Here is a 57,191-nt window from a genome sequence, read left to right on the forward strand (position 1 = left end):
GACAACAACCCTAAGCACACCGCCAAAGCAACAAAAGAGTGGCTGAAGAAGAAGCACATCAAGGTTCTGGAGTGGCCTAGCCAGTCTCCAGACCTGAATCCAATTGAAAATCTTTGGAGGGAGCTTAAAATTCGAGTTGCCAGGCGACAACCTCGGAACCTGAATGATTTGGAGGCTGTCTGCAGGGAGGAGTGGGCCAACATCCCTGCCGAAATGTGCACAAACCTTGTCACCAACTATAAAAACCGTTTGACATCTGTGCTGGCCAATAATGGCTTTTCTACAAAATATTAACATGCTGTTTGTCCAGGGGGTCAAATACTTGTTTTTCCTCATCAGATGGTTATCAATTTTAATAAATTCATATGATGTGATTTTCTGGGATTTTCTTTGGGATTCTGTCTTTCACTGTTAGAATGTACATATGATTAAAATTGTAGATTGTTGCATTCTTTGTAAGTGGGCAAACCTGCAAAATCAGCAAGGGGTCAAATACTTTTTTCCCCCACTGTAATTGAGTATCGTCTGCATAACAATGAACGTTTATGGAGTGTTTCTTGATAATACAGCCTAAAGGAAGCATACTGTATATAAGGTGAACAGGACTGGTCCAAGCACAGAACCTTGTGGAACTCTGGGACTGACATTGACTTGCATGGAGGATTCATTATTAACATGTACAAACTGAGATCGATCTGATAAATAAGATTAAAACCAGCTTCGAGTGGTTCCTTTAATGACAATTAAATGTTCCAGTCTCTGTCATAGGATGTGATGGTCAATTGTATCGAATGCAGCACTAACAAGAAGAGTACAGAGCCACTAAAAGCAATTGGTCATACCAGAGTGATATGTTTAAATAAGGATGTATTTATACAATTAGACAGCCACAACTGATGTCAGAAATGTGGAGACAGATCTGTCTAATAAGCCACATTTGATACACCAGGAGAGCAAGATAGGAGAAACATTTCAAACCTAACTGAAGGCCATGTGCTGACATGTGTTGATGAATAAAGTGCAGACTCCATCAGTTAGTCCTGCCAAGTTATCTTTTTATCACAGAGGTACCTTGACAAGTGATATGACAGCGTTACTTCTTGTAGTATTTCTAAGGTTGAAAAGTAATATTTTTCCCCACTAGATATAGAATATTTGAAAAGTTTCAGCAGAACCATGGTCTGTTAAATGGTCTTGTGCTGGAGTTTCAGACAAAAAAGTGAAGTCACTGAATGAAAACAGCATGTAAAACTCAGAGTTGACAGCAGCCACAGCCACAAGAACTGACAACAGACGCAGCACTGTGCTAACTTTAGAACAAAACATTTTCATTTTAGATGCCTCAAACACCTGCGCTCCTCTGTTCTATTTGAGCGTTATACAAGTCAGTTGTCTTGCTCTTATCTGGATTTATAGCTTTCTTTTAATATCTCTGCCATGCCAAGATGTCTTTTCATTCAGGTGAACTGGAACACATTCACTCATAGTGCTTAATCTGTTTTGGCAAGATTAGTTTTACTGCACTTGTATTTTCTAAGGTTGCTCTGACAGCATTTTTTTTTAGCTTTAGTACGAGCTTTAAGATGGGAAACACACCACAGGCTCTGCTGTCATTACTGCAGCCTCATTCCAAGGTTGTGTGGATTAGTGCTACATTGTCACCTCAAACAGGGCGCAGGTGTTCAGGCACACATGAGAAATATCTGCTAGAGCTAAAAGGAGAGTGTACACACTGCTTTAGTATTCTGACCCAAATTAATCATTCAGTGCCCGTGCTTCAAATGCACCTCTTGCACTTAAGCTATTGCTGTCGGTGCGGGCCAATGGCCTGTTTAGAGGAAAGTACCTGCTCTTCAGATTGTATTGTCTGCACTGTAAAGGTCTCAAAAGCAGAGACTGTTGGATCTCATTTCTGTGCTTGTGATGAAATGTCCATGCATGGCTTGCTGGGTGGCAAGGAGGAGGCCCATGGTTCACTTACACCACATTTGGACCCGCTGAGCACTGCAAATATTTGAAATGTCAATCCATTTGATAATGTCAGTAGGCCTTAGAAAGCAGAGTCTGCACTACAGGCAACTCACACTGCTGAATATTAGCAACTCTCTCCTCCCTCTTCCCCCATTTTCTCTCTTTTCCCTGATTACTGATCCCTCTCTGCTTCAGTTCACATTAGTTGCAGAAAGCAGGTAATGGGGAATACAGTCTCAGCCCTCTATAGCCCACAGTGAAGGTATATAATCGCGGTTTTAATAAGCCACAGGACATGTACCCCAAAATACCACAATGACATATTAATGGGCCCATGCAGAGAAGGTAATTGTTAGAATAAAGGAATCTCATTTTTATCAGCGCAAAGGTGTCACAGGAGAAAAGTCAATAATACTTTCAGCTGGTGACCTCATGTCTGGCCACTGTAATGGTTAGCTTCAGTGTGTGTTTTCATGCAGATGTTGACTGGTTTGTGGATCGTAGCTTCATATTGATCCTTGATTATTTCCTCACACGTCAATATTCTCATTTTTGGTTACCGCAGGATATATAGGTATCCTAATTTAGTTTTCAGTCATTCTGACAAGTGGCATATTATATTGCTGGTAATTGCTACAAATCATCGCTTTCTGCCAATCCTACTTAATCATTGCATTCTGTTAATTGCTACATCGTCATAGCATTTTGCTAATTGCTACATAATCACAGCTTTCTGCCAACGGCTTCATGTTTGTTGCTTTCGGCGAGTTCTCCCTTTCTGGTCATTGCTGACCTTGTCATGTTTTTTCAAATCTAAGACCTCTGAAATTTTAGTCCTGATAAGTCATGCATATAACTGGTGGTGGTGTTCTTGTTTTATGGTTGTCTCAGTTGCGATTGTTCACCATTGCTGCTCATAGTTGACGTTAACAATTATTAATTATAAAGCAATCATGAGAGACATATGTTCCAACATTTAATTGGTCATTCGGGGAACATTCAGGCATTAGTTTAACCTCTTAACATTCCTGTAAAATTCATGCAAAACGCCTATTCAAGGCATATCCAAAGTAAATTGAATGTAATTCTTGAACCATTTGGAGTATATGCATGGTTCTGGGCTTCTCTGAAAGCACTATGGGCCACAGCATAAAGCCTTACCTAGTCCAATTTTACATTTTATACCATGAAAAAGTGTATGTCTCTTGTATTTTTTCTAACACAGCACGGCCCCAGCAGGCGGCTGCTGCTGCATCGCTCCGTATCCGGTAGTTCGACGCAGATGTGTTTTTTTTGCTGGTAGATCATGAACTCCCTACTAAAAGCTGGATATCGTTATTTTCAGAATATTATTGGCTACACAAAGTGCCAGTCATCGGCACAATTGCTTGCAATTGGCTCGGCCTACTCACGAAATAACAGGGGCTGGCCCTTTCTTACAGCGCGGGTTCTCGTTGGGTGTTGAAGGCTGTGAAAGGGACACGTCAGCTCTTATTGGGTCGGATTTGGTGTCACTCGAAAGGTTAGAGTTAAGCGGCTAATTTGAATACAAGCTATCGTAGTTGTTTACATTCTAATTGGAGTTATTACGGTTATAATGACAAACGAGCCACGTCTGCCGGCAAATATGAAACGATGCAGCAGCAGTCCCTGGGGATTTAGTCATGGAATAATGTGTTTTGGACTAAACGTTTTTACTGGAATTGATCATTTGGACCCTTGACAACGTAACAAGACCATTTTTGTTGGAATATAATCAATCGGTGGATTAAGTTACTGTGAGGCTTCATGGGTGAGTCGCGTCAATTTTGCTTGTTCTGGTTGGTCTAACAGAGACGCTGATTGTACCCGCTGTGGTGATTGGATCTTGAAATGGTTTGTATTGATCGAATCAGGAGGATTTTAGCTTTCAAACGGTGGATCATCTGAGTATGAAGTTAACATAGCAGCTGTGTGCACATACCGAAAGCTGCCGCCAGGACCTGACGGCCCGCGGGCAGGCCGTTGGAATGTTCAGAGGTTAAACGTGACGTCATTCAGAGCATCATTTTAATAGAATAGAAAGCGTAACAATAACAATCATTTTCTTTTCAGCTATGCATGTCTCTGCCTAATATTGTTATTTCATATTTTATTAGAAATCCGCCATGACCTGGTAACAATTGAGTTGTATTGTTTGTTTGTTGTTCCTTTCTTGAATTTTGGTGCAAAACACAACTTTGGTGCAAAACTAATAACATTCTCATAGGCCTCATATGGACTTTATGTTCAGTGCTGCAAACACACTAAACTAAGATGGTGAACACGGGAAACAGTACAGCAGCATTGTCATTGTGAGCATGTTAGCATGCTGACATTAGCGTTTTGCCCCCATTCATCATGAGCTGAACTCAAAGATCTAAGACTTTCTCTATGTACACAAAAGGCCTGTTTCTCTTAAATATTGTTCACAAATCTCTCAAAATCTGTGTTAGTGAGCACTTCTCCTTTGCCGAGATAATCCATCCACCTCACAGGTGTGACATATCAAGATGCTGATCAGACAGCATGGGGATTGCATAACGTCAATCAATAAACCACTATTGTCCATTCTAAAAACAAACATACAACAATCAGCAAAGCATGTAGAGGCGTGTGTGTGTGTGTGTGTGTGTGTGTGTGTGTGTGTGTGTGTGTGTGTGTGTGTGTGTGTGACTACAGCTGTGGGCTACAGATGTGTCTGTCTGCAGATGTTCATGTAGTATGTGACTAACAGTCTATCACACGCAGCATATGCAGTGAATTGGTATTCAGTTGGCGGGTGCTGGCTTAGTTTCGATAGGGTGTTATTGTCTCTACAGACAGTAACAGGAGTTAACACAAGCAAAACACAAATCCTAATTCTTTGTTTAAACACAAGAACTCCCACTTTATCACAGGGGAACCGGCATTGAACTTTCATTCAACAGTCGCGTTTTCTGTCTTCAGACTTGATAAGCGTTGTTATTGGTTCCACTCACAGTACCAGAACTAACAGGCCCAGCGGTGTGGTATCAATACAAAATACGCAACCTGATAAGCTTGGAAACGCACAGGAGTAAAAGAGACACCGTGTTCCATATATTCCACAAAATCACGTTACACCTAAGTCTCTGTACAGACAGGCCTCTACCTTGGATTGCATCTTGGTAGCAATTTGATGCATCAGTGTTTTGGGTTCTCCAGTGTTTTTTCTCTTCTCGGAACTTTGAAAGTAGGTTACCTCCTTCTTCAGTGGATGCTAGAAACGTGCTAGAAAGAGTGATGTGTGGTCACTTCCATTAAGCATTCAGTGATGTCATGGTCATACTACCAGGGGTATCCTGTGCCTCCGTGAGGCTTGGCCAATTGAAAACCTGTTGTTTTGGGCTTGACTAGAAAAGTCACACACATAGAGAGACAGACAGAGAGTTTTGGTGCTGTTTTTTTTGTTACTGGCTTTGTTTTGCATGCAGGCCTTTTTCTCAGGCATCTGGCCTTCCTTGTAGGCTTCTCTTTGTTCTCATGGTGTATGGTTCCAACAATACTAAGCTTGGTTTTAAGACAAATAAAGACATTGATAATATTTTCAGTTTGGGGTCATATTGTTATATGGTTATTGTGTTATATTGTATATCTTGTTGTTTCCTTTCACTTTTATTGAATCGGTTTCTGATAACTCCCAGCTTATTCTTCAGCGGCCGGTGAACGTCAAAGAGTATTAGTGTCGGTGTGTGGGTTTCCTGTATACTCCAACATGGAGGCTCCTGTCCTCTTTAATGTGTATGGCACAGTCCCAGAAGGCCAAACCGTTGTTGCTGACATCCTCTCATGTGAACTTGATGATACTGCCCACAGAGTTGATGTGTTCTGTGAAGATGTGCGCTTCCTGGGTTTTAATTAGGACCCATATGTTGTCCACATATATGTACCAGTGACTTAGTCCTGTCCTCTGAAGGAGTTCAGGGCTGTGCTTTTACTTCTTCCATGTAGATGATGTAGATGGTGGCGATGGTGTTGGATGGTGGGCCTGTGGATAGCACTGTGGCCTCACAGCAAAAAGGTCACGGGTTCAAACTCCGGTTGCCCCGGCCTTTCTGTGTGGAGTTTGCATGTTTTCCTTGTGTCTGCGTGGGTTTCCCCCACCATCAAAACATGTTAAGTTCTCCTGTCAGTGTTATTGACCAGTTCTGGAGTTGGTCCCCGGGCACTGCGGCTCCCTTGAGGGATGGGTTAAATGCAGAGGATGAATTTCGCAACATGTATGTGTATGTGACAATAAAGTAAGACATTAATATTATTGGATGTTGTTCATGGTGTTGTCTTGTAGCAGTCATGTATCCTCCATGGTGGGGATACATGTGAACAAGAAGTTGACATTATTGGATACCATGGTTTCATGTGGGTCTTCGTTCACAAAGTCTATGGAGTTTGGGATTTGGTGAGGCGTGTTGCCTACCAAGGGGGTTTGGACAGAAAATATACCGTATGTTTGGCAGTGTAGGTAACCAAGTTGATGGACCTTCCAAACTGGACCTTTGTGAAAACAGCCACACGATCCAGGAAGAACACCAACACTATGAGTGATAAGGAAAAGAAGAATTATTTCAACATTTATTTCATTTCAGCGTACAATAAAACATAAACGTTATCATTTGATGCACTGTACCAGATTAAAGTTTCAAGCTAATTCGCATCTGCAATACATCCTGAACCCAATAGGAATTTCAACAAACACCACATCGCTGTTTTTTTTTAAACCTGCTAAGACAGATACTGGTCCATCCGAAAGAATACACACCCAGACACATCTAGTCCACATGCTGTCCAATGCAGTGATGAATGCAAAGACCTGTAAACTTGGGAAAATAAACAATCACTACACAAATGCATGGCTCAGCATAGAAGGGCCAATACCTCAGGTCAAGACTCAGCAGTTTACTTACACTTGAAGGACCAGGGGCTCTCTCTCTGTGACAACAATGTACATATTTTGGACAGGGAGGAGAGATGGTTTGAAAGAGGAGTCAAATAGGCCATCTACACAAGAGTAGAGAAACCATTTATCAACGGGGGAGAAGGGTGGAGACACCACTTATCCCCCACTTACAATGCTGTCCTTTCATCTCTTCCCAGGAGAGTGAAAAAACGCTCCATGTGACAATGCCAACGACCTCACATGACTCCAACTATCATAGCAACTGTTGCCACAACAGCTAGGAGCACTTATGAACCAAGCGGTATCCATCACCTTGATAATGACAGAGCAAAGATTAGATGGCTGGGACTCCCTGCCAGTCAGTCAGAACTGGAGAAGCCTCTTGGTTGAGAGGTGAAATGTCTTCACCTTCATCCAAATCCAGTTGCCCTTGATTTTAACCCACCTTGGATATGTAAGAGGTAATATTTCGATTTATTTTCATCCCTCTGCCATCAGTTTCTCATTTCTTCAGTTTACGTGCATATACCCATGGGTCACCGTCTCCGTGGAGGACTGCACATTCTCCTATTCATCCAGTATGAGCAGCTAGGAAGTAATACATTTATCACCCTGAGATAATTCTACTGTGGTGTGCACAGAAACAGACACAGTATATAATATAATGAACAGGTTTCTTAATATTTGCAGTATAAAATAAATCTATGTGATGTTTGGTTTGAAAAATGGTTTAGTGCAAAGTGTTTATGATCTGGGGCAAGATGCTTCAGAGTGCGTGTGTGTGTTTCGATGAGCCTCATCACCTTTTAGCTGAACTTCATTTTTTACCTGCAGCTACAACAACAAATGATGTATATTATCTTTTCCAAACTTTGCTATCGCTGCTTTGAATTCCCTGCTGTTCACATGAAGTCAGACACACTCTTAGGCTCATGTTTGTTTTATCAACATCTAGAAAAAGAAATCAACATACTGTCCAGGAAAAGATGTATTAGTCCACAGCCAGAAACCTCAATTCCCTTAAAAAAGTTAATTATAATGATGATTGACATATTAATCTCTAAAAGACCGAAACCCTCACAGATGAAAGAGAGATATTGGGCTTGGTTTTCATTTGGTGCATCTCATCTGGCCAATAAGTTTCCCTCAGGCCTATTTGCCTTTTTCATTCATCTCCTTAATAGAGGCAATAACAGCATATTTAAAGCGACACATCAAATCACACAGCAAGATTAAAAAGCCTGGCTATTGCTCTGCCCTAATGTTTAACATGCCATAAACAGATCTGGAGTAATATACCAATAACCAGCAGCAGGGAAAAATGACCGTCCATCTCCTCTGAATGTTCTTTGTGTTAAAAAAAGAATTATGTATTTTTATTTACAGTTAATTTTCTCCAAAAAGATGCTACTATTGATCATCAAATCAAAGATAAGGCATTAAATTGTCAAGGTTGTGGTTTTTGGGATGTCCCGTTTTATTTTGAATGTATTCTCCCTGACCTGTGTAGTTTTGCTTCTTGTCGGGGGGCGGGGGGCTTTTTCGCCTATATTTATGATAGGAGAGTTGAGATAGACAGGAAATGTGGGAGAGACAAAAAGAGAGAGGGGATGCCATGCAGTAAAGAGCCATGGGGTGGACTCAAACCCGAGCTGCTGCTGCAAGGAGTCAGCCTTTGTACATGGGGCACACGCACTAGCATTAAGCTAACTGCCCACCCCCCGGTTGATTGTTTGCCCTGTCCTAACATGTTCCATCTCCCTCTTGTTTATTTGAGTGTGTCTCCCCATTGTCTGCGTATCATCTTGAGTGTACCTGCCAGTTTGCTGTCTCTGTTCTTCAAATACAACATTATCTGTTAGAAAGAATCAGGTCAATTAAACACATTTTTTAGTTTTAGTTAATTAATAGTAATATTTACATACATTTGAATTCTGCTGTTGGATTATTATGGAAAGCACAATTGCCCACTAGATTATGGTAAATGGTCTGTATTTGTATAGCGCCTTTCTAATCTTCCGACCACTCAAAGCGCTTTACACAACATCTCATTCACACACTGATGAGCAGAGGCTAAGGTGCTACCTGATCATCATAAACAGAAATTAACTCATTCATACACTGCTGGATATGCCACTGGGAGCAATTTGTGGTTCAGTATCTTGCTCAAGGACACTTTAACACATGGACCGGGGATCGAACCACTGATCTTCCAGTTAGTGGATGGCTGCTCTACCCCCTGAGCCAATCACAGATTGATTTAAAAGAAAGCAGTTCTTCAGTTCAATTGATGCCTTTTTTGGTTTAAGAACATTGTCCCCAACCACTACACGACCGCTACACTACCCCGACCCTTGTCTTCATAATTTTTCTTGGGCATAGCATAGCAAATTTAGCAATTGTTTCACCTTGTATAACTTTTTGCTGTCTGTCTTGATTGTAATGCTCGTATCGGCAAGTGGCCAAGAGGCATTATGGCAAACAGTGGGGAATAACTTGAGGGGGGACAGTGGTGTGTATGGTGCAGCGGAGCTGCCTCGTAAGCCTGATGCCCTGTGACCTGGGGCTGACATGAGATGGACCGAGGTCCAGGCGAGGCTCTCACTGTGGAGAGCGAGCTCTACAAGGCATGAGGTTCACAGGGCAACCAGCTCTTTCTTCTGCCGTACGAAGTTGTGGGTTTGGTGGGGGAGGCCTAGCAGAGTGATACGATCAGCAGAGAGAGACGCATAAGGTTTTGCATTGTGTGTTCAATTGTTGCCAGCTTTAAAAAAATGCAATTTAACATGTTAATTACTCAGCTTTACAGGTCTTGGTAAGTCGAATTCTGTTACCTTTAGAAAGAGCCAGGCTAGCTGCTTCCAGTCTTTCTGCTATGCTAAGCTAACTGGCTGCTGGCTGTAGCTTCACTTTTACAGTACACAGTGGTATCAGTATTCTTATCTAAGTGAATAAAGCGTACTCCGAAAACTACAAATTTAAGACTAGCTTCACAAGACAGCTAAGGGGATTGATTCTTAAATATAATCACATAATAAGCTCACTGATTCTTGAGGTAAGGGACAAAACATGCCCTAATAAAAGGAGCAGAATAAAATCCTTCTCTCAATCAGAAGGCAAGAATTTCGGACTGCACAGACCACATGCATCAACACTATGATAACTGCTATAGTAACATGGCAGTGTGACATTCAGGTGTGGGAGGAGGCTGGTAGCAGAAGGATGAGATGGATCTGCATTGCATTTATATGGACAGAGAGCCCAGCGGCAGCCAGTCTCCTGGGTGGCTGATGTTTGCAAAGAGCACACACAGACGGCTGCCTCGATTGGATTCAGATCAGGTGTCTCACAGAGGCTGAGCTCCATGGCAATGAGGGCTTCCTCAGAGACTGTGGCCGTGTGGATCCATCTCTTCCTGCAACTGCTGGAGTTTACACAGCAGCAGAACAGACAGAGAGGCGGTCTCTGTGGTGAGCCACTGACCACAGAGCTTTATTTCCTGCCATCACAGTCACCTCTTTGTTTAACGCTGATATTTTAAGGAGCTGCACAATATTTCATCCATACGTCAGATTTGAATATTAGTGATAATACACTGACTGTGCCAGAAAAAAACAAAGTTGTAGTCCCTTATATTCTTCTTCTCCTGAAGCACATGCTGTGATGTTTCTGCATTACACTTTCCAAGACCAGTTGGCAGTCAAAGTTCTCTGCTGTGACATGTTTTTCTTTGGATTTCCTGTTAATTAAGGTTGAGTGAGTCTAGCCACAATCATATTACTGTCCATTCTGATTAGCTAGTGATGCTTGTTTTTAACAAGTCCAAACTGTTGCTGCTGGAAACAGAACACACACGATTCACTATATGTTTATGTCCCCATAATGGCTGGCATTGTGCATTCCCATTGTGTCAGTTGTGTGTGTCTTCAGAAATAATACAACGTATCAGAAAGGTACAATTAGAGACTATCCTCCCAAGAGCCAGTCCTCGACCGCACCAGTCGTTTTAGAAGTGCCCAAATACGACAGATGTTGACGCCACATCGCTCTGTAGTAGCCATAGTAATTGTGAGAGGAGCAAAGGACCAAGTCAGGTGATGATGTTAGTGTGCACAGAGAGGAGGTTGGGGAGGGTGGAGGGGTCAACAAAACATCAGACTTTGACATGGGAGCCCACTGTTTGTTTTCCATTTCAAAATGATAGTCAACATCAGTGTCCTATACTTACTGTATAAGTACAGTTTTGAAGTACCTGTACTTTACTTGAGTATTTCCAATTTACTTACTTTATACTTGTAATCCACTACATTCCAGAGTGAAATATTGTACCCTACATTTACTTCACAGCTATATATATTTTTATTTGGATACCATGTTGTGCCAGACAGATTTTGCTCAGAGTTTAAATATACTCCTTTGTCTTCTTTATGGAATCAAGTATTTATTTGTCACCGGGCCAGACGGGGGCAGAAATGAGGGGGGGGGGCACAAATATTACACAAACCGACCGGCACTTGCAAGAGAACAGGGATGGGAGGTGACAACAGGAAACAATAGAGGAAAACTCTAACTGCAGAAAGCAAAGACACCTGCAAGAGAACGGGTCTTGGAGGAAAGAAAGGAGGCGGGGGGGGGGGGGGGGGGGGAAGGGGGGGGGGGGGCAATAGGAGACGACATCTGAACAACAGCAGACATAAGAAAACAACTGAGGGAGAATGAAAAGGAGTAACAGTCAAGCAAAGTAGATAAACAGCACAGCCATGAGAGGGAAATAATAACAATTCATCTAAATAAATAACTTATTGATAGCGCATAAAGAATAATGCAACTACCTGTTGACAACGATGGACAACCTATGTGTGTATATATAAAAGCCTTTCACGGAATGTAGTTGTCAGTAAGAGTGAGACTCCACAACAATGCAATCATTATTCCACAGATTCAACAGAATGAATTTAGTCACATAGCCGACAAATGCAGTGATGATTGCTGGGTAATTTGTAAATGAATGCCCGATCTTAAGTTTCTATTTGATCATGTGACAAGACGACAAGACTCCAGAAATCGAGTGAAACGCAAAATCGGACAAGTAAACTAGCAAAGCACACGTGCAAGCTAGCAGTCGTGCCATTCAAACATAAAAGTAGTTTTAAGAAGTGTCAGGAGAGAAAAGAACAGGAGCAGAGGCAAAGCTCCCAAATAAGACCGTTTTGGATTACTGAGGACATTGTCAAAGATTTTGCTCAATGCAGGCTCGTCTGATGCTTTTCAAATAGGTGAGTAACTTTACAAGTGGATTTGGTGTGGCTGCTGTGCTGCTGTTTTAAAGGCTGTTATCATTTCGGAGTCAGCTTGCCGCAGAGGCCTACCTGTTTAATTGTGTGGATGTGCCTGTGCCTGTTTTCAGAACATGGTGTTGTTTATGAGTAGGCCACTTTTCTTTCTTATTCACCATAATGTCTTGCCTCTCTGTCGAAGAGGAATGTGATTGTCGTGATTCGGGAGGATATTGTACTAAAATTTCAATGGACTCCTCCTGCACTCAGCTGTTTGTGGTGACATTTCAGGATTTTGAAAATAACAGCACTGGCCATGCTCCTTTTAACTTTCTATTTGACTTCTGTACCTTGCAAATACAAAAGTCTAGGTGACACAGTCCGACTCTAAAATCCATCTCATGATGGTACTTTAGACTGCACGCAACAGAGCCACAGCAGCAGCATGTGTGTTGGAGAGAGACGATATTAGATATGTTAATATGGAAAGAAATCAATTTAAGGAGCTTTAAATGAGTGATTTACTTCATCTAATCTTATCAGTTGTTTAACCATAGCAAAATGAAGAAGGCACATAAATTTGCCAATATAGGGTTCCCTTCCAGACTCGAACGCGGTGTGTGTGCTTGTGGGCTTCGTAACGGTGTAGCCCAAGGGCCCATCATAACAGCCTGCACTGGGGCCATTGTTACTACCTTACGCCACTGGAGACGCACATTTTGAACAAAAAGCTCAGGGAGGCGTCACATCTGTCATGTGAAGGGGCACTGCACTAGTTAAAATAAAACAAAAAGGGGATCTATTAATCATTTAAAACTTTATGCATTAATCATCAATAACATTTGGATACTTGAAATCTGTATGAACTGAATAATTATTATGCATTAAATGAATAAACAACTATATGCTCATTACCTGTATGGTGTTGTTTAAATTGTACAGCTTTTTGCACCTTACTTTGCATCTTTGTCAGGGAATTCCATCAATTCTGGATCTGAATTTATAATCATTTTAATACCCTACCGAATTAAGTGTAATAATGTCTCCCTGTGACATTGTCTAGTCAAGCCAGGTTGTTGAGGTAGTAGTGGAGCTGAGAGAAAGGCTGTGGACTACTTGAGGATGGATATTGTGTATTCCACAGCCACCTCCCATCAGGGAGTCAGTCAAGAGCGAGTAAGTAAACTGATCCACTTGCACCGGTTCACTTGTCCACAGCACTTACTATTCATCTTTGTAGTGGTTTGGGGGAATAGCACAGTACACATATTTAAGAGGACTACAAGGATAGTTTACTGATGGGGGGGGGGGGGGGGGGGGGGGGGGGGGGGTTAGACCGAGGGTGGAGGGATGTTCTAGGCCAAAAATACCAGGGCAAATTTTTGTCCCAGTCGAGCTCTGGTCCAACCCATCTACCTCATATGCATTGTTTTTATGCATAGGCATTATTTATACTCTATATACGGCCAAAAAGAATAAAGCCATTAATGTTCATGAGTACCTGCTCATTAAGACATTTGCTTTTATGTGTTATTGTCTTTGCTCAAGCACTGATACTTTTTGGATGGTGTTTTAAGTCCTGAAGACATTTGGGCTTTCTCTGCACCATAGACTGTATAAAACTGTTTACCTGCACACCCACGTTCTAAGGGTGCTCTCACACCTGTAGTTCGGTTCATTTGGTCCGGACCAAGTGAAAAAAAAGATACGTTGTTGCATTTTAGTTCTGGTCCGGTTCATGTTCACACTGCAGTTTTACAAACAAACCAGAGAAGTAACCATGACGTCACACAGACGTAGAGGTAACTTCTTGATTGGACAGCTTTGGCGACTGTCATCCTGCATCATCAGGACCCTCGTGGGGAAATCACACTCCGGTGACTGACAGAAGTTTGTGCAGCACTTTAATGCTTCTTATCTGTTTCGCAAAGAGCTCACGAAGTAATAATTTATTATTAGCATGATTAGTAATGCTAGACAGCAGATCGACCGCATAGCCTGTTATGAATAATAACGTAAAAAACAGGACATGTACAGGAATAATTCGGGGCTTATTAACCTATAGTATACTGTGGTATCGCTGTCACAAATGTTTTATGGACTTAATGAACTGACAGGGTAAACAGAGTACTACTTGCCCCCTTTTTTAAACAGATTTTAACCTATTAATCAGGGAAATACCCGCGCTGTCAAGTAGGCTATACCTTATAAAATGATTTTCATAAACATAGCGGCTTATAGAGATCAATTATAAGATCACTGAACGCATTTCGCACCAGAGTTCGTTTGTTGTTTGGTCAGCTTTTGGTGCGCACCCGAGTGCAATTGCTGCATTCACACCTGCTCAAACGAACCGCACCAAGGGGGAAAACGAACTCTAGTGCGATTCAACCGAACTAAATGAGGCAGGTGTGAAAGCACCCTTAGTCCCACACTCATGTCATGACACACATGCTGTTAATTCTTGCTATGTTGCTTCCCTATAGATGCTTGTAATTTGTATCTGTTACTTATATAAGATTGCGCTAATGCAAAATCATAAAAATAACAACTCACTTATCTTAAAACCAAACACAAATTTTACTTGTTTAAAATGCCATGTGATTTTATCTCTGCTCCTCATTCTAATTAAAAGCACACACATTCTAAACACAGAAGGAATTCACCTTTCAACTGTTGTGGAAGTATTGGTAAAGTTTTCCTTTAAAAAACATTGGAAAGGTTTCAAAGAAATGTTTCTATGCATTGTTCCTGTTTTCATTTATTTCTGTAAAGAAACAAACAGTGGACACAATGTCCCAATCTTTACCAATCTTGTTGTCCAATTAGAGAGATCTTTAGGAGCTGAATCTATAGGTCCTCTCCCCTGCCCCTTAATTAATCCGGCCTGCTGTAGATTGGACTCAATTACCCTCTGCTGTTCCATCATTATCATTGATTCTCATTTTCTAGCAAATCCTTTCTTTCATTCTCTCACATTCACTTGCTCTTTGAAAACTGTAATGCAATAGAAAGAGAAGACTTCTAGCTGTGTGTTGTTTTTCTATTTGAGTATGAATTTTCAGGAAGATAAAACCCTTAACCCCTTACCCATCCTCTTTACTACAGATGGAGACTTTCCTCAATAGAAGAATGGTCGCATTAGCCATTACAACAAGTGCCCCAAAATGACAAACGTTTATGCCCAAGTGACAAAGCTTCTGAAGTGGCTTTCATGACTGGATCAAAGAAGTCTGCATAGGGAGGAGGTCAACAAAACACCTGAATTTGATCTGGAAAGCTACCGTTTTTTTCATGTTGCCAATGATTGTTCACTTAACCTTAACAACATGTTTGTTATATACACAAACTGATTTTAACACAACTCCCACTGTTTCCCTGACCTCAACAACATACACTGAACAAAATTATAAACGTATCACGTTTGTTTTTGCCCCCATTCATCATGAGCTGAACTCAAAGATCTAAGACTTTCTCTATGTACACAAAAGGCCTATTTCTCTCAAATATTGTTCACAAATGTGTCAAAATCTTTGCCGAGATAATCCATCCACCTCACAGGTGTGGCATATCAAGATGCTGATCAGACAGCATGGGTATTACACAGGTGTTGCAATACCCCCCCGGACATAACAAGCAGTGGTAGTGTCCAACTGGGCCACCTCATCTCTAGGCAACACCCCTTCAAGCCAGCAGACTGCATGGATCCTTCCAGAGTGTGAAATCCCCAACAATGGTAAGCTCAAAAGAAAGTGGTTATCCAAAGAGCAAGACAATCCAAAAGTAACTTGTGCACACTTCAAAAGGCAACTTTTTACGGTCAACTAAATAAAGTATATGAAGGTGAAACAAATAGTGTCCTGTACATTATACGTATGTACTCGAATAAATGTTTGCAACAAATGTATGTATAATGTGTCTGAAAAGTATATAAACCAATCCTAAGGAAAATAACTGCATAAACTAACAAAAATTGTAAGTGCATGAGGTTACTGCTTTTAAGATGACTGTGTGGAACCTGGCTGTGGCCATCACATAAGGTGTATGCAAAAATATCCAGCAAGCTAAGCTGAACATTATTATTAACACCAGAAAACAGGGAGAAGCTAAAAAAAAATTATAACAGGATTACAGGAAAACATGGACCACAACAACAGAAGCAGCTCTACGGCGGAATAACAAGTGGTTTGACCGTCTGGATGCGTTGCTGGGTCACAGGCCAGCCTTCTCTGGCACAGCCACAACATTTAACTCTGTTACTATCTTATTGGTGCAAGACAGAAAAATAGATAAGAAGTTGGTTGAAGGTACATCACATATGTTTCACAAAAGGCATGTTAACTGCTTTAACGCTATGTCATGCTATTGTTCCTCTAGCGAAAAGCTACTGTTAGCAACAGGTACTTTCGCCTACATGCTAAGATCAACCGCCAGTGGTCTAGAATCGTGTAGAACTGAACCCCAGGCTGCAGAGATCAGTGTGTTTTCCCCTGCGACCACCAGCAGCCCTTGTCCAGTGCGTGCTGCAAACAAACGCCAAGGTAGGTTACCAGCAGTAGCCTTTTTCCTGCTAAAGTCTTAAAATGCAAGCTACAACCATTCACAAAATACACAACCAGTTCAGTTTAACAACACCCACATTTTTCTAGTTTTTATTCAAGTAAACGGGTATTCACTTTTTCATTTATTCATTTTATTTATTCACTAATTTAGCTGATGCTTATCCAAAGGGACTTACAATTGCTAAGCATGTCAGAGGTCACATGCCTCTGGGGCAACTTGCTCAGGGACTCATTGGTGGATGTGTCACATTGGGGAATTGAACCCGGGTCTCTCACACCAAAGGTATGTGTCTTATCCCTTAAATTGCCTGGCCCTTAAATTGAGCTGGCTGGCCCATTCGATTATGGCCCGCATGTGGAACGGTATGAATGTTGCAATTGGCACCCACTTGCTTAAAGTAAAATTCACAGCTTCTGTACAGTCTCACCCTTATTAACCCTGTTTCCTGACTGCGCTGCAACCGGAATTTTTCAGGGTGGTGCATGACAGGTAGGCGCGGTTCTGCAGGCTCTGTCTGCAGCAATGTTCTGAAGGCCTGCCCTGAGTTCTGTTGCATCCGCTGTCAGTAACAGGGACATTATGCATGCGAGTGTGAGTAGACCGGAGACCAGACAGGCGACGGCGCGCCCTGCCCGGAAGTGCCCTATCTGCGCCATCTGTCATAAGCGTGCGAGCAGTGTGTCTGACGACAACATGGTGGCGAGGGTTGATGCTGCCTTCCTCGAGTGGCAGCCTCAGATTGTTAGCAGCGGAGGTGAGGAGGGGTCAACTGACTGGGTCTTTTCAACAAGAGTTCATATGTCTAAGACCTCCAGCTCTGAAGGGGCCCCAGGGCCCCTCCCCTGGGGTCCAGCTTAGATGAGCTCTCTACTGGGGCCGTGGCAGCACCTCAGGATGTACTGAAGATGAAGGATGTCTGCTCCCATGTCTTCTGGTCTCGGGGGCTCGAGCTGCTGTACAGGGGTGCTAGGAGCAGACTTAAGCTCAATGGGGCGGTGTTGGAGGCCTTCACGCTGGAGATGTCAATGAGGCAGGGGTGCCTCCTGTCCACCCTCCTCTTCAGTGTGGCAATCCAGCCCCTGGCCCTCCTCCGTGATGGCGGCAACGTCATCATCAAGGTCAGGACAGAGACTGATTTGGAGAGGGCCTTGGAACATCTCCGGGTCTCCGGTTCCCGTGTTAACTTGGTCAAGTACATGCTGACGCACTTTGTTGCTGTCGCCTGCTCCCCACGTGGGTGGGCATTCCAGCAGGGGGATGGCACGTTCAGGGGTGCTGGGAATTTATCTCGGCACTGACATGGGGGCTGCCCGGGAAAAAACTGGGCGGGGGACATGGGCAGGGTGCAGGCCAGACTCGCCTACTGGCAGATGAGAAGAGGTCTGCCCCTGGGTCCAAATTGTAAACAAGCTGCTCATGCTTGTGCTGCACACCCTGGCTGTCCATCACCTCCCTGCCCTCATGCTGCATTCATCAAGGAGCAGGTGGACGGTGTGGGCCCTGCGCTCTTTACAACCTCTGCGGAATCCCCACTGCTGCACAGCTCGAGCTTCTTGACCCTCTGTTTAGTGAGGTGCTGCATGTGTGGGGCAGGGTCTGCCGGCTCCTCGCGACTTCCATCAGGACTAGAAAGCAGGTATTGGCGCAGCCACTCAGGCGCAACCTGTGCCTGGGCCTGGTGTGGAGGATCGTGGCTGTCTGCCCCTACGCGATGGTTGGACTCCACCAGGTCCACCACCTGGTTGCCGGTGGGGGGTGTTGAGACCAGGACAGTGTGGTAGAACAAAGACTGGGTCTCCTGCCATCCTACAGGCCTGACCTTGACCTGTTGAATTCCCAAAGCCTGAATTTGAGTTATTTTAAACAAAGGACAGTAAAACAAGCGCCAAAACGTCATACCTAAAAGCCACTATTGGCTGCGCTTGTAATCCTGCAGGTCGCCCTAGTAACGCCCTCGGGTATAAGTAAACTCCGTGCTCAATAGGGAAGAAGATAACCACATGTCCTACCTCCCCAAATCTTAGTCAACTGGACTGTTTCCGCCCGCTGCCGCCGCTGGAATACTCACCGTGAACCCGCTACCGAGCGGTAACACGGCCTCGCCAGGATCCGATCCGTGAAATGGCTCCGACGGACACATTCCCATTGAGAACTGGCATTATAATGGTTGCTACCAAGAGCGACCTGAGTAAGAGATTGACCAAAGTGTCTGGGCCGAGATATAGATATAACTGTATTGGTTATGTGCTGAGCTTTATGTTGATTGTGGATTTACAGACTGCCACGTCCACTGCTAGATATTGCTGTATGTGCTCAAGCACACTGTGTTAACATTATCCTGGCCACTTAGCTGACCGGGCTTTTACAGATTTCAGCCGTCTGTGAAAGTGATCGCTAAATATCCTTTATCAGAGTTAAAGGCTGAGCATATGTCGTAATGAGACCTGCCAGTGTGCGAAGCATTCACTGGTGGGTCTCGTCCATAATTGATAGTTACGACACTATAACACAGCCTGAAAATCCGCTTGTGATACTGCTGTGCTTTATTTTCACATGTGTACACAATCGCTAGGTTCTGCCCCAAGCAACGCCAGCATCCACCCATTGAGGACAACTCATTGTGCATGCTGTGTGGCAGGGTGTAGTTACATTGTAATGCACCGTGATAATTAAACAGACATTATCTTGTATGATCTCCCTGTTTTCCCTGCTTTCCTTGAACTAATCACTGTAAACACTCACTCGCCACGTGACTGGCACACCGCCATTTTTTTAGTTTTGCATAGCCTGGTACTTCAATTGCTGAAGAATAACCAAAGAAGGTAAAGATAGAGTTTAGCTCACTACAACTGATAAATAATGTAAATTTCAGAGATACAATTTTCAGGGATCAAGTAATGAGTTCAACAACTTAACAAATTATTCTGCATCTGTGGAAGTAAATGAAGCCTTTAAAGTTGATGCAGAAACAAACTTGAATGTTGTTCCTAACTTTGGCTGCTTAAATTTATACCATTTAAGGGTTTCACAGCACTTAAACTACTTATTGGCAACTATGTTATTGACTTTAATAGGAAATGCAAGTGGGCTTCAAGATTGCTAGCGACTTTACTTGACACTGACACATATATACCAGCTTTGCAGAGCATGCATTCTGCTTCACACACATGCACAATTTATATTACAACAATAATTTTAGTAAAACAGAACAAGGGCAACGTGCTGCTCTCAAGATGGCGCTCTGGCTAAATCCATAACTTTCCACTGCAGAGGCTTTATCCACCTGGAGGAGGTACTAAGTGTAGTTATGAGTGTATTAGTACAATATTATGACAATATATATAATATATATAAAATTTTATTTTAGTATAGTGCTAATATATTTATTGGTCACTTATTATATCACTTTATTTGGCTTTTGTTTGCCTACAGTTTGTTTATAGTAACCTTTTTTTAATGTCCCACCCCTTCCAAGCTGTGATTGGTCAGATAAAAATCCACCTGATCTTCCCCCTATTCTTTCTCTGCCAGTGGAGAGGGCATTGATGAGTACCGGCAGCTTGTGAGAAGTGCTGCTATGCAAGAAAAAGTCCCGGTACGCCAAAGAGTAAAATGTAATCGTGCGGGTGTGGGTCAAAGCAATGCAAAAATGCACACAATGAATGCCAACTGAAAAGCAAAAGTCTCATCCCAGACATTTTGGCATTTAGAAATCCTGGCCAGACGCTTTTTTAGGTCCCTCGTAAAAAGTCTTGCTTACTGCTGGAATATTTATTAAATCACAACAGATTTTATGAAGATAAAAAGTGACGTACAACGTGTATACAGGAAGAATCTTGACAGTTTATCTATGTTAAACTGTTTACATTTAATGACATATGGTAATAACAATTTTTTAATGTTTAAAAATGCTTTTGTAACCCCTTAATGCCGGTTGTTGCGAATTTGCATCACACAGATTCCATTCAGACTGGATATAGTCTGTATTCCCCCAATGCCTGTGCATATTCGATACGTACCTAGGAACTTTTTGCAAGCACAGGTTTCCAGGTTTATGCCTGTTGCCGCTAATTTGTATCATACCTGAATTTATATCTATTCTATGTGTTGTCTATAGACAACTTAATAATCTCCACTTAATTTAGCATCAGCTTGAAAGCAAATGAAAACAGAAATAACGCATTTTCTTATATAATTGTAAATAAATTCAGGCATCAAGGTGTTAAGAGACATCTTCAGCTCTGTAAGCAGTAATCTTGACAATTCATAATGTGTTCAGATTTTGTCATTAGACCTGTACGTGCATCTAGCCCCTCATCCTTTGCACTAGATGTCAGTTCCGTCAGGTTGGTTTAATGCAGTGATACCACATTCTTCTCTGTACTCATCACCATTCATTTTACACAGGTGCAGAAATGTTTCCTTAGACATATTGAAATTCTGTATCCACTAGGCCTCTGTGAAAGTTGACAATGCTTTCCCACCACTGTTGTTCTTTTGTGTATCCAAACACATGGCGAAACAAGAGCATTCTGTTGTACTCGCATATCTGAAATACACACAAAAGGTGACAACAAGAATTTGATGTAGTTTAGAATAACATTTTTCACAATTGTGATTTACTTAAACGTGATACATATACACTAAACTCTTACCATTCTTGTTTTCTGTGTGTGAAGGCGTGACTTCCTCTGTCATCGCACAGTCAATCTCCGCAATAGCTTGTAAATTCATTACTTGCTTTAAGTCTAGCATTTCGGGCATTACTGCGTGTCTATTTTCCTCCACTGACTCAATGACCACATTTGCAAAAAAATAAATCACAATCAGCAGCACAACTTGAATCTCCTCCATGGTTACTGTGCTGATGTTGATGTGTCACATAAATAATGATGACTGTAATAATTTGCCTAATATTCGCAGGTCTTTAGACTGTGTTGGAAACACACACACGACACCGGGCTGCAGGAACCTTTTACAGTAGCCCCTTGAAAAGAGGTACTCAAGACTAAAAGTGGTGGAAACGTGGCTGTAGATACCCTCAATACCCACCATACAGATCAAGTGCTCCATACATATCAGGTTAAGTTTTAGACACCAGAGTTTAACCAAAGATATGCCACACATAAAAAATGCTAATCAAAGTTTACTTTCAGGCCATTGACACATTCGCTCTGCTATACAAAGCAGGCTACCACAACAAACATACATCCAAAGGAATAATAACATTCAGATCATTCGATGTCACCGTATTTCCTCCAATTTCCAACAATCAACCAAAGAGCCTCTGACAGAGAGGTTATTCAAAACGGTTTCTCCTGGAAATTAAAAACAGTACCGTGGCCTCTCTTGCTTCCACTCACGCCTCAGGCAGCCAGGATCCAATATAGAGTATGGAACAGCCTCCATTTCAAGTGTTCCTTTTATGCCTATCACAACCCTACCCTCACTCTGTCTGGAGGTGGTGGCCACTCCAATCCCCCTAACAGTCACATTCCAACCACAACTAAAACCTATAGTTTCCACTTTCTCACACAGGAGGACTTCATCACCCCACGAAACATAACTTCTCTCACATGCAGTCACAACACCCAACCATCCAGAACCATAGGGTAATTTCAGTCCAAAGAACCAGAGTTTATAAAACCTCCTCATCCGGTCCAAATTTACTGAAACAGACCATGAACCTATACACAACAAATAAATTCTATAGAAACAGAAAATTAACACTGTATAGCAGAGCCATAACTCTCCCTTTTTTACCAAATCAAATCAAAAATACACTTTCTCTCCCCAGGACTGCTATGTCAAAAAGATGGTAGAGATGGTGTCCCAATACTGCTTCACCTCCTTCATGCAAACAGGAATGGCAGACATAAGCTGACCTGGAGACCTGATGAGAAAGCAGGATTGCCATTGTATAAATGCCTCTCCAGCGATGCGGGCCAGTCAATAGGCAATCTGGTCATCGCCCGTTTACTAATCCTTGATGCTTGTGCTGGTCAACTTAACTGGGAGAGAGGGTATCTTAATCATTCACTAAGGAGATCCAAGTTGACATAATCCTTGTCTTTGCCTTCACAACTGTGCTGTCAGCTGCACGGAGCACACTGGAGACACCGTGGTAGCAAACACACACTCTGTCTTCTCACCTGGCACATCTTCACCACCTGCACATATGGATTGTATAAATTGGCAAAGTCTGGACATAAAGCCAGTAACAGCTCTCGCACAATCGCTACACTCCATATTCTCAACATCAATCCCAGTATATACAGTATAATGCAGGCCAAGCAAAATGACACAAAAGAATTGTTCGCCTGCCAAACTTCAAATGATATTTTCAAACTGATTCTCAGGATAAAACCCCTTTAGGTGTACAATCTCAATTTTGACGTGGTTCTGACATAATACATACTGTACATAATAATATAAGATACAATACAATATGCAACAAATAACAGACATGGTTACAGTTACAATTTGACCAATTATATAAGTACAAAAACAAAACACACACATACCCAGATCAGTGTTATAACAACAGTAAAAAGTGACAGTTATTAAGTACTGCAGAGATTTCAGAGAAGTTGGTAGGTTTGTAACGCACTGGGGATCAGTATAGCGTCATAGTGAAAAGAAAAGACTGAGTAAAGAGATGGCTGGGGTGGATGGAGGGCCAGAACCCTGATTTTGAAACAGGAGACGTGGGGTTCGTGTCCTGTGTGAAAGTAAAAATTAACATTAAATATTTTTATTTAAGTTACGCAAGTGACATAAGTTAAGTTACGTGTTAACTGACCTACATAGTTAGTTTAACCCAAACTTTGATCTTTTCCTAAACCTAATCAAGTACTTTTTGTGCCTAAACCAAACTAAATTGCAACGTTTCACGACTCTAATAACGTGTCGTTTCAAAATGGCGCTAGCGTTTTATTTTGAAAGTCTAACCAGAGGTTGCATATTTATTGATGCTAACTTTACTGGACATTTCATGTTTGTTGTTGCTAACTTGACCGCTGAGCATCTAAAAATGACACTAAAGTGGTACCCAGGGCGTTAAAAAGCGACACCAAAGGGCCTTGACCAAGCGTCAATATGTGATGCGGGAGTGAGAATGTGTTGATTTTTGAGAGAAAGCCATTGCAGTTGATTGTACATTAAACAGTGGTGAGTTCAAAAGCGACAATTATGAATAAATCTGCATAAAGACTTAAATAAAATTTGGCCAAATCAGTTTGTGAAGCATTTTGAAATGCAATGTCTCCATAGTCAAGAAGAGCCAAAAACAACCGGAATACCAGCTTCTTTTTGACATACATGGAAAAACACTTCTTTGATCAGCATATTTTACGGTATCCTCTCTATATAAATGGATATGAGGTTTTGCATAGTAATGGAAGTTAATTAATAAAAATTTAAAAGAGAAGAGACCCCAAAATAAAGCCTTGTGGAACCCCTTCTTAATATAAAGAAGATCAGACTGATGCCCTTCAGTAAACACACACTGCCTCCTACCACTAAAATATACATCGAAGCAGGTCAGTCCAATGTTTAAAACATTTTGTAATAGCATATGAAGATCAATCAAATCATAATGCTGCTTGATGGATACGCTGGCACTGCAGAAGACTATTCAAATATAAGGATTAGGAGGGAACGAGTTCAGGGACCACCGGGATTTCCTGGCCCATGATGATGATTAGCTAATAATACGCTGATTAAGATTTCATAGAGACATGCTCTTTGATCTATGTGCTGAACTGAGTCCAGCATTATACAGACCAACACCATGAGGGAAGCAGGGATGCCTGGATGAGGGGGGAAGTTGAACGGATGAGGTGGAGGGATAGGGAGGTTGGGATCGAGCAATCTGAGACAAATGGGGCCGGCTGAGTAGCACAGGTATGGATAGGCTTGACAGGTAATTTGAGGTGTGGTTGAGGCTTGGCCCCACTCCCGAACCTAAGTTAACAAATTAACGTTTTCTTTTGCTTCAGAACCCTATTTATTAAATAATGTGCTTTCTACCTCCTCACCCTTACAAGCACCTTGATTTCTGTGTCAGAAAATTTCATTATTTTTCCGTCTTCCTCTTGGTTGTTGTTGACATTATTCAATGTAAGCGGGCTCATTTCTATGCATCAATATTCATGAGGTGCTTGCATCGACCATTTATGGCTGAATGTGGGCATGAAGAGGGCTGGATATGATGCTGATTCATTCGCACACATTTCCAGGTGGACTATGATTTATAATGGGAAAGGTACCTACAGAAATATTTGTTTTTGGTACATGCAATTTTCAGTTTTTGTATGCACGTGCACTTGGAGTGAGAATCCTACACACTTTTTTATAAATGAGGCCCCAGATATCCAGACTTCCTTGACAGCTGCATTGGAGAGGGGTTAATGAAAATCCAGATGTCAGGACAGCTGAGGAGCTTCACAGCTTAACAGGGAATAAAGTAAGAATGTCGTGTAGGGCACCAGTCCAACTCAAGATAATTGGTCTGTCTCCTGACAGATGTGGTGGTCTTGGAGCTTCCGTGATGGCTCACGCCAGAAAGTGCTTCTTATAGTAAGAATCTGAGCAAGGTTTGAAAAAGAACCACTGATCTAAACCTAACTAGGACCACAGAAATGATTATACTTAGCCCAACAAGTTGTTTTATCTGCCACTGCTATGAAGGTCACAAATACTTATCCACTAAAAGGAATAGTTTTACTGTTTCTATACCCCTGACCTCATAGGACTAGGACTGTCAAAGTAACTTGACCCTGTCCTAAGCACAATGATTACCTTTTAACTCAAACCCTGACTGCAAACCTAGCTCTGACCTTAACCCGAACACTTTTCAAGAAGATTAAAATATTTTCATACAGAGGTTCTTTGACTTTCCGATCACAACATGACAATATGTGGTTTTTACAATAGTTGACCATCTGCCCTTTGGTTGATTGTCGGAAGCTGACATACATCCTCACCGAGTCATAATATTTAGACCCAAGTTGGAGAACTCATCAGTATGTTTCCGGAGAGAGCAGTGCTTGTTACAATTTATGGGCCATTTCATGCTCCCATTTCCTTTAGTAGGTAATATGTGTCACTTTTATCACACTGAGAAGTTGAAGTGTTGAGGTGAAATGTTAAGTGATGTTTCAGCGATATGCAAAAGGAAGAGATTGGCTTAGCCTTAAGTGGATATTCCAGCACCGTAGGGGCCATTTTCTGTCGACGACATAACAAGGCCGAATGGAGCGTCTATGTCCTTGACGAGCCCTCTCAGTGCTTTACAGCCTGTGGGAGGACATCCCACTCTACTTACATGCAGTGCAGTATCATGTGAATAGTTTGGTCAAGAAGTGACAATCCTGTTAGCCTTATTTTTAGTTAGTGTATTTTAGTCAGTTTACCTGCACTTTATCAATCTCTATTTTCCTCATTTTGCCCATTATGTTGAATTGGGTAATTTTTATTGTCATTATTCTGTATGTTAGAGAGGTTGTCCTGTGTCTTGCAATTAACAGAATCAATCAAATAAAGCTTATGTTGAAATACAAAAATGCATTTAATACACTCAGTCAACATACTTTAGACACAGTCACAGTCATTCATGGGCACTTACGGTCACTGATGTTGTCATTAACTTTTATCATTTATTTTGTCATAGCACTTCATGATCATAAAATAGTGATTTGATGGATATCTCAGTCTGCAGTGGGAGAGTTTAGCTCTAATAGAAAATAAAATTTGACACACAAAGCCTTTTTTTGTCTAAATATTCCTCACTGAAATATATAGATATATAGCCTACACTAGAGATAAGTTAAAAAAATCTCCATAGATTGTGTAACATAAATAAAATTGAAAGCCACCCTGTGTGGAGCCATTTACCATTTTATTTTCCTTTCATACTAGTCCCTAGTATGAGGCAAGCTCCAAACACATTGGTGTTTGTCATGATCCAACCAAAAGTATTTTTAACCCTTCCATGGCTGGTCAATGCCAGTTTGTAATGTTAAAAAGGTGTAGTCTCCAAGCCCAAGATGACCCAGATGACACATTTGTAGTCAGACTGCTAATGTTTTGAGGTTGTACTTAAGTGGTATTTACTGAAATCTGTTGTACTAGATAGATTTTTTAGGTTGTCATTGTTATCTAGTGTTCTTTTTGTGACATTTTGTGTATAATCGTCTCCTGATTATCTTGACTGTGACAGCTACAGTAAGTCAGTCATGTAAAAACAAACAAAATGAGAATCATTTACTCTAATGAAGCACCGTGTGGCTCACCTTTGTTGAAGGTTTCTCCTGATGACAGCAGGTCAAAGGGAGCCCATTTAAACCCAGAGTTAATTGTCACTCCCTGTTTTGTTTCGTTTTTTGTCGAGCTTGCACATGGCTGTCACGCACTGTCATAAGTTTCTTGACTGAACCGACCTTTCAGCCCCATTGGCAATTAAAGCTGAACATATCTCAGTCTTTTTGCAAATTAGAATGCAAATAAACTCATGAATTATGGAAATGGGTTAACTGGACTAAACTTGAAAGAAATGTTGAGCACATGCAGAGCTGCCTGGAAAGTGACTGTTATACTAATGTGAAACAGTGCAGCAGAAATGGGTTTAGCTGTATAACCAACTGCTGATAGATCTGTTCTGGGTTATGTGTTACATTACATTTATTTTTCGGATGCTTTGGTCCAGAGCAATTTACAATAAGTGCAACCATGTGGATACAACCCAAGATTTGCAAGAATAACGCAAATACATCAGCTTCATCAAATATGCTGAACCACACGGTTTCCCAGTGAACGTTGCTGGATTAGGACGAACACGCTGGCCAATTTGACGACAGAGAATACAGTAACGAGGTGGTTTGCGGTGGCTCCAAACAGGACAGGATGAATGTGTGGTTAGACAAGGCGGGGACAAGAGAGGCGTCAAGCAGGAGAGGAGCGAGAGGCAGCAACAGCGGGTAGAGTCAGAATATTTTCACGTACTATACGTACTATAACTGTAAATTAGGGGTTTATTTTGATCAAAGCAGAGCTGGTGATTATTGGAATAGTGGAAAGACTAACCAGTTTTGGTGAGTTTTATTTTGTTTCTGTTTATGTGTGAATGACATCAAGCTATTTCAGCAAAAGTGCAACCTACATAGACGTCTTTCACATAACGTCAGAACTGTTTCTTCTTAACATTCTGTTGATAAGGTTAGCAAAACCTGAAATTCTGGCCATATCTTACACATTGCATCTTTAATGTAATTTACTGGTCACACTTGGCAATACTACTCAATGTCTTATCATCTCCATGTCCTCACACCCAAACGGCAAAATAGGTTGTTTAACAATGCCTCTCATAATGACACATGCGAGCGTTTTTACCGTCCCACCGTGGTTAACGTTATGTTAAGGAAAATATTGTGGTTTGTAAGTAAGTACGTTTCGTCCAGCGCATCTACCTCCTTACTTTCTCACTTTTTATACTACTGACTAACCTGACTTATATACCTGACTTCCTCCTTTGCTACCATCACACGACCACAAGAGGTTGGGCCACATTCAACGTAAATATGGGTCGGGACCATAGACTGTGACCGGTTGTAACCTGCTCAAACAACTATATGGTCGTTTTCTGGTGAGGACAGGCTGTTTTTCTTTTATTTGAAAAGTGCTGTCAACCATTAGTTCAAGATGTCAGAAAATATTTATTTTTACTGGGTGCCTGAAAGCAACATTGCCCATGGCATCAGTTGTTGACATGTAAACTTATTTCAAAGAGAGGTCAGACCCAGCCTCTCAACCTTAAGCTTTGCTCCAAATATCATCTGTTATGAATCAGTTTTATGCTTCTTGGAGCTGTATTTTTTTATAAATCCAACATGTTTCAGCGTTGGACAGGTAGAGCGATTGACCGTACAAGGTTCTTGTTGTCATTTTTCTAGAGATCATGACTGGGCTCACCAGGTGATGATGGCTATTTGGTATACAAGGCCACAGTAAAGGGAAATGGAGCTTGATTGTCTTGCTCTGTTGCTGCACTAGAAATGTCCTGTGTCGTATTTCTCTCTAATTTTGTTAGATGGCAATCACTTTCAAGAGGCAAGTGACAGGGCCTGCTGGTATGGAACATGATGCACAACATGACAGCACACAGACTGAAGCAACTCAAGCCTGTAATTAATTTCTATCCTTAATTCCCCTGCAGGTAATTTTCAGATGAATTACATACTTAGCAGTGACCAACTAAGACATCAGAAATAAATACCTGCATTCGGTTATGCAGCCTGTGTCCTGGGTCACCTTCACAGACTGTATAAAACAAGTGGACAAAGCCTTGTGGTGGAAAAAGTGAAGCCCATGTGGAAGTGCCTTAAACCTGCATTCCCTCTAATGGCCAGCAGGAGGCGACTCCACTGGCTGCAAAAGAAGTCTTTTGTTGAGAATTCTATGACAAATGAATTTATGGTCTTATTTGTTAGTTTTAAGTCTTCTTTAGTACAACATGACGTTCATTTTGTAAATAATGATTTTAGAGTAAAATAGACGCTACCGTGTGCTTGACAAGTCGCTACCAGTGCGACCTGTTAATGAGGATAGAAGCATAGCAAAACGTATCCCTCCCCAACTCCAACATCTCATCCAAACATGGTCACTTCTGGCTCCAAAAAAAAAAGATCTGCCAAACTCGCAGCGTCAAATAAGTAGTCCACAAACTTTTACACAGGTGACCTGGTATTTGTCATGTTCTCTGTTCCAAAATTAAAAGAATTGGGCAGATTTATCTATTGGCATACTTTCATAGTTTACATTACTGCTGAAAACCTGCTTCAAGTTCAAGATTCATTTCACATCTTTGAGACTGCCATTGATTTTTCATATAGTTAAGTCTACCAAAGTCAATGATGGTACATAATTGAGTCCAGACTCACCTCCTCTGTCACCATCTGCTACGCTGCTGCCACAGGTAAGGACAAGGGCAGACTGTAGTGTATTGTTTGCTCTGCTGAGAAGGTGATGGGCTGCAACCAGCCATCCCCACTGGACCTGCATGCAGGATAGATTGTGGCTGAACCCCTCTTACCCCAGTTTTTGAAACACTCCTATAGCAAGATACCGAGGCCTATGAAGACCAAAACCTCATACCACAAGAATAGTTTCTTCCCTACTGCAGCTGGCCTCATCAACAAGGCCCGAGACCCCAACTAACATGGACTCTTGATGATGATTAAAGTAAGTACTGCAGGTCAAGAAAATATAAAATACATACATACATACATACAATTTTGCTGGACTTGCATTTTTGGTAGCATTTTATATTATAGCTCGGAAATAAAATGGTAATAGTTTGATAATAGAGAGGTAATAATTCAGTCATACTGTGAAAATACCAAAGAAATCAGTAGGTAATATCAGAATCAGAAATACTTTATTGATCCTCGAGAGGAAATTCTGTGTCACAGTTTCACACATTGCGCAAAAGGAATATAAGTAAAGATAGAAAGTTGGTATATAAAGAAGTATGTAAATATCAGATTAAAAATATAAAATAAAATATAAAGGAGTGTGGATATGTACAATATTGACATAGTTAAAGGAATTGTTATGGTCCAGTATTTACATAATTAAAGGAATTGCTGTGGTGAACAGTTATAATGAATAAACAGTAGCAGCACGTCATGGAGTGGGTCGTCACATAATAGCTTGGTATTAACAACGGGTGTATCTGGGTAATAGTAGACTGAAATGTATGTAACAGGGTAATAAGGGGCCAAATAAAAGGGTAATAATGGGGAAACACATTTAAAGATAGCAAGGCAAGATTATTTAGTAATATTTTAGAACTGCTTGAAGTGAAATGCTCTGAAATATGAGTATTCTTAAACAACACCACCAAGTGGAGGTGGAAACAACAAATTACTTTGCTGTTTCAAATAAATAAATTTGTAGATGTAGTCTCTGACTTTGTTCATTTTTTTTTTAAAGCTAAGCAGTTGCATCACTTCTCCAATGCACTTCAATACGTTGATCAGCAAATATAAATTATGCAGCTATGATGCTCGGCACTGTTTCTGACTTTCTGTCTTAAACTGAGTAATAAATTTGGTTTGGTCTGTTCAGTTCAGTACAAAACTAGGCCTATATAAGCACAGTTATTATTAAGGGTTATTAACTCAGTCAGCATCCACCTATTTGCAACGGTGGTTGCAACATGAGTTTGCCCTCTTTCACTGAGCTTTAATCACATTTGAGCTGACCTGTGCTCTCATTTTTCCTATGTGTGTGTCTGTGGATGTTACCAGCTAAGCCCTGGCATCTGACTGATATTAAAACTTAATAGGAGCTCCAGGTTTTTCTGCTATTTCTGCTAACCCCTGTTTTTGTTGTCTCCGTATGTTCATACTTAACTGTTCATACTTATAATTGGAATTGGCAAATTTGTGTCCACACATATATTTATATTGACTTAATATGTAATCGTGATAACATCTGCTTCAGTCTGAACTTAACTTAAAAGTGTCAGAAAAGCATGCGGTGGCCACATCTGTATGCGCTCTGATGTGTGAAACTTTATGCGCTTTGATCTGTACAGAGAAACACTTAAACTCCATGCTGCGCTCCATCAGAGAAATCCCCCTCCAGTCTCAGAATCTATCCGGTTAATTGTCCATCATGCTTACACACCACAGAAAGAGGATGAGCTGGCATTAAGCCACTTGAAAGATGACTTGTGACTTGCACATCATTTGGCCCTTTGAACACTGATCCACATTAATGAAATCAAATGAAACCCCATCAATCCCCCTCAATGTGTTTCAGCTCTATCAATCCATGTTATGACACCCTCGTCGAACACTAACAGTGTCCAATATGCTATTAAATGAACATGACAGATATGTTTCTTTTAATCTAATTGATTTATTAAGGCCTTTCACTGCATTCCAGTAAAAATGATACAAGTCAGCAAGTTGAAATGGCCTGCTGAAGCTCAAAGCTGCACAGTTTTCCCTCCGTCTGTGTCAAGGTTCAAGTGTGCTCTGCCAGGTTAGCAGTTCACTATGCAGCAGTGAGTGAGCGGTAGCAGACATGATGACCGACTGAACGCTGTCCCTCAGCTCCCATTGGTCATATTGCAATGTCTGTTTGGTGACAGTCACAGGAGAAAATGTGAGTCCATTTAATTAATTTTAAGTTTTATGGTTAAGTGTTGAAGCATGATAGAATGCTGTCTGAACACTTAATCATCACTATGTTCACACACACACACACACACACACACAAATACAAACAATATAAAAACAAAAATCATGCAATAAATAGTTTTCATTGGAACTGTCCAATAACCCCCTGCCCTGACACCTGCCTAGTGACATCAGTGGCGCGTTCGCATAAAAACGGCTTGTTCGGCCGTGCAGACAGAGATTGTTCTCAACGCCTCATTTCCCCCAGGGAGAATGCATTTTGATTGTGTCAGGATATGACTTTAAAGACACATTAATGGCCAAATCTACCACTGTGGCAGCCGACAAAGCCAGGGAGGCTTGTTGGCGTCACATGGAGTTAATTTGCAGCCTAATTATCTTCACAGCATTCTTATTGTAGTTCAAATCTCTATTATATATTTTACGGGCTTCTTTTATTTATAATATGATTAAGATGTAAAGGTACAACTGCGCATAAGGTCCATTGTAAAAAAAAAAAAATAAATAAATAAAAAGGAGCCAGTGGAGTGAGGTAATAATCCGAGACAAAATTTCCAAGCTTAATCTACAAGTTAAAAACTTGATTCTCTGACATTATAGTCACACATTAATGAGGGAAACTTTACTTTGCAAGGCTGCAACATCACACACACGCCCCTCTGCCGTGTATTATGCATGCAGTGGAAAGTTATATTAGACTTTGCAATCAGATTTAGCAGTGAGGAAATACTTGTGAATTTAGCCCACAATCCCTACCATGCAATTTAGAGACTTTGCCGTGGGCATATTCAGAAAAAAATACCAGAGTGATAGTGATTTTTTGTCACTTTTTGACAGGGATTTGTCAATTTTCTTGTAAATTTGACACTTTCATCATGGATTTTTTTTTCTTGGTTTATTAATCCCCACCCTGGCTCCGTAGCCTATAAGCTATTTTGGACATGTAAAATAGTCTAAATATGTGAAAACACCTACCTAATTCAATTATCGGTTACAGATAGTTTACATCACAGAAACAGTCCCATTAATTAATTAACTTATTAATTAAATTGATCTCTAGAAGTTAATTAATAAAAAATAAAGAAATAAATTATAATAATAATCCTCTCCGGGAACCATCACCTTATCGTGGTGGAGAGGTTTGCGTGCTCCGGTGAACCTGGAGGCTGGTGCTTCTGGTAGGGTCTCCCAAGGCAAAGTGGTTCCAGGTGAGGGGCCAGACTGAGAATGGTTCACAAAGACCCTTGATGACAAAACGAGGAAGAGGAGAAGAGACCCTGCCCGGAGGAAGCCCGGGGCCCCCGTCTGGAGCCAGGCCCAGAGGGAGGACTCGTCGGCGAGCGCGTGGTGGTCGGGTTTGCCATGGAGCCACAGGGGTCGGGTGCGCTGCCTCATGGGTGGCAGTGAAGGTCAGGGGCCTCGATGGACCAGACCCGGGTGGCAGAGGCTGGCTCTGGGGACGTGGAATATCACCTCTCTGTGGGGGAAGGAGCCGGAACTTGTGAGGGAGATGGAGCGCTACCAATTAGATCTGGTGGGGCTGACCTCCACGCACAGTCTCGGTTCTGGAACCGTACTCCCTAATAGGGGATGGACACAATTCTTCTCTGGAGTTGCTCAAGGTGTGAGGCGCCAGGCGGGTGTGGGGATACTCACAAGTCCCCGGCTGAGCACCGCTACGTTGGCGTTTACTCCGGTGAACGAGAGGGTCGCCTCCCTATGCCTTCGGGTAGTGGGGGGGGGGGAACTCTGACTGTTGTTTGTGCATATGCACCAAACAGCAGTGTAGAGTATTCAGCCTTCTTGGAGACCCTGAATGGAGTTCTGTATGGGGCTCCAGTAGGGAGACTTCAACGCGCATGTGGGCAATGATGGAGAAACCTGGAAAGGCGTGATTGGGGGGAACGGCCCCCCTCTATTGCTGAAGCTGCAGCGGAAAGCTGTGGTCTCAAGGTCTTAGGTACCTCAAGGTGTGGTAACCCTCGAACACCGTGGTGGACACCGGTGGTCAGGGAAGCTGTCCGACTGAGGAAGGAGGCCTTCCGGGATTTTTTGTCTCGGAGGACTTCGGAGGCGGCTGCAAGGAACCGACGGGCCCGAAGGGCTGCAGCCTCTGCTGTGGCAGATGCAAAGCAGCGGGTGTGGGAGAAGTTCGGAGAAGACATGGAGAAGGACTTTCGGTCGGCACCAAAGTGTTTCTGGAGAACTGTCTGCCATCTCAGGAGGGGTAAGCGGGGAACCGTCCAAGTTGTGTACAGGAAGGATGGGACCCTGTTGACCTCAAGTAGGGAGGTAATTGGGCGGTGGAAGGAACACTTGAGGAACTAAATCCGACTGACATGCCCTCTCTAGTAGAGGCAGAGCTGGAGGCTGATGGGGGTTTCTCATCAATTTCCCTGGAGGAAGTCACTGAAGTAGTCAAACAACTCCACAGTGGCAAAGCCCCAGGAATGCTAAAAGCTTTGGGTGTGGAGGGGCTGTCTTGGATGACACGTCTCTTTAACATTGCGTGGAAGTCGGGTACAGTGCCCAAGGCAGACTGGGGTGGTGGTTCCCCTATTCAAAAAGGGGGACCAGAGAGTGTGTGCCAATTACAGGGGTATCACACTTCTCAGCCTCCCCGGTAAAGTCTACTCCAAGGTGCTGGAACGGAGGGTTCGGCCGATTGTTGAACCTCAGATCGAAGAGGAATAATGCGGTTTTTGTCCCGGTCGTGGAACAACTGACCAGCCCTTTACTCTCACAAGGATCCTGCAGTGGGTTTGGGAGTATGCCCATCCAGTGTACATGTGCTTAGTAGATCTGGAGAAGGCGTATGACCGGGTCCCCCAGGCGATACTGTGGGAGGTGCTGTGGGAGTATGGGGTGAGGGGGGCCCTCATAGGGCTATCCAATCCCTGTACATCCAAAGCGAGAGCTGTGTCCGAGTACTCGGCAGTAAGTCAGACTCTTTCCAGGTGAGGGTTGGCCTTCGCCAGGGCTGCGCTTTGTCACCAATCCTGTTTGTGATATTCATGGACAGGATATCGAGGTGTAGTCGTGGCGAGGAGGGGCTGCGGTCCAGTGGGCTTGGGAACTCGTCACTGCTTTTTGCGGATGATGTGGTCCTGATGGCATCATCGGTCCGTGACCTTCAGCTCGCACTGGATCGGGAGGTGTTCCAGGCACGTCCAGCTGGGAGGAGGCCTCGGGGAAGACCCAGGACTAGGTGGAGAGATTATATCTCCACACTGGCCTGGGAACGCCTCGGGATCCCCCAGTCAGAGCTGGTTAATGTGGCTCGGGAAAGAGAAGTTTGGGGTCCCCTGCTGGAGCTGCTTCCCCCGCTGGTCCCGGATAAGCGGATGAAGATGGATAGATGGATGGATGATCTCTAAAATCACCGAAGCTGCGGGGCTTGCTGTATGAATGCTGCTGTGTTAAGAATAACTTCATTTCAGCTTCAACTACAGTGCAAGAAGTCGATGAAGGACGATGAAATCTAAAAATATTTATAAGTGGTGTGTATTAAGATCCTACTTCTCATCATTAACACTGAGTACAGATGTGGTGGGTAACCTCGAGTTAACCATGAACAAAAGTTTAGAGTAAATTGCCATGGCAACAGACCTCTGGTAACACCTATCCACCTTTCGTAGTACGGGTTAATCGGGACGTTACACCTGAAGTTACCTGGATGAGCCAGTTACCTCACTTGGGAGTGAGTGTGTTATGGATTTATTTATGCCTTTGGATGAATGAGAAGTTCTTGGTGTGTTTCAGTTTTGTGTGTCTATCTGCGTTGTTCTCTTTGTCCCTCTTCAGTGGAGAGTGTGGCGTTTTCCCACACCTGCCAGCAATCACCACTCACACACCTGTTCATCATCACACCAATCAGCCTCTCATTATGAAGGACAGACCAGACATCCAGTCCCTGCTGGATTGTTGTCATTCCTAGTAGGAGCACGTCCCAGCCAACTTGTCTGTTCAGAACCTGAAACGTTAAATATTTTGTCTGCCTGCCGAACTAACTGGATTTTCCCTGTCTTCAGGGAGTCACTACGGGATATGAAGCCCTATAGACCGGATCAGTCAGTCAGTTCAGCCAGCCACAGAACTCACCAGACCACTTTCCTGAGACACCTGTCCCACCCTCTTGCCAGCCAAATCCTGCCAGCTTACATTTGGATTCTGGAATCGAGCCAAACCTCAGTCCCATTCTCCTGCTAACCACTCTGCCTCATTACTTTCTGTGTTATTAATAAATAATCTTATCTTTACCAGCTCTGTCTCTGTCTGCTTTTGGGTTCAGATTCTAAAACCTGACAAACTGAAAGGGGAACTCTGTTGGTGGCACTGTGTTTTGGAGACCCTGGAAGCTAAAAATGCCTCACCTTTTTCTACATCACAAAATCCATCTGTGTGGAAAATGACATGGAATATAAATAGGAAAGAAAGAAATCCATTAGAACAACATTTAAAAAATGCAGAAAAGAGGAAATAATCTCCGCTAAAGTAGTAAAGGAAATATTTGAATAGACAAGTTACAGTGATTTGGCCTGAACTGAATAAAGTAGTGCAAAGAAATCAAAGGCACAAGAAAACTGAAGAAATTCTAATTGAGAGACACTGCAGTCAGCTTGCAGTGCAGATACTGATATTTTGTCTTCACTATCAACTCTTCTGGTGTCTGAAACCTGCAAGAGAGAACATGAGCAGCAAGCTGAACAATCAAGTGGCCATAACCAGGATCAGGATTTTAGAAATACAGACTTTAAGTCCAAATACCCACAGTGCCACCACACCACCTGAAGAAATGTTTTGATTAGCTACCAAAAAATTGGCTGGGATTTTCCTTTCCTTTTTTTTTAAATTTATCTCCTATTTCCCATTTTATTCATTAATTTAACTGTTCAAATATATTTCTGTACTTTTTTATTTATTTATTTTTTATCCCTCTAAATGCTGTTTCAAAGCTATCTCCAAACCGCCCCAATATCATTTTTGGTTGGAGAAATATTCCTTCCATATGTTAATATGGAATTACATTTAATACAATTCATAAATATTTAAATATAGAAGTCTTTTAGTTTAAAAAATGTCAGAATCAAACCTTCAAAACTCATCAACTGTAGAATGTGAACATCTCAACCACGCACAAGTTCCCATTCACAGTAACCTGATAATTATATGGTGATGTCCTCAATGGTATGTTCAGATCCTGTACATGATTAAAACCAGATAAGACATACAGTAAAAAGGGACTAGTGTTCCAAACAACTAAATGACAGAGGATGCTGGTGACATGACACAGACCAGAAGTTGAGTGAAGTTGAATAAAATGGAATTTAAAAGATAATGTTATGGATGGTTAGCACTGTCGTCCCTCAGCAATAAGGGTGTGGGTTCGAACCTTGGTCATCCCAGGCCTTTCTGTGTAGAGTTTGCATGTTCTCTGGGTGCTCCGGTTTCCTCCCTTAGGCTCCATCCAGACTACTGTGCTTTAAAACGGAAACCTTTTGCTACGTTTGCACCTCCCCGTCCAGACTAAAACGGCAAAAACGAAGACCTAAAACGGAGAAGTTTGGAAGTGCTGCCGACCGCGTTTTTCGTTTTTAATCTCCGGAGAGCGTTTAAGTGAAGATGGGCAAAAACAGAGGACTTTAGAAACGATGACACAGACGCTCACGCATGGCTCTCTGATTGGGTCTTAAGTCATGCAAAGCAGACACACGATGCTTCTGACAGAGTTTTTGACTTGGTATTTTTTTTAAATATTTTGTACCACGCAAATAACACTTACACTTGTACTGTGCATGTCGCCGTTTACTTTTGCGACTGACAAAGACTGCGTCTGTTTTCTGCCGCCACAGTCCCGTGTTACATTCAGTACCAGTCCCAGCTCGTTATGGGTCCATGCAAAAAAAATTTGTATTTCTTCATTCTTTCGCCAAATCTTCTGTACCTACGGAATAGACCATCTGCTTCATGTTTACACCAGCACGCGCATGCCCAGTATACGTGAATGGCCACAAGAAGTGCGTTTTCAGTCGTTTTAATGTAGACGGAGATCAACTCTGATACGCAACTGTGTGGACGCTGGTGTGGACAGAGATCGTATTACAATCTCCGTTGTATGGATGAGGCCTTAGTCCAAAGTCATTTAGGTTAAGAGGTTAGGCCTAGTTGGTGACTCTAAATTTCCCTTAGGTGTGAATGTGAGTGGTTGTTTGTATCAGCCCTGTGAATTATATTGCGGTTCAATATACGTTTAGATGTACCGGGATGAAACAAAACACGCCACACAGACTGTTGTTGTTGTTGTTGTTGTTGGCAGTCTCACCACTTATTTCACTGGTTCTGGTTAGAGCTGTATTTTTCTTTCTGTATTCTCTCTTACCTGTGCTACAGAATTCACTCAATGGTTTTATGTCAAACAACAAAATCAAAACTTAAATGTCTAAGAAAAGAACAACAGATGGAAGGAGCTGTCAACAACAAGAGAAGACTTCAGAATGGAGAGAGAGAGAGACTACTCAAGTTTTCACATTCTGCAGAAAGTAGCTCAGCCCACTGAGGAGTGATGAGTTTCAGAGGCTGCTGTGTAGTGTTCCATATGTAATCACAGCCTCAGTTGCTCCCCGGCGTCTGTGGGCCTGGGAGGAAGACCTACCATCATTCTGTGTGAGCAGCCTGTCGTCCATATGATGCGTCCCCAGCTCTGCTAGCTCTCACACTATTGATCCACCGGACCAAGTGTTAGAGGAAAGCTTCTGTCATACATCAATGCTCCACACTGGCAGCCCGTCTCATCCTTCCCTCTCATCCCTAAAGACGCAGAGCTCGAGTCGCACCAGCGGCCAAGGACATCAGCCTGTCCACCCCGGTGCTTCCCTGGCCTACTTCCGCTTGAGGGATGGCACCGAGCGTCCCCAAAAACGGCCCGCGTTAGTGCTCATCTGTCTTCATTGGACTTGCAGTAGAGATCCTCCAGCATTCCCAGATAAGACAAAGATTTCAGCTATCCATCCTGATCTGTCAGGTGAGATGACTTCCAGTGTCCGGCTGTAGCAGCTGGTAACCAAGGACAGAGCCTCCTCTGGCCTTCACGCCTCTCAGAGCGAGTGTGAGGGATGACTCCACCGGGCTCAGTTAAATCTCTCAGATCAGCCTTGGTGTCCAGTCTCTGGACTCCAACTTGGCCATGAGGATTATCAATCTTCATTTGTCTTAATCAGGTCAAGGGTTTGCGATGTGATGGGATTTAACAGAAACTTACATAGACTCTTTGGTTATGTGACTACTTATTAGGTACATTGACAGACATTAGCTTGGGTTTACTTTGTATAATAAATTAAAGCTGCTGGTGTACTAGATCAGACTTGTTTGTGTATAACAATGACGAGTGCTAAGTAAATTCAGCAAACCCATTTATGGAAGGGTACACCTTTTGATGCTATCAATAGTTAGGCTTAGGCCATGTGCTACTACTAGAAATGTCTTGTCATGTGGGTGCACAAACTACACCACTGATCTCAGGCCACACTATTGATCACAAGATTATTCCACTTCTGAAAGTCTGGATTAAATGATCTTGACATTACAAGAAAATCACCTGAAAGGTCATTAGAGGGCAGATTGCAGCTGTGCGAATGTGATGCATGAATGTGAAATGAATTCACTTTTAATCTACAGGAATATCAATAACATCAGACAAAGCTTGAATAAACCTGAATTTGAAGTAACCCTCATTTAAATGAATGTCCATTACATTGAAGCCCTTGCCAAACGAGTTCACACAATGCTGGTTAGGCCTATAACCACCAGGTAATCTGTGTATATTTTGCAGTATACCAGAATTCTTAAATCTGCTGTCTGTGACAACATTCATGACGGTAGTGACATCGGTGTAGCCTACTCCATCACTATGGTTGTTCCAGAGTCATGTAGAGAGAGACGGTTACATCATCTCTGTTAATTTTCACTTCAAATAGCTTATTTGGCTGTATTTTGTTATTTATTTTTATTTTTCCTCGATGAAAATCACTGAGAGAACAGGAGGGACCAAGGGCAGACACGATGTTACTGCTCTTGGACAGGTTGGTATTTGTTAATTATTTGTAGTAGGCTATGTAGCCATTACATTTACTCTACCTAAATAATCAATTAATGTAATGAATGTTTTGGAACTGTGGAACTAACTATTTCTGAACAGGAGCCTGGGGCGAGCTCACCTGTAGGCATACACTATAAGCATGTGTTGATTGTGTTTATGTAATCGCTCTCAACACTCTCAGAAAATAAAGTACAAAATTGTACCTTTAGGCTACAATGGCTTCTCACTGGGGCTGTACCCTCGAGGGTTTCCGACTGCACATCAGAAAGGAACTAATCATTCAGACACATTCATACTCTGATGGTGCAGCCTTGAGGAGCAATTTGGGGTTCAGTGTATTGCCCAAGGACACTTGGGGAGGAGCCAGGGATCGAACCACAGAGCAAATCCCTGCAGCCAGGTTCCAACATCTAGTGGAAAGCCTGAAACCAGAGGAGTGAAGGCTTGAACGTTGAAACATTACATATGGTGTAATGGGTAATGTAATATGGTGTCATGTTTGCGGTAAAACCTTGTGGTTTTAATGAATTCACATGAGGTCAGTAACAGGTGAATCATTAAAAAATGCAACTTCTTCATTGCCAGCAAATGCAAAGACTCAACAGTGTCAAACCAAACAAACAGCACGGGATAGGTTTTTTTTTTCTGTCTTTATCTTTGCCTCCAAATTGATTTTCCAGTTGCTAGCTACACAAGTGGTGTATGTGATATTGAAATAATGGCCGATAGATAGAGAGAATTTCATTTCCAAGTCCCTTTCATCCCGATGAAGGCCAAAGAGGGTCACATTTCCGGTCATAGAAGGGCCTTGCCAAATGATACTCTCTTCCTATTAGAGGAAAAGACAGAGAGGGTAATTTCATACTTGTTTATGCCCCACATTCCCCGGCTGTTCTCACATCAGAGTAAATTGATTTCACTCCTCATATTGCAGCAATCCTCCAGTTTGCTCCACTCCATGCTGAAATTAATCATGGTAATGTCCCCTCTAAGTGAAAAGAAAATTAATTTTCACTGCCATACTGATCTAACTAATAACGGGGTACAAGTAAGGAGAAAATGGGAAATCATTACTCAGTGAACATTATCTTTATTATTTGTACCCACTTTTGAGCTGAAATGAAGGGGCAGCCACAGAGGAAGTTAAGGTGGATGGATACCTTGAAGTGTGTCTGACTTTCACCAAGATCCTGAAGAAGGCAATAAAAAGGCAATTGGCCATTGATTGCTTGCTAATAGCAGAAAGAGGAGAGTAAAAAAAAAATCGCTGCAACAATATTCTATCTTAAAAAAAAAGAAGCCTATCCATTCATGCATGTTATTAAAGCCATTGAGCTGAAATCCCCCGTTGAAAGACATGGGATATGGAAGATGGGATCTTGGCAACCCGAACTCACAAAACTTATTAATGTGTGTTTGGCATCCATAAATCAAAATGACACCCTGCTAAAATCCTTATTTGTGATCCAATGCAAATAACCTTCCAGTCACATGCGGGGCTTCTCCATTTCCTTGTTGTTTCATTATGAGCCAAAAGTAGTTGTTTTCCTCACTAGGCGATTGCCTCGCAGTCATTTAAGTTTTCTGTTTCCATTTAGTCCACATTTACATATTCACAGGACAAAGACGAAACATTAATTCTCCTTAATAAGGACAGTGGGGTTTGCAGCAACAAATTGTAACAGAAAGGAAGATAGGATCATTAAAAAGGCACTACCTGTGAACACAGCTGTATGATCTCTGCTCTGGGAGAAGCTTTGACAAGGCGGAGATGATGTTACAACAAAATGCACGTGTTGGATAGCGGAACGATATGGGCACATACCTGGCACAGAAGGTCTAACAAAAGACGCTATTGAGTCTCATACAAATGTAGGATCAAGTATTTTGAGAGCTTGGCTCACACAAGGGAAAAGTAAGACTAATTCACCTTCTGTTCTAATGGATTCTGGGCTTTAAACAAAATCTGTCTCTTGTGAATCCCCAAACTTTACAGATACACATTTTAACATGCGTACCTGAGGGATACAACATTGGAACATGTTAAGCAGAGTTGAAAGAATCGAAGAACGTAATGGCACAAATTGCAACACTGAGATGATGTGAAAAAGGAAAAATGTTGAACTGCAGTTCACTGATTATCTAGACAAGCTTTTCCTTGTGCAGAATCTTGGGGGATTGATCCTGTCCTAGCTGCTGCTGGGGAGAGAGTCAGGATTCACCCTGGCCAGGTTTCCAGTCTGTCACAGGGATGACACCTACAGACAAACTGTAGTCTATGGGCTGTGGGATGAACCTGGAGCATCCAGAGGAACAACCACAGGTGAACATGTAGGCTCCACAGCAAGGCCCCATTGTGAGGGTGTTCTTGCTGCAAGGGAACTACTGAGCCACCACGCCACCGAATCGAATGTAGAATATGTTAATGTTATTTTAAAACATTTAACTGATTATAATATAACATTACATAACATTGATATAAAGACAGTTAATATGTAAAATATCTGCACACCATAACTGCAAATCCAGTCGTAATTTCAAACCCAGTCTGAAATTACATATACTGCTAATTTGCACAAGAAAATACATTTTGAAAGAAATATAATGCTGCCCAGATCACATTTTATTTATGACTGTTCCTTGCTTGACTTTCCTGGCTCGCAATTAACTTTGATATGTGACTAACCCAGCAGCTCACACCCGGCATTTTTCAAGCCATGCTGTCTACACAGCACTGTCTCTAAGCTCAACAAAGTAGCTACACAATCCACAGAGCCAAAGGTCTGCTCAGTGCTGCAGCATCCTGCAGGATTATCAGATGTGCTCTAAAATGTTCTGCCAGTCTCTAATTAGCCTTCACCGCTCCAAAACATGCGTGATTTAAAGAGTACAGTAACTGCCTCCAGGATGTGTATGGGACAAGCAGTGTCACCTTATCTGTCAGTTGAGTTTATGGGGAGGGATACATTTACAGTGGACGGTATAAAGTGTATATGTACAGTATTACCATGAAGCACAGTTAAAATCACAGGCTTGCCACCTTATAAAATAATATATGTAATTGATAACCTTCAGCTTAGATCAAAATATAAGGAACGAGTAAATCCCACTAAAAATCTCTACCCCAGATTCACTCCAGCCAAGTTTCTTCCTCTCTAAACTTTCCCTCTTCATCCTCTGACCTGGATTGACTCAAAAACTGCCTTGGTGCTCCTTACAGTTTCCTCCTGCTGATGGATTTGCTGCACAGCCATCTTTCTTTTGCCTGATGGAGCTGCCCTGCTACATTAGGTTACTTTGTGCTCAGTTCTAAGCCCTCCTGACTTTGTTGCACCTGCCCTTAAATAACCTTCTTTCTGTGTGCTGACTTTGAGTGCTGAAAGATTGGTATATGAATAAAAATCTTTTTTGAAAATTGGCAAGTAGTAGACATTGTATTTACTTTCCCCCCCAAATTTTAAGGATGAATCTGGTAATACTTTATATTTTCTCTTCTCGGCAACAAATCTCCTGTACAGACCTATTGTAAACAAACACTGAGTGTATCTAATAATAGATATTGTGTCTGTATCTAAATCCTGATAGATCTTCTTCCTCTGGGCCACAGAGCTCCATTGTTATTAAAAACACATCAATGAGCCACTGTTGCACCTGCTAACATCCTCCTTTATCACTATGAACACACAACATGCATGGTCTTGCTTTCCCAAATACACTCTAGAGCACCAAATGTGGATTATTCCACTACTGAAAATTGCGAGACCTATCCTTAAAAACACAGGATTAGAACCTGCTATTTATGCACTTCAGATCATGTCAGATCATTCAGACCATAATTATTACCAGAGGAGTGGGAATAAAGCTTCATACAAAGTGAAAAGAACTATTTAAGTGTCACTAAACTGCTGACAAAATTGCTGCAAAGCCACAATCTCTGGCAACTACATCTAAATAATACCCATTTTAATATCAGTCAACACAGCCAATACAGTGCTTGTTTGTATCTGGTTTCACTTGTTAACCCCCACAAACATGTAACAAAACAAAGCCAATTCAGACTATGTCTGGTGTGACTACAAGGCTAGAAATATGGGAAACAGTCATTCTGTCATGGAAACATGCTAGCTTTGAGTTACAACATACCGTCCCTGCTCTATATCACATTTGGCAAATAGTGTACTGTAGTCACCTACATAGTGCAGGATAGATGAATAATGGAATGATTTCGCAGTATAGCACCAAGTTACTTTCTTCTGTAAAATAACACCTAGTGGGAAATCATGCTTTAACATTTGTTTCATTAAAAAAAAAAAACATTTCTAAGCCTCACAGCTCTTTCAGTGTTGTTTCTTCTCAGTGTCTCTGTTTGGATGAATTCTCGGGGCAACCAACAGTCAGCGTGAGAGGAATGGCTTGCAGAGGATAATGACAGATTTCCTCATCCTTTCAGCAAACAGGCCATGGCCCCTGTCTGCCCGGCCCCCCGTCTCTGAGATCCACCTGTACATCAGCCAGGGTTCATGAAGCATGACCAGAACACAGACCAGAGGAGGAACATCAGGATGTGCAAAGTGTCTCAGGCTCGGCTGTTGCACACTGAATGCAAAAAAGGGTGTATATCTTAATATCTTTGCCGGGCAACAGTAAATACAGGTTCTCTTCTATGAATGTATTGATTACTTTACTCAAGACATGTTGAGAGTGTAAAAAGGTCTTATGAAAGCAATTACAAAGAACTGGTGCCTTTCAGTGTGGTTGGGTAATTATTACCTGTGAAAAGCACCACTGTGAACAGGAAATCAATAATCATAAGCACTGAAATGTAGTTAGGTTATAGAAATTATTCTGTACTTTATGAAGCGTCTTATTAGTGTAGTATATTATAATATAAATCAGCAAAAACTCAATGCAAACGTGAGTCATAGCAATCACTGCTCCCCAAAGGCCATGAGGAGTGGAAATGTTCAGAAATACCTTGAGGGTCTGTAAAAAGAAAACAGCATTTAGAGTACAAGATTGAACAGATAATATGATCTGTGCGTGAAAAACCGGAATTAGACATCATAAAGGGGGATTTCATTGCCACAGGTCCTACTGTGATATCACGTACTACATAAAGGCAGAGTTATATAAAATGTGCTATCATAGCACTGTAGGCATACTTTATGTGAGCCATTTCAAGGACATTTCTGGCTTATTACAACTCAGTTTTGTTTTTGAAACATGAAATTGACCTGTAATGTCGCTAATAATGCAACCCCTCCCCAGAACATGTCCCACATCCCTACTAAATTCTAAAGCCTTCGTTATGAGAACAAAGTCATCAGGCAAGTCTGACAATATTAGAGTAACTACATCCCTCAAGTTAACATGGTCTCCTGGTGCTCTCTAGTAGCGTAAGAGAAGGGAAGTGAGAATGTTTTTCCAAAAGGTATTTTTAATTTTTAATCAAGAGAGCGAGACACAAGCACAATAGTAGCGCCAGCAGGTTACTCTTTTGCAGACAGCTGGAATGGTCTAATCACCTTGATTAAAGTAGGAAACTAACAACAATAAATAAGAGTACTGAAAGCTGAAAGAGGAATTATACAACAGCCACAGAGCTGCCGACAACGTCCAAACAGTGGATGTACAAAATATACCAGTGAGTTGGCCGCTAGCTGAACAATGAATTAGCACTCTGGTTGTTGCTAGACTTGATAATTTGTTGCTTTATTATATCTTACAAAAAAACAGTCAGGATGAGCTTAATGTCTCATTCGAAATTGTTGAATACTGTGCAGTTAGTGGTGGTTAACTCAGCCACAGGCAGAAACAATGTTTTTTTTTTTTGATCTTTCCCATCATTTTGTTAATGTTCTTGGTAAGCTAGTCCGTCACACTGAACATGATAAGATTGTGTCCTAGACAGAATGTAAGTGATATTTTTGTAAAATGTATAGTTATTGACATGTGGTATGTGAAAATTTTATTGGTGTCCTGAGAAGAAACAAGTGTACTGTTGATTTGGATAACTGAGTAATTCCTCAGTAGAGACGGTACTACAGACAGAACTGTGCTGCTCGGGATGGTGTCAATCGGCTGCCTCCTGGTCTCCTCATTTCCACTACTCATCAGATTCAACCTTCTTTATCTCTGCTCTCGTGGATTCTCATTTTACTCATGTAAAAAAAGTAGCTCAATTAAAATGTACTCTTAGTAAACGTTACAACTAGTACAGCAGTCCCTATTTACAACAGTGTGTTGCTACCCCCCCACTTTGGAACAAACACCCACCTTTAGGCCCTAAACACAACCCTCAAAGCCCCCCTCTTTAAGCTGACTTATGTACCTTGACAGGCGCTACATAAATTCAAGTTATTATAATGTCTGTCTCACACATATATATATGCTTGTAGATGCAATGTAAATATGAGTCATCACCATATATTATCAGGGTTTGGTTGTGAGGTTGAGGACCCAAACGCAGGGCACCAGAGTAGAGCAGGTTCAGTTCATTGATTTAATTAAAGCAGAGTGAGCACACTTACAGGCAGTGGCTGAGTCCAAAATAAAATTCAACTGAGCATGGTGAAACAGCAATCCAAAAAACAGGCAGAGACGCAACTACTAAATAGGGCTGTAACGGTTCTGAAACGAGACTGGATCCGAGAGACAGAACCGTGACTCACCTTCTCCTGGGACTGTTGAGCTCTCATTAACGCCGATGCGTCCATGGCCCGGCGTCAAGGTCCACTGGAAGGGTCTCAGAAGCGTTTCAGCAGTGTCGTCTGCCCAGCATTATTGACTTGTTATTAATTTGTTCTTTTTGTCCTCCTATCTTCTTCACAGCTCTATGTGACCCCGTTTCGTTCTGTCAACTTCAGGCTGCATTTCCCACAAGGAGCCTTTCAGAATCAGAGCGTTTTCGCCTCCCTGATTTTGCTGACATGTTTAGATTTTCAGAGTTTGCATTTTGTGCTTCTACTATGATTAAGTAGGCTACATAGTTAAAGGATTTCTTTTTGTGTCTGTTTTAACCTTATTTATTTTACGATCGTGAGTCTCCACAGGGTGTTTTTTATTTTGAAAATTGACCGGATTCTCTATGCCCTTCTGTGTCTGACTTCCTGCCTGGTCGATTTGCTCTGTGCTGCTTGACGCAGCTAGCGTCAAGCAAAAATAAACCTGCTACCTATTCTCTGCGGAGCGGTACGGAGAGCCACTTCTGGGACGCGCTGCGGCCGCGTCTGATGGACTCAAAAGCTTCGACTATAATGGCCGCGATTAGCTCCGGCAATCAGATTTGGTTGGAATATAATGGAAAAACTAGGTTATGGGTAGGCTATGCTTGACCCTTAAAAACAGCTTTTTGCATGGGAGTATAATGAAGAGACACAAGATAGTTTGTTACAAATTTAATAAACTGGATAAAGCCATAAAGTTCTAAAAATAACTCCAGCAAAGAGAAAGCAACACAAAAATAACATCGTAACAGTTTGGAAGGTTATTAAAACATTTCCAGCGACAAAAGCTGCAGATCAGCTGCAGCACTCACGTCTGTGTCACCTGAGCGTCGTATTACCTGCTGTAAACAGCTGTTGTTTTGGAGAAGAGGAGACCGACTTCAGCTCTGTGTAAAAACCTCCTGACTGATGAAAACTTAAAACAACAAGTCCAGACCCAGTATTTAGCGTGACTCCATCAGCTGTTGGCTGTAAACAAACCGGTGCACGCTGGCTGCTATTTCCGAGCTATACATTTTAATGCCGACGTACGATCACAGGCAGACATTGGCGAGACTTGTGTGCTATCTGACGGCTGATTGTGATTTATTGGTTTGCAAACAACGGTGGACAAGAGAGGAGCAGTCGTAGAAACAGCTCAATTTAAAGCCAGTAGTCTCTATTCGTCCATTCAGAAATTCACTGCAAGACAAGCCACTAGTACTGGTACTTTCCGAAAGTACTACCCCACCCGAGCAGGGACTTTTTGGGGGGGTAAAATTTAGAACCTAGAACTAAATTTAGACCCTGGTCCCTTCGGCAGAAACTCTGTGAGTTCCTCCGAAGGTCCCTAGTTCTGGGGTATAGTTCCTTTGGTCGAAATGCAGCTATGTACACAGGGTTAACAAGCTGGGACACATGGGGAGTAATCAAGACAGAACTTACACACAGGCAGGCAGGGTGATAAACAGACAGAACACAGACAGGTTACAAAACAGGCCAAGACTCAAACAACCAAATACACAGAGGCCCACTAAAACAGGGTAGAAAGGCAGGCAGAGTGATAAACAGAACGGCAAGACAAACATCATAATAACCCTAAACACAAGCAGACCATGAACAGAAGTACGATAAGAGGCAGAGGTAACCAACAAGCAGACTGAACACAAGACATAGAAACCCAGAGCAGACAAGGCAAAAATAATACAAACACATACCTCCTCAGACATCCAGAAGACGTTAAAATCTCCTCAAAAGATCTTAATCACTAACATCTGTATCTTTAAATGTAGCAAAGTACTATCCATCCATCCATCGTCAACTGCTTGTACTGCGTACAGGGTCACGGGGGGCTAGAGCCATTCCCAGCTGACAGCGGGCAAAAGGCGCTGGTCGCCAGTCCATCGCAGGGCCACACATGGACAAACAACCAGTCACACTAAGGACTGCAAACTTTTCTCGCTAGGTTTTTGCAACTTCTAAAGCCCCTTCAGTGTCTTTTCCAAAAGCGTTGTCTCACTGGACCTTATGTTTGGATTGCAGACTTAATTACTGTAGCAATCACAGACACCACATGCATTTTGAACAGAGTGGTTCACAGGCCTTCTCTGAGGTTTGTTAAAAGGCATAATAATAAAAGTTAGATTTAAGGAAGCAAGGACATCAAAAACTTTATTTCTGGACTTGAGCAAATAACTCCTGAATATCACAGTCCGATAAGGTTTTACATCCTCCAATATGCATATAATGATGAGGGGGATGTAAGAGCCCAGGATAGAAGGGATGATCAGCATGGCCCCGTCTCCTGGAGGTACCGACATCAAGCAGGAAGGAGAAAGGGCACCTCTTCCCACATGATTGAGGTGAGGCAGGGCGGTCATTGGACGTGAATGTCATGTGTGAGAGATCAATGGAGCGACAGGAGCCAGCAGAGAGGCGCGGCATGCTGACAGCTCCGGCATGAATATTTACAGCCTCGCCTTTCTCTGTGTCTGCGGGAGCCCAGCACACCCTCTCCTCTTTGAGCTTGACACATACAGCCTCTTGTGTATGCAGGTGTCAAAATGTGTGTGTTTAACGAGTAGGTTTAAACAACAACAGACGGGTATATTTTGTTAGAAGTTCACAAAGCATTTTGGGTTGTCTGAATTAAAAACACACTTTTGGTGAATGTTATATGTATAGATATATATATCCATTTTCTCTGTTTACTCTTATTTTAGTTTACTTCTGGTGTTTTATTCTTCTTAATTCTGTTTGTCTGTATTTATGTTGGTTGCTGTATTTCTTTTGCACTACCAATAAAAGCACTTTGTGATGTTCAGGTGGGGAAAGGTGCCATTTAAATAAACTCACTTACCCTTAGTTCAGTTTATTAGATTAGATTGTCCTAATCTCCAGATGTCATGTTCATAATCTTATAAGTGCTGAATGACAATGCTAAGAATGGGTATATGTAACTAAGGTGTTTTTAATTTCTATTTTATGTTAAAGAAAAGAATAGATATGAGCTGGAGTCAGCATTGCCTAGCAGCCTCTGCTGCTTTGATCTGGCTGTACTGGCTGTGAAATTCACTCTCTCATGTTGTTGTAGCGTACAGTAGCTCCCCAGATCCAGTGGTGTAGTCTAAGTGATACGCAGGTATATGCTGTATACCCACTAGGAAAGGTCATAATTTCATCGCTTCTGTGGACTGGGAACTGGCGTCACCAAGGAACAACACAGGTGCTTGATGGTCATTCTCAGAGCAAGTATGAAATGAAACATTTTGACTCAACTTTACTCTCTGTCTTTTCGTAAGTCTCCCTCTGAAGCTCCTGCCGCAGCAGATGACATGAACGTTAACGTTACAGAAACTACAGAAAATTAGGCTGATGCTATCCCACAGAAAACCGCCCAATGCTATCTTAAAATTACCTGGTAAGTGAAAGTAGCATTTACATTATCATTCACGTAACTGTAACAGCAATTCTATTCAATTCAATTTTATTTATATAGCGCCAAATCACAGTTAATCTCACAGCGCTTTTCATAAAAGAGCAGGTCTAGACCGTACTCTGTGATGTTATTTACAGAAGCCCAACAATTCCCACCAAGAGCAGCACTAGGCGACAGAGGCAAGGAAAAACTTCCTTTTAAGAGGCAGAAACCTCGAGCAGAACCATGGCTCAGGGTGGGCGGCCATCTGCCTCGACCGGTTGGGGGTGAAGGGGAGAGAGAGAGAGAGAGAGGGAGAGAAAGAGGGCAAGAGAGGAACAGAGAGAAAGAGAGAGAGGGGAGGGAGGCAGCCTACACAATATACACACAGAGGTACAGACAGTAAAGGTGATGTTGCTATAGACTAAATGAAAAATGGCACAGATATTTACAATAGTGTTAATGATAATAATCGTAATGTTAATGACTACAATAACAGTAATAACAATAGGACTAGTAACAATAATTGTAGCAGAGGGTGTCGAGCAGGAACACGGGGGCAGCAGGTGACTCGTAGAGAGAGGAGCTCAGTGCATCATGGGAAATCCCCCGGCAGTCTAGGCCTATAGCAGCATAACTAAGGGATGGTTCAGGACTCACCTGAGCCAGCCCTAACTACAAGCTTTATCAAAGAGCAAAGTCTTAAGCCTACTCTTAAATGTGGAGATGGTGTCTGCCTCCTGAACCAAAACTGGAACCTGGTTCCACAGGAGAGGAGCTTGATAGCTGAACGCTCTGGCTCCTAGTCTACTTTTGGAGACTCTAGGAACCACAAGTAACCCTGCATTCTGGGAGCGCAGTGCTCTGGTGGGGTAGTAAGGTACTATGAGCTCTTTAAGATAAGATGATGCCTGACCATTAAGAGCTTTGTAGGTAAGAAGAATGATTTTAAATTCTATTCTGGATTTTACTTGAAGCCAATGCAGAGAAGCTAAAACAGGAGAAATATGATCTCTTTTCCAGGTTCCTGTCAGAACACGTTCTTCAGCAAACGGCGAACTGTTCACTGAATTCACCACCTCCACGGATGGAGTCGCCACTTCTCGAAAATTATCTTTGCACCCGGGCGAGGTGACCCATGTCCTGCCCGGACAAGTCCAGGCCCCCCCCCCTGCCAGCCACCTGCGGCTGGGGAAGGGAGCGACTGGCCAAGTGACAATTATGGAAAAAGTCTAAGCTTTATTATTTATTAAAAAAAATAAAAATAACAAATGAAAAGAAGGGTGACAGGGGGACAGAGGCTGATGCACACCACCAGACCTCCACCCTCCGTTATGTGTCCAGCATGCATTTGTGTTTCATGTGTTGCTTTTGTACACACTGAAAATGTTGTGAATGTTCAACTGATTAAATACAGTACATTCCTAAAGAGCATTCTCCTCCCCACCGAACCCCCTCCATCTTCGGCTCGGTGCGTAACGCGCTTCAGTCTCCACAAAACTGCACATTCACCGATGCTAAGCTAATGATCCGACCTACGGCCCACACTGCTCTCCTTGCTAAGCTCGAGAGAGACAGTGGGAGGGCCGGGGTCTTTGCTGCGCTAGTCAAACCACTGGGACAGAAGCCCATGTCCCACGTCACTCCTGGTGGTGTCCGACGGTAGTAGGACCTGGGCTTCCTCCTTGCTAGCCGGCTGTCCGGCCCGCGCAACAGGTCGCCTACATCGCCTGGCAGCCAAATGAAGGTCTGCTGCCATGACGGTGACACAATGCAGCAATGCGGGCTAACTCTGCGTTCCCCGTGCACTCACGACAGTGTCCACGGGAACACTGCTGACAGTGTGTGTGTTCCTTAAACACACAACCAGTCAGCAGAACGCTCAACCAAACCAGCGCAGCGTTCATCTGACTGGCTGCGATGGCATGAGTCGAGCTAACGCCAATCTAGGTCAGATATAGCTGTAGAGACGCAACCAGACAACACGTCTCTTCCAGCGGTGCGGCCCATGGCACTTTATCACAGTGAACAGCGGCTCATTCTCCCAGCAGCAGCTTGCTGCAGTGGAGAAGAGGATGCCCTGTCCTGACTCGGCTTCACTCGGCAGCTGTGTTGATATTGACTGCTCAGCGAGCTGTAGTGCGTTCAAGGACACCACGGATCAACAGACCGTGGAGTATTCAAGGACACCACAGAGCAGCAAGCTGCGGTGCGTTCAAAGACAGGGCTTCCCTGCACATGACATGCACAGAGGTCCAAGCACCATGTACTTTTTGGTCCCCAAAAAGACGAGAGGCTTCTGAGCCATTCTGGATCTCCGCCACCTGAACCAGCATAATGGACAAGAGGGCGTTTCCACAACCTGAAAGATGCCTATTTCATGTCGAGGTGACACATTAACAGGGAATTTCTGTGCTTCTCCTCTCAGGGGGTAGCCTACAAATACATTAGGCTCCCCGTCAACTACTCGCTAGCTCCCCACACACTCGGCAGATGCATCACACTGCAATTGTTGCGCAAGAAGGGCATGAGAGTTCCTTTATACTCACGACCTCAGGTCATGGAGAGATTGAGTGATCACAGAGCCCAGTTGATTTTGCACCTCAACAGCCTGGGGTTGCGATCAATTGGGAAGAAAGCTCCCCCCAGCCGCTGCAGCGAGCGGAGTACCTGGGAATTGTGCTCAACTGCAACACTCCAAGATCGTATCTGTGCGTGTCGCTTGATGGTCCACAGGCTGCAGCAGGGGAAAGCTGCGGCAGCGCTGTCAGTGATGCTGCTGTTGGGCCTCAGGGCAGTAGTCCATCAGGTGGTCCCTCTGGGCTTGCTGCACATGCGACGGCTACAATGTTGGGTTGCCAGCCTGCAACTGGACCTCAAGAGGCAAAGGTGAAGCATGGTTACCCCCCCCCAACAACTCTAGTGCAGGAGGACCTGCGGTTCTCGGGGTCTCTCACTGTCTGGCAGCGCGGGTGCTGCTCTGCAGGGTGTCTTCATCCGTGTCAGTCTTCATAGATGACTCTCTCACTGGATGGGGAGGGACCTGCCAGGGGAGTACAGTGAGTGTTGTGGCTCCCCGAGGAGAGCCGAGGGCCCACCCTTGAGGATGGACACACGCGCCATTGCCAGAAGGGCTGCTGTTTTCTTTCCCCCCACCCCATCTCATCCCTCCAGTTAGGTGAGGCGGGAACGGTCATTCGTCATCCTGGTAGAAGTGACGCAGCCAACTGGCCAGCTGGCTTTGTGAGTGAATCTCCCAAGCCTGTACACGGGCGGGAACAGACCCACCCTTAGCGGTGCGTGCACATTCCACTCGGAAGTGTGGAAGTGTCTACGACCCTTTTTCAGCGGGGTGTGTGTCAAAGAGATCTGCACAATGGCATCTTGGCCCTTACTGTGCCAGTTTGTGTGTTTCTATCTCTTGGATATGTCGGGCTCCTTCTCGGGATCCAGCTCGCAAGTGCGACGTAGGATCTGAAAAGTGAGGATCTGGTGACTACTGGGTGTAGAGGGGGAACATGCACTGGCAGTGGCTGACATTTCATTGAGAAGTCAGGGCAGTCCAGGTGTTAATGGTCAGGCCAAGCCCCTATCGGTCCAGCGACCTTCTCAGGGGTGTCCCACCATTCTGTCACTAGGTGATGTGGTAGTCGGGCTTTGGCCGGCCTGTGGCCGACCGGGTTGGTGTGGTGGACTTCGGCTTGTCGCATCTAGGGCGGACAGTCACCTGTGTGAGATAGAACAAAGGTTACGAAATGGTAACCCTAGTTCTATAAGCACAGACGGAGCCCTCTACCGATGAGCCCTGCCTGCTGAAGAGGCGGTCGGATGCTGAGGCAGTAGGGACACTGCTATTTATATGTCACGCAAGTATCGGTAGCGACGTCCTATTGGTCAGCTACTTGCATGATAAATTTTCAGTGAGCAAGTGCGTGCGTGCATGTGATTGGAGGAGGTAGTACCCATAGAGTCCAGTTGAGGGCTACGCCTGTTACCATATGGTAACCTTCACTGGTCACTGGACTGGTTAAATGTCTATCTTTGATTAAAAAAAAAACCTACTACACATGTATCAAAGGCAAGCAGAACAAAATCAGAAGAGCAAAATTTACATCAACTGAAGTTAGAACTTAAAGAGACAGTACAGAGAGGAACAGCAACAAAGAACATTTTAAAAGCAGAAGAGAGGTAACATATAAAAGCCCACGTGAGATGATCTGATCCACATGTCCAAAGTATTTAAAATGCATAACACATGGATGCAATGGAGGTGGAAGAACATGGCGAACACGGAAGACTGCATCCTGTTCACCTCGCCATCACACATTGGTAACAGCTCACTGATAGTCTTTGTCTTTTCCAGCTCCATGGCAGTCTTCTGTAGTGCTTTAAAGGTGTAAAGATTAGGCACATTCAACAAGAAAAAAATTATTGATTGGTACAGCAGCCATATTTTACATATTTTGTCAGCTGTTATTTTCTAATAGTAATTTATTTTATGATTGCGCTTGTTTTAGATATTGTTTACCCCTTTCAGTTATTTGTTTTGCTGCTGCAACATCCTATTTTAACTCCTATGTATTTAACTCCATTGTCACTCAACTAAGCAAGTGAGGCAGGCAGTCCAAACAACAAACATAATCCAAAAAGGCTCAGACAGAAATCCAAGGTTAAAGGAATCCAAAACATGTATCCACACACAGGAACTACATACAGGAAACGGCAGGAACACTTCACATTGCATGAAGATGAAACAACACTAAGCAATGGAATGACACAGACTTAAAGGTGATAGAGGTGATAAATGATACAGGTCGAGATAGTCAGAAATGAGAGGAGAGATGAGTGACAAAGTAAAACAGGAAACAAATACAGAGGACAAGCAACCACAAAGAAAAGATGTTAAATACTCCAAAACATAAGAGGAAGGGGAATGAATAAATGAAGTACACAATGGAAAGATTCAACAAAATAAAACAGTAGATACAAGACTCCGAAACCATAACATCCATCCTATTTCAATTAACTTTACAAAATAAATTGCTTTTTTATTTTTGGAAGTGTGAAGGTTTTTGCTGAATCAGCTGTACAGCTTTGGGCGGTAAACGTAAAAACCTTACGGATAAGAATTTCAAATACAGGCCCCTCAAACTTTTTCAAGCTTGTGGATGACCTGTGTTTGATTTCTGTTGGGGTGCGGGCCTTAGAAATACTTCTATGGATGAATCAGTGCAAAACAGAGCTGTAAGACATTTTCTGGGTGTGCATAAATATGCACCAAAGTGGAGGACATAGCTCCGTTATGGAATCTATTAGGCCACTTGACATGGAAGCAAGCAGGCAGACAAAAAAGATAGGGTATTTATATGGGATAAACAAATGATTTGCTATTGGTCAAGAGATGTGTGCATTGTTCCGTAACTATGTGTTTGGTGAGGCATTTCTCAATAACAAAAAGCTCAACACTTGTTTGTTCAAAGAATCTGTGTTTGTACAATGTAAGAAGCAAAGCACTAAAGGACTAAACCAAGACTGCATGCATTTAGGTTGATAAAATATGAAGATGGTATTGAGAATTATGTTGGATAAAATTGATCTAAAAAGCGTGCCCTGCTGTGATCTGGTATTTTACAACTTACTGTTGAAATTGGACGATATATCAGCCTGAAAAGAAGAAGAGTGGATTTGTTCAATGTGCTGTTTTACTGATGTAGGAATTGAATGGACTGATTTTGTAAGAGTGGATGACTGAGTTGACTGTTCACATATGAAACATTTAGATTAGTTAGTTGCCATGAGAAAGCCTGGGAGACGAGAAAAAAAAGGCTCTTAGGTAGGTATGTTCTTGTCTTTTTGTATAGTATGTCTGAAATCTGTTATTTATTATTTAACACGTGGTGACTCTGCTTTAATCTTGCAGTCTCTATTCATTCAACTTACACTGTAACTTTCCAGCTAAACTGAGGCTTTTTCACTGAACACCAGTGAAGCCGGGGGTCAGTCTCTTCAGCAAGTGTCCCTCTTCTGCCACCACACACACTCTACGCCTACACATGCGCACTGACGACCCAGGGTTAGGGTTACAAAACAATATTAAAAACATTTATTGAAAGTTTTATTCTCTTTACATGTTTATTTACAGCATTAAATGTTGAAATGTATATTGTAACAGGCTGTACATTAACTTATTGGGAAAAACTGGTAGTTCTATGTAAAATCAGACGTTGAGCATCCCCATATCGCAAAAATGGTATGATCCTTGTTTTGCTGCGAAGCTTTGAGTGTGAGATTGACAGTCGAATCAGGCTCCGCCCATTAAAGTATCGAATCTTCGACTATTGGGGGTCAGCCCTAGTAGGAACATTCCACAATCTACATTTATCTGGATTTGTTTTAGGTTTTGGATAGGGAATAAATCGTATTTCTCCTCAAAAAAAGCAAGAAAGCGACTCCTTTTGCACACGAGTCAATGAAAGCGTCAGACCTCAGTTAAGGCAAGTCCTATACTGCGCTGTGATTGGCCAGCTTGCATATTCAGGATGTGGCTTAGCAAAGGGTGAATTAGCACATGTAGCAAGCGCACCTTTCAACACCATCGACACCATGAACACAGCATTTCATTGCCGGGCACCACTAAGAGTCAAAGGCTTGTAACAGCCTTGTAATGAATAAAGCACAGTGGCCTCCATAATCCTCAAATGGAAGACGTTTGGGACGACCAGAACCCTTCCTAGAGCTGGCCGTCCGGCCAAACTGAGCTATCGGGGGAGAAGAGCCTTGGTGAGAGAGGTAAAGAAGAACCCAAAGGTCACTGTGGCTGAGCTCCAGAGATGCAGTCGGGAGATGGGAGAAAGTTGTAGTAAGTCAACCATCACTGCAGCAATCCACCAGTCGGGGCTTTATGGCAGAGTGGCCCGACGGAAGCCTCTCCTCAGTGCAAGACACATGAAAGCCCGCATGGAGTTTGCTAAAAAACACCTGAAGGACTCCAAGATGGTGATAAATAAGATCCTCTGGTC

General features: G+C 42.6%; 2 long non-coding RNA genes across 2 annotated transcripts; one reads left to right on the forward strand and one right to left on the reverse strand.

Moving 5' to 3' along the window:
• Window positions 1-6,138: 6,138 nt before the first annotated feature.
• LOC123978266 lies at window positions 6,139-7,027 on the reverse strand. Its single transcript, XR_006826903.1, has 3 exons — window positions 6,915-7,027; window positions 6,770-6,827; window positions 6,139-6,545 (listed from the first exon to the last, which is right to left on the reverse strand). It is a non-coding gene; the product is annotated as an uncharacterized LOC123978266 (long non-coding RNA).
• Window positions 7,028-15,865: 8,838 nt separating this feature from the next.
• Window positions 15,866-36,147, forward strand: LOC123978290. Its single transcript, XR_006826908.1, has 3 exons — window positions 15,866-15,919; window positions 16,561-16,724; window positions 35,987-36,147. It is a non-coding gene; the product is annotated as an uncharacterized LOC123978290 (long non-coding RNA).
• The last annotated feature ends 21,044 nt before the right edge of the window (window positions 36,148-57,191 follow it).

This window comes from Micropterus dolomieu, linkage group LG10 (assembly GCF_021292245.1).
Source record: "Micropterus dolomieu isolate WLL.071019.BEF.003 ecotype Adirondacks linkage group LG10, ASM2129224v1, whole genome shotgun sequence".
Lineage (NCBI taxonomy): Eukaryota > Metazoa > Chordata > Actinopteri > Centrarchiformes > Centrarchidae > Micropterus > Micropterus dolomieu.